Source organism: Oryza brachyantha, chromosome 4 (genome assembly GCF_000231095.2).
Source record: "Oryza brachyantha chromosome 4, ObraRS2, whole genome shotgun sequence".
Classification (NCBI taxonomy): Eukaryota; Viridiplantae; Streptophyta; class Magnoliopsida; order Poales; family Poaceae; genus Oryza; species Oryza brachyantha.
Genome location: NC_023166.2, coordinates 15,575,208 through 15,642,272, shown reverse-complemented (window position 1 = coordinate 15,642,272; position 67,065 = coordinate 15,575,208). Strand labels below are relative to the sequence as shown.

At 43.7% G+C, this 67,065-nt stretch overlaps 11 protein-coding genes across 15 annotated transcripts; 6 read left to right on the top strand and 5 right to left on the bottom strand.

The window, feature by feature from the left end:
- Nucleotides 1–425: 425 nt before the first annotated feature.
- On the top strand, nt 426–3,924 carry LOC102712986. 2 transcript variants are annotated; one of them, XM_015836430.2, is made up of 3 exons: nt 426–822; nt 947–1,186; nt 3,663–3,924. In XM_015836430.2, exons 1-3 carry the CDS (start codon nt 725–727, stop codon nt 3,718–3,720), a joined length of 396 nt encoding a protein of 131 aa, XP_015691916.1. In that variant the 5' UTR covers nt 426–724; the 3' UTR covers nt 3,721–3,924. The 2 variants fall into 2 exon arrangements, with proteins under 2 accessions (XP_015691916.1, XP_006652613.1); XM_006652550.3 differs by lacking the exon at nt 3,663–3,924 and having other exon boundaries at nt 947–1,392.
- A 4,432-nt stretch (nt 3,925–8,356) lies between these two features.
- On the bottom strand, nt 8,357–11,873 carry LOC102703394 (squamosa promoter-binding-like protein 7). The gene is made up of 3 exons (XM_006653590.2): nt 11,422–11,873; nt 11,186–11,313; nt 8,357–9,101 (listed from the first exon to the last, which is right to left on the bottom strand). The coding sequence occupies exons 1-3, from the start codon at nt 11,871–11,873 to the stop codon at nt 8,599–8,601; spliced, it is 1,083 nt and encodes a 360-aa protein (XP_006653653.2). The 3' UTR covers nt 8,357–8,598.
- Nucleotides 11,874–14,110: 2,237 nt separating this feature from the next.
- LOC102712525 (O-fucosyltransferase 29) lies at nt 14,111–17,358 on the top strand. Of its 2 annotated transcripts, none has more exons than XM_006652549.3 (9): nt 14,111–14,501; nt 14,751–14,838; nt 14,935–15,011; nt 15,089–15,177; nt 15,286–15,475; nt 15,863–16,044; nt 16,167–16,269; nt 16,497–16,828; nt 17,039–17,358. In XM_006652549.3, exons 1-9 carry the CDS (start codon nt 14,307–14,309, stop codon nt 17,283–17,285), a joined length of 1,503 nt encoding a protein of 500 aa, XP_006652612.2. In that variant the 5' UTR covers nt 14,111–14,306; the 3' UTR covers nt 17,286–17,358. The 2 variants fall into 2 exon arrangements, with proteins under 2 accessions (XP_006652612.2, XP_006652611.1); XM_006652548.3 differs by having other exon boundaries at nt 14,112–14,501; nt 16,500–16,828.
- Nucleotides 17,359–17,835: 477 nt separating this feature from the next.
- On the bottom strand, nt 17,836–19,573 carry LOC102703118 (malate dehydrogenase, cytoplasmic-like). The gene is made up of 7 exons (XM_006653589.3): nt 19,400–19,573; nt 19,161–19,319; nt 18,907–19,082; nt 18,563–18,840; nt 18,343–18,478; nt 18,133–18,244; nt 17,836–18,029 (listed from the first exon to the last, which is right to left on the bottom strand). Exons 1-7 carry the CDS (start codon nt 19,503–19,505, stop codon nt 17,935–17,937), a joined length of 1,062 nt encoding a protein of 353 aa, XP_006653652.1. The 5' UTR covers nt 19,506–19,573; the 3' UTR covers nt 17,836–17,934.
- A 2,219-nt stretch (nt 19,574–21,792) lies between these two features.
- On the top strand, nt 21,793–24,179 carry LOC102702844 (aquaporin TIP2-3). Its single transcript, XM_006653588.2, has 4 exons — nt 21,793–21,970; nt 22,086–22,273; nt 23,301–23,363; nt 23,451–24,179. Exons 1-4 carry the CDS (start codon nt 21,844–21,846, stop codon nt 23,850–23,852), a joined length of 780 nt encoding a protein of 259 aa, XP_006653651.1. The 5' UTR covers nt 21,793–21,843; the 3' UTR covers nt 23,853–24,179.
- An 8-nt stretch (nt 24,180–24,187) lies between these two features.
- Nucleotides 24,188–25,482, top strand: LOC102702558 (probable aquaporin TIP5-1). The gene is made up of 3 exons (XM_040523469.1): nt 24,188–24,390; nt 24,498–24,748; nt 24,837–25,482. Exons 1-3 carry the CDS (start codon nt 24,267–24,269, stop codon nt 25,251–25,253), a joined length of 792 nt encoding a protein of 263 aa, XP_040379403.1. The 5' UTR covers nt 24,188–24,266; the 3' UTR covers nt 25,254–25,482.
- A 4,060-nt stretch (nt 25,483–29,542) lies between these two features.
- Nucleotides 29,543–31,969, top strand: LOC102712248. The gene is made up of 4 exons (XM_006652547.3): nt 29,543–30,105; nt 30,677–30,974; nt 31,292–31,385; nt 31,496–31,969. Exons 1-4 carry the CDS (start codon nt 29,666–29,668, stop codon nt 31,723–31,725), a joined length of 1,062 nt encoding a protein of 353 aa, XP_006652610.2. The 5' UTR covers nt 29,543–29,665; the 3' UTR covers nt 31,726–31,969.
- Nucleotides 31,970–32,058: 89 nt separating this feature from the next.
- On the bottom strand, nt 32,059–34,584 carry LOC102711967 (carotenoid cleavage dioxygenase 7, chloroplastic). The gene is made up of 7 exons (XM_006652546.3): nt 34,190–34,584; nt 33,711–34,081; nt 33,452–33,580; nt 33,229–33,360; nt 32,866–33,138; nt 32,368–32,768; nt 32,059–32,257 (listed from the first exon to the last, which is right to left on the bottom strand). The coding sequence occupies exons 1-7, from the start codon at nt 34,561–34,563 to the stop codon at nt 32,114–32,116; spliced, it is 1,824 nt and encodes a 607-aa protein (XP_006652609.2). The 5' UTR covers nt 34,564–34,584; the 3' UTR covers nt 32,059–32,113.
- Nucleotides 34,585–35,733: 1,149 nt separating this feature from the next.
- LOC102711692 (acetylglutamate kinase-like) lies at nt 35,734–40,378 on the bottom strand. 3 transcript variants are annotated; one of them, XM_015836684.2, is made up of 2 exons: nt 39,173–40,352; nt 35,734–36,080 (listed from the first exon to the last, which is right to left on the bottom strand). In XM_015836684.2, exon 1 carries the CDS (start codon nt 40,216–40,218, stop codon nt 39,193–39,195), a length of 1,026 nt encoding a protein of 341 aa, XP_015692170.1. In that variant the 5' UTR covers nt 40,219–40,352; the 3' UTR covers nt 35,734–36,080; nt 39,173–39,192. The 3 variants fall into 3 exon arrangements, with proteins under 3 accessions (XP_015692170.1, XP_006652608.1, XP_015692169.1); XM_006652545.3 differs by lacking the exon at nt 35,734–36,080 and adding an exon at nt 36,305–36,891 and having other exon boundaries at nt 39,173–40,378; XM_015836683.2 differs by lacking the exon at nt 35,734–36,080 and adding an exon at nt 36,305–36,872.
- A 4,302-nt stretch (nt 40,379–44,680) lies between these two features.
- Nucleotides 44,681–53,164, top strand: LOC102711423 (E3 ubiquitin-protein ligase BRE1-like 1). The gene is made up of 19 exons (XM_006652544.3): nt 44,681–45,165; nt 46,338–46,499; nt 46,580–46,667; nt 47,169–47,393; nt 47,475–47,642; nt 47,970–48,163; nt 48,240–48,323; nt 48,479–48,598; nt 48,701–48,887; nt 48,973–49,133; nt 49,226–49,297; nt 49,413–49,489; nt 49,728–49,922; nt 50,089–50,161; nt 50,259–50,345; nt 51,793–51,930; nt 52,008–52,210; nt 52,286–52,451; nt 52,550–53,164. Exons 1-19 carry the CDS (start codon nt 45,046–45,048, stop codon nt 52,679–52,681), a joined length of 2,652 nt encoding a protein of 883 aa, XP_006652607.1. The 5' UTR covers nt 44,681–45,045; the 3' UTR covers nt 52,682–53,164.
- Nucleotides 53,165–64,806: 11,642 nt separating this feature from the next.
- LOC102711147 (ethylene-responsive transcription factor ERF039-like) lies at nt 64,807–66,030 on the bottom strand. Its single transcript, XM_040523483.1, has one exon. It carries the CDS (start codon nt 65,993–65,995, stop codon nt 65,348–65,350), a length of 648 nt encoding a protein of 215 aa, XP_040379417.1. The 5' UTR covers nt 65,996–66,030; the 3' UTR covers nt 64,807–65,347.
- Nucleotides 66,031–67,065: the final 1,035 nt, after the last annotated feature.

Genomic DNA, 67,065 nt, shown 5'->3' with positions numbered 1-67,065 from the left:
ACCCCACGTAGTTATATAATTATACTAGTCCTCTTCTGATCTTTGGGATGTCTTTTTCTCGATGACCTTACGTGAAAGCGTAACGCGAGGAACCGACTTAACCGAGACTCATCATCGTGTGTGCACGTACGTGCGGCGGGTCGAGGACGGCGTGCACGGTTTCGCCTGACACAGACCTGGACAATGCATGGGTGCGTTTCACGCACGCACCATCGGTCCAGTGCCGGCCGGCGATTTCTTTGCCGCGCTTTTGTTCTCCTCCTGTAATATCCTCTCCCAGGAGTATGTCAAATTAAAGCTCCGCGCGCCAATGAACGCATTGCTGGCTTGGCTAGCTCGCATATCCGCTAGTTTCTTTGATCGCGACCATCGCGTGGATACAGCCATTCGGATTTACCAATACCACCTCCCAGACCCAGAGAGATTTCCATCAATCCTGCGTTGAGATCGACGTGTACGTACTCATCCCCTCCCTGGTCGCTGATTTTTAAGGTTGTCGCGTCCCCCCTGCATCTCCGCTTTTTCTCTCTTCGCATGCACGCACGTACACCCCTCTCTCTCTCTAGATATCTCTCTCATATTTAATAACCCCACTCGTAGTAGTCCTACCTTGGCCATCTCCTCCATTCCCATCCGCTCGCATCGCCGTTCCTCCCTCTCCCGACCTCCCCTACTCAACCTACCGCGGGTGCTCTACGACCGACGCGCGGGCGAGTCTCCGGCCATGGCTGGCTCCGGCACCGTCTGCGCCATGTGCGGCGACGTGGGCTTCCCCGACAAGCTCTTCCAGTGCGCGCGCTGCCGCTACCGCTTCCAGCACTCGTACGTAACGAACCGTGTACTCTACTAGTACTCTCTTCCTCTCTGATTGATAGTATATATGAAGTCTAATAGTAGCGAGCACCGTGCATGCGTGTGTGTTGATGAACTTGTGCGGCGCATGCAGCTACTGCACGAACTACTACGGCGACGCGGCGCCCGCCTCGGCCGGCTCCGACATGTGCGACTGGTGCCTCGGCGACGTCGCCGGGAAGGCGAGGTACTCGTCGGCGGCTGGGACGAAGCTGCAGGGCGCCGGCAGCCAGGAGTCGTCCACGACGTCGAGCTCCTCCGCCGGGAGGGGCAGCAAGGCCAGCGCCGGCGACCAGGAAAGCGGGCGGCGAGGGGCCAAGGCGGCCGGCCGCAGGTACAAGCTGCTCAAGGACGTCTTGTGTTAGTTAGCTCTTGTTTAGGTCACCATGCCGTCACCCAGTACTAGTTGCCACTTAGAATATAGACTCGTTAGCTATCTAGCTAGTTTAATCGATGTGCATATACGTATGTGCGTGTATTGTATCTACATGTGTGTGCCTGTGTGTTAGGGTCTTTCAGGGGGAACTCTGTTACCTGAAATGATGCACTCTTGGCTTAGTTTTTATTCTCTTGCGTTATGCTTGCGTGCTTTCAAGTATCTAGGATAACTGCTGCACCTACATATATCTCCTGTTCTTCCCCGGTAGTAGTATTTTTCTCTTGCAGCCATTTGCTAGTTCATATCACATGCATGCACCTAAAGTAGCTGATCTGATCACCAGTGGAGTATTTCAGACGTAGTAGCCACTAGCCAGCAGTATTAATTTCTCCTGAACTTGTTAGAAAACAAACCGGATGCATGCATGCATTTTTCTTTCTTTATACTACATGAGGATCAAACTGGCCATCACGCACGTTGCATGCTGCCAACCCGAGCCATGTCGATGTAGGGGTCAACGAATCGTACCCAAAAACCAAAGTGGCCGACAAAAGACATGCTCCTACACAAACCTCAAGCCCTGCACGGCATCCTCTCTACGAGTAGCTAGCTTGTGGCCAAGATCCATTTTAGCGGCCTCTGCTTGCTTTTATGCCTCGATTGGATGGCATGCAAATCCTTCTGCTACCTAGCAATCGCGCTGCATGCGCACAACGTACAGCCCAGGCATTAACAACATTAATGCTGCTCGCTACAGGATGGCATTACCGGTCATCCATGTTCTCCCATTTGTCCTTTCGTTGATACTTACTCCTAAATACTCCGAATCTCTGATCGATCCTGTTGATACTGAACTGTCAATTATTTCAGTCTGTCTTGCAGTACCTGATTAGTGGTCGATCTGTTACTCCTATGTATAGTACAGTACTTGTATCTACTAGTAGTATATACGTGTCACCGGAGATTTTGATCTCTATTAATTTGTACTGGGGTGAACTAGCACTAGAATAAAACTTCAATTACGAGGGAAATTTTAGTTCAACGGAATTAATAGGTATGACTGCATGACCAAACTATCTGTGTGTGCTAGCTCGCCCACGGTACCGGCAGTGCAGCTAGCTGACCCTACCCGTGTTCATATGTACACCATCTGGTCCTTTTTAGGTGTCATGTAGCTAAAAGGACCAGACATCGTGGCGTCGTAGCTAGGTTTCTTTCTCCCTCGTCTTCTATACTGTACATGGAGTTAGCTTTCTTCCCCCTAGCCTACCTAGCGAGCTTGCACGTACCAAACAAGTGCCACTCCATAATCATGACCAAAGCTTACTCAATTACTCCTCCTTTTGACACTGTTTGTTAGCTAGCCAATATACCCCATAACATCTACTGAAAAACAGCAGTTGCAGGATACAGTTTCAAAGGTATCTAAACGTGCTGCAAGCAGCTAGCTAATCGTGTCGATCTTACTTTACCTTGTACGTACGTAGTACATGGCGTGATACAACCAAAATGGACATTAAGGACTCAATCTAGCTAGACATTCCCCTCGTTCGTACGATCGAGTTGCTCTCGCTCATAAGGGTGGCACAGGGGTGAAACCTTGACCGCGGCCGTCAATCTCCAACCCGGCCCTCGCTGCCTCTGCTAGCCATGGTCGCCGGCGTACCTTTGTCTGGGCGCGCGTGCATGTGTACGTCCCGGAGTCCCGGTTGCGGGAGTGTCTGGCGGCGCTCGGACGTCTGCACGTCGGCGCGCGGCGGCCACCGGCGAAGATAGATAATCCGGTGGTCAGGGTGCCTCTCCTACTTGGGCGGTGGCCGGTGGCCGGTGGCCGGGGGCATGCCAGTAGCAGCATTGGAATCTGGAAATTAAGGGTAGTATCTGCATACAGGCGGCGGAACGATCGACCATCTCAGGGCGTCCACAATACTCCTAACTAGCTACTAGCTAGGAGATACCCACGTCATGGATAAAATAGCCAGCAGCACAAAGAGCTATCTACATTAATAGCTATTTATACTTCTATACACAAATAGAAAACATATTTAGTGTATCGTGTTGTGTGCGAGATGAGCTAGCTAGGAGAGTCGCTGGTTCGATTTTTTGTGCATCTTCTCTTTCCTTCATATATGCTGACGTGTACAACTAAATAGCTAGCTGACCCAGTCTTGTTGAGAACGCTCTTAGAGCATGTACAATAGCAGACTATAAGCCTGCTATAAATATATTTTAAGAAAATAGGAGAAAAAACGGTGAGCTCTAGATTTATAGTCAGTTACAATATAGACTCTAAGACTCAATGTGTGTATGACATGTAGAACACGATAGTATATGTTTTGTAAGTAATTATTATATAAATTAAATATTAGATCAATTATAGATGAATTAGAACCAGTAATTAACCTACTATTGAACTTGCTCATATTGACAGCCCCGCACGGCCGGATCGATGGAGTACAGGTGCTCATCGGTACCGTGGCCGGCGTTAGTGATGGAGCAGTAAACAATTCAGTTGTTGCTGTCGCAGTGGTGCTGGTATTGTTGATCTCGAGTTCTCTACAACCAGTTTGCTAGTGGCCCCAACAGTGTCGGGAATCACCGATACTTCAAAAAAAAAAAGTGCGTATTGGGGTCATATGATGTATCCGATATCAATATATTTTTGACGCATCGAACATCTATAAAAAATTAAATACGTAAAATAACTAATTGAATTATTTGATACGTCGTAGACACTTCTTCGACACAAAAATGAAACGACGAGGCTATTAAACTATATGTCAATTTTAAGAGTTGGGAGCAGGCTATTATAGAAATACACTGGTATTTTAGATACATATAGTATAGGCCGAGGGAATGTCAGACAGAGGTGCAATTATTACAGCTACGTTGATTTTAAGTAGCCATAGACTTACAATCTCATATAAGCTAAAATTTAAATTTTCAAGCTTAAATTTATCGTTAATTTTGAAGTTTTTCCGCTGATGTTTATATTCCAGTCTTGATTTTTATATTCCTAAGAATACGTATATAAAAATTTTGTTCACAAATTATTTTTTATTTGTAAATATGTCATTTGGGTTTCCAAAAAAAAAAGTCAAACAAGCGCCCTCTTGCCCAAAAAAAAGCTAGCAGTGCATTTTCCTTGCTTGCAGTAGTTTGTTTCATTTTGGAGCCAAACAATTGAGGAATTGAAACAAATGTATATGAACTATTTTTTATTAAAAGTATGTAGCCGTGGCGTTGTATTGCACCCTCGTATTTTCGCTTTTGTTTATGCTTGAGGCCAAAATTTAAATTTTAAACATATAGAAAAATACTTAAAAATCTCCAAAATGAAAAAAATTTGCGTGCTACAAGATTTTGATACAAAGAATCCAGTGAGCCATATAAATCGAAATTTAGAGGTGATTTGATATGTTTTTAGACCCCGACTCACGGAGCAGCCCGTGAGTTACAACTCACCGTAGCTTCTCTCTATATATATATGATTTTTTATTCATCAATTATTTTCTATTTATAAATATGGTGTTTGGCCTTTTCCTTTAAACAAGCGAAAAGATGCCCCCCTTTCATTTTATTAAGAAAATGGCGAGTCCTCGGCGTATCTGTGTCAATGGGTCGCACAGGAATTATAGCCATATTCTGTTTTGCTGAAATTAAAATCTAGTTTTCTAAGTAAGAGAGAATGGATTTGAGTAATGACAATATATATACATGATGGCCGACAGAGAGCTCGGACAATGAATATTACTTCGTCCTTTCTTAAATATAAGTATTTAAATTATTTAACGGTGATTAATTTTAAGAAGAAAAGATTATGATAATTCCTTAATAAGTAAGCAATGTATAAGGATAAATGGAGTAAAATAGAAATATTTTTTTAATAAAAAAGTGATTGGTGAGAGAACTAGTACATAGTACATTGTATCATAAATAATTAGATTATGATATAATAGTACCTCTGTCTCAATTTAAGTGCATCCGTGAATTTCTGTGTCCGATTTTTGATCTTTTGTTTTATTTCAAAAAATAATTAAAAATATTCATTAAGTATTATTTATATTTGTTATCTAACAATAAAAAATACTAATTATATTTTTTAAATAAGATAGATGGTTAAACTTTGAACATAAACAGTAAAAAATAGATTATTCTTTAAGCCAGAGGTAGTAAGATTCTTATATGTATTAGGAGTTAGTAGTCAATGGATGGAATTTTTTTTAACGCACTTGATAGAGCTATCTAGTATAGCTCCCTAAAGTTTGAGCAGATAAGGATCGCCGCTACGTCGGGCCAAAGACGTCGACGGAAGATGTTAGTACTATTTCATTTCTGGAGAGACTTGGGAGAAGCATGTATATCTTTCATAGTGTCAAAGCATGGGGTTGATGCGTCCGCCACGCTCACATGCATGTGTACGTGCTCATTTAATGGGTTTGTTGGTGATTTTAGGTCTTAGTTTAGTTTCAAAAAAAATTTCTAAAAACATCGCATCGAATTTTTGGACATCTAAATAAAGCATTAAACATAGATGAATCAAAAAACTAATTACACAGTTATCAAAAAAATCTTGAGACGAATATTTTAAGACTAATTAGTCCATGATTAGTCATAAGTGCTACAGTAACCAACATGTGTTAATGACGGATTAATTAGGCTCAAAAAATTCGTCTCGCGGTTTCTAAGCTAGCCGTGAAATTCGTTTTTTCATTCGTATCCGAAAACCCCTTCCGACATCCGGTCAAACATTTGACATGACACTTCTTCCAAAAATTTTCTCAATTTAACCACCACCTTATTTGTATCATTTTGGCATCTTGTAGTTGTTCTTGTGTCGCATGCCAGTAATAATATCCATATTCTAGATAGAGCATGTCCTATGTATCTAGAGCTTGTTAGGACCCTGCATTTGTTTATCGCAGCATCCATAAACTACCTCCGCTCCAAAATATAATCAGTTACTTAGTATAGATTAAGAATACATCAAAAAATTTAAGTTAATTCAGTAATTAATTTTTAATTGGTTAGATTCACTTTCTAAACATTTGATTGCACTCCCGAATTATTGGAATGATTCAGATAATGGGAATCAATTTAGAAATGTTTATATTGTATGGTATAAAATTTGAATCATAGAAATATTTATATCTCTTGGGACATATGACCTATATTATGATGGGTAGCTAGCATTTCAAACTAATCCTATCTAAATTACCCCTTAGTCTAATTAGTACAAATATAAGAGGGTTAGATGCTAGGCACAGCTGAAAACCAATTCCTATGTTGTCTCCAACACCCTAAAGAGCTCGATCGATCTAATTAAGTACATTGATAAAAGGGTACATCGCGCAATCTTGCAGTGTAGAAGACTCTAGAAGGAAATCATGCATCGATAAGACGGATGTCTTTAGCATCAAGCGACGATCCATCTACACGGACAAATTGAGAGCCACTGCTACAAAATTCCTAATAGGTGAAAGCTCATAGGTGTCGATTTTACACTGTCACCTATTGACTGCTTCCTACCTCTCAAACATGGAAATGTATAGAATCAGCACCTTAAGTACTATAGGAGTCGGTTCTATAGATAAACTCGTACTAGTAGATAAACGGATCATACAAGCGAAGTCATTGGAGTCAATCAAAGAAACATACACATATAATAAACTCCAAGAAGATTATTGGAGCTGGCTAAAGAACCAACACGTATATTAAACTCCAGCGAAGTTATTCGAGCTGACTGAAGAGTTATGACCTATAATAAGCTCCAACGAAGTCAGTGGAGCTGACTAGCTTTTAATTATCAACCTCCTGACTCTCCTTAAACTCACCCTATTCCTCTCTATTCCTCCATTCGGCCTCATTCTTCCCTCCAACGCATCCCTCCTCTACCGCCCATCCTCTGATACCTCTCCTCTCTGATCCAATCTTCCTAGCTCCTCCACCTCCCCATGGTGGTGTTGGGGCGATAGTGGTGACTCGAGTGATGAATGTCTACCCTCTTCTCTCACCTCCACTTCCCTCCAATGGTCTAGCCAGTGCAGAGGTCAGTCATCCAAATTACGCTATCCGGATGTCAAGGACTACCAAATCTAGTTGCTTCCAACTAGGGTTGGCACTAGGTAACATTCAAGAATGGATGGGGTATGTTTTATTCTTAGGTCCTAAAAATATCAGCTAGCGACCTATTTTGTCAATCATTAAACCAATGACTGATGGGTACATATTCTAGGGTTGTTTGATTTTTTTTTATGAAAAAAGCCAAACAATATGTTTACAAATGAAAAATAATTTACGAATAAAACTTTTATACATGTTTTCTTAGCGACCTAAAAGACAAGATTAGAAAATAAACTTTGATAAAAGAAACCCTAAATGAGCTTCAAATTTAAGATCGGAGATTGAAATATTGACTTATAAACATAAACAGAAATAAAAATACCAGGAACCTCCATGTGTTAGGGACAAGAAAACAGTAAGCAAACGTACTGTCGTTGTTGGTTTTGATCAGTGACACATGACATCCAACAAACCCTGCCTGACATCACCACCGAGAGGACATGGGGGATGCGCACCTAGTGCACAGTGACCGCATCTCTGTCTTCTACTAGAAGACAATGCGACCACCTGATAAGATCACATTATCGCATCCCAGCATGTGTCACCGAAGAAAACCGAACAAATGGTATATACAGTGCGTGACAGTTTTAGATTCTGAGAAACAGCTGCTTGATAGCCAGCTTCTGAGAATCTGAAAAAGATTCTAAACCCAGCTTCTCCATATTCTCAGAAGCTGTGGACCGTTTGAGATATCTTATGACAAAAGCAGTTTTTGAAAAAAGCTTTAGTTAGAAAAAGCTCCTCAAATAGGCCCTATGACGGCAGCCGGGACAACCACCGTAGTTTTTAGCGTCTGGCGCCGGAGGTATCAGCCACAGCTTACGACGCGTCGATCTGTGATCGTGTGGAGCACTGCTTTGGGCTCTGCAACTTCGGTTGGAATTTCCCTCAAGTGGAGAACAGGGAACGACAACATTTCGCCGCTCGCTCTCCCCCACAACATCATGCATGGCAGTAACCGTCCGTGACCACCAAATAATGTCCACCTAATTGGGCGCTAAATTCATCAGAAAAGCAGATCGCGAGAGAAGCAAAAAGAAAACGTTGCTAGCTAGTGGCACCACTGCACCGGTAGTACACTGGGATAGATTGCTACGGGACAAGACGCTATTGTCCAACGAACTCAAGTTGATTGCACGGTCGCCGCGCGCGACGTCGGGACAGAGCTGATCAGCGCCACACGATCAGCTGACACGGGACAGCCGGGCCGGGGCACGCACGCGGAAGGCGACGCCGTGGCCGGATCAGACCACGCGGGCACCCTCCATGGGCGACGACGTCCACGCGTCAGGGGTGCAGCCGGGGTCGCCGTTCTCCTTGGCAGGCGGCCTCGCCGGCACGGGCCGGAGCGGAGCGCCGCCAGCTGCGCCTGGTGCCGCGGCGGTGGCCTGCATGAGGTCGAGCGTCACGTGTCCAGCCGCGGCTGGGGACTGCTGGTCGTGCTGCCCGCCCGTGCCGGGCGGTGGCGCGTGCAGGTGCGCGTGCCAACCACCCACCGTTTCGGCCGGGGGGCGCCCCGTTGGCCGCCCGGCCGGCGGCTGCCGGTCGGAGAAGAACTGCCACGAGAGGAGCGCGGCGCGGTTCTCGGCGATGAGCTCGTCGAGCGCGGCGCTGGAGCGGGCGGAGATGTCGGGCGTCGGGATCAGCCAGGGGCCGGTGGCTCTGGTCGCTGACAGAAGAGAGAGAGCACCAGCCGAGGACGTCGGCAGGCCGTACGGCGGGAAGCCGTGTCCCAGCATCGGCATACCTGCAACAACGTCGCACCACTTTCAATCTTTCATTACAAACTTCATTGTGCTGCCTACAGGAATGGCCTATGTGATCACACCGATCTCCTCCCTTCCATAGTTAAGGTTTTTTAATTCGTCTTACGTTGTTTTTCAAAATTTGAGTAAATATATAAAAATACACCAACACCATACTACATTAAATTAGTTTCATTAAAATTCATCACGAAACATGCCTTCATATTATTTGGTATTATAGTACTAAATATTACCATATATTTTTAATTAATTGATCAGGTCTAATAATATGGTAGCTACTCGAATAATTCCTTCACTCTAAAATAACTTCATTTTCCACCTCTTTGTTTACCAACAAAAACAATAGAAAAACTATAATACCGTTAAATTTATAAACTCTCACTGTAGTTATCCCGTACTTTATTTATTTTTAATGTATTTTTCTTATTTCCACCAACTTCAATACACCAATTAGAAAAGAGCTTATTTTGGACAACCAATAAAGGACAAAAATGATCTTATTTTGAGACGGACAAACTATATATTGTTGTCTTAACATGAAACATTTCACATTTTAGCATGCGTGTCTTGATCTTTTGCAACCAAACAAAGTTTAAAGTAGATATTCGCAACCATAGATCGATACAGGGTACAAAGTAACTAACACTATATCTGTACGCTATGTGATCACTAGCTGATCTTCCACAATGTCATGTATATTTGTGTTGATCCAATAATGTAGTTTTGAAGATCAATGCTAATTGGACTTGATGTTAGGTTTAGGCCCAATAATAGTACTACTGTTATTATTGTTAACCAAACTAGGCCCAGTATGCTGTTGTTTATTACTACATTACAGGGAAAGTTTGTTTGGTATATTTACGGTTGTTAATATCTATTATTCATGCAAATTACTTAATCTTACGCTCAAATTCTCAATAATGTCTCAATCTTTACATACAGTGCATAACATTGTTAAGCAGTCAGAGGGACATACTACAAATCAAAGCCTCCATACATGCACGAGTTATCTTTTTTAAAAATATGCACCAGAGATCATACTTTCTGTGAGCGGCCCCCCTCTTATAAAATGTAAATTAATTTGTAAAGTTGAACCTCTGCCCCCAAAGTAAATGAATTTGCATTTTTTAATCTAGTTATTCCGCAAATTAAGAAGTTTTATTCTTTTGATACATACTTACTCAGCATATATCAATACCACTAATCCTAATAATGTGGGACATGCGTGTAAAAACGGAGAAAAAATCTTTAAAAAATATAGGGTAAAACTTACAGCCTTGCTATTCATATAAAAGGATTTTGAACTGCAGAGTCAACGAGAGCTGTGCTTACATTTGAAGGTCAGCACGTACATGCCTACCCATTCAAGCACTTATTAACAATTAATGCCTGCATTAATAGGTTTTAAAATGCCGGTGTAAATTTTGTTCTCTTCTATACCTGAAAGTACTTACTCCATGCACATGGAAGTATGGAACAGCCCTATGGAATTCGACCGCCGTCTTTGGGGCAGTGCACACTATACATTCGTACGGTTGTACCGTGTACGGTATACGTGTATGTATTACTCCAGTTTTCGGTAGCATATACTCTCGCTAGACAGTAGTACTACTACTGTTTGCCTTGTTGCGTGGACAGCGACCACGCAGACGCCGCGGGTGTTCCTGTTTGTTGGTGATCATATGCACGGTCGGGCCTGGCCAGTGGCCACGCCAGCCCACTGCCACTCCAAGCAAGCAGGCTGGCTGGCAGGCAGGCAGGCAAGGCCAGTGCACATAAAGGCGTGCATTAAAATCTGTGCTCTCACACACATCCCGATGACCTTTTTGGTGCGCACCTGCAGCTCTCCCCTTGTTTCCCGGCATCAAACCAACTAGTACTACTCCCTCCCTCCCTCGATCTGACACACTTATTTGGGGAGTTGTAGTACGAGTACGCTCCTGTGTCAACCTGCCTCTCCATTGGTCTCCCTAAGTTTAGCGTGAGTATTTTTTTATCCTAATGAAATTGCTTAGGGTGACACGGAGCTACTCCTACGTGAAGGGAGATAGGAGTAGGTTAGTACCGTGTGGGTGCGCAGATCCCCTGGCCATGGCCTCGCTGGCGTTGCTCCTCCGCCGCCTCTCGTTGTGCCCGGCCAGCCGCCGCCGGCAGCTCTTCTTGGCGTCGTCAAACTCCGCAAGCACGTGGAACCTGCGCGAACAAGTGAACGCTGCGATGAGCACTCGTGCAGAGATGGATCCATATACTCCTGTATAGTAGTATCAGCTAGAGCTAGCTAGATCGTGGCGATGCACGCACCGGCTGCATTGCTGGCAGAACCGCTGCTCGATGCCGTGCACGACGACCCTCGGGGCCTTGGCGTGCACCTCGCACACCTTGTGCCGCCGGTGGTACTCCTTGACGCCCGTGAGCGTGACGTCGCATCCCTCCACCTGGCACCGAGGCACCACCGGTGCCGCCGTCGCCGCCTTCTCCTTCCTCTTCCCCTCCGCACCACCACCGCCACCCCCGCCTCCGCCGGCGCTGCTTCCCTGCGCCGCATGGCTGGTACCGCTACCGCCCCAGAAGCACGGCCGCTTCCCTAGCTTGAGGCAGGTCAGCCCTTGCTGTTGCATCTGGTCGGGCCTGCATGGCGGCGGCGGGAGGAACGGCTGCGGGCAAGGCGCCGAGGTGACGGGAGCCCAGTGCATCCCAGCGACACCCCGAGGTGTCTGCCCGCTTCCACCACCGCCGCAGCCGTTTCCTTCCATGGCAGCTACACCTACAGACGCACACGCGGGACGTAATGCAACGTATCCCGCGGTTAGCTCCCGGTCCGGCCGGCCGGTGGGCGATCGAAAACTAGCGCCGATTGGGAAAAAGAAAGGCTGCGGCGGCGGCGGCGGCGGTTGTAAGTACAGCGAGTAGGTTTGCCGCACTGGCGCTCCATATAAAGCAAAGCAGCCAGGCAGCGAGGTGAAGCGAGCGAGGGCGGGAGGCGCCCCCGGGGAGGAGCAGCCTACTGGCGAGGAAGCACGCGCCGTACTGACATGTGGGATCTCCCGTCAGGAGCCGGGTGTGGTGGGGTCACGAGCGTGGCTCGTGACATGCGGGCCCCTCGCCACATGGAGGTGTGTCATTGACAGGTTCAATCGCTGCTGCGCCGTGACACGACTGCCACGGCCATTAAACGCCGCGCGCGCGCGCGCCCGCCCGCGCTGTGTGACAATACGCTGTCGCCCCGCCCCGCCCCGCCCCCCGTCGACACTGACACGCCGGGCCAAAACGTCCCTGCCGCCGCCGGAGGAGCCCCACCTGCCAGTGATTCGTGCCCCCTCCCGTCCGTACGGATCACGGGAGTGACGCCCCCTCTGCCAACTTGCGCAAAGATCCCATATCCGGAACCGGACGCCACCATAGATTCTCCCAGCCAACGCAACAGTTGACAATACACGGCCCACCTGTCGATGGGCCCAACACACAGTTGACCCCACATGTCATGGAGGTAGTATCCGAGTACATTGCGTATACCCGGTTACTAGTAGTACGAGCAGTAAAGAAAAGCCTGCGAGGCAAGGTCGTGGTGTACATGCATGCCAGCGGGGGTGGGGCCGGTACGGCGGTGGTCCAGTTGTCAGTGTCAGCTACAGGGCGGCCCACTGGCTATTGGCTGGGGAATGGGGGGTATGTCTGTGCTTTGGGGGAAATAACATCCCCGTGCTGGGCGTTGGGGAGGAGAGGATACGGTGCGTACGTACGGTACGGGTACGCCTATTTTGGCCTCTTCCTGAGCCATTCCCTGCGACGCTGCTGCTGCTGCTGCTACCCCCGCTACGGCCTCCGCTCGCCCGTTCACGTCCTTCCTTGGTCACTGCGCGTACTGTACTGCCGCTGTGAAGTGATGTTGATTTTTCTTCTTCTTTCGCGTTGATGGTGGTAGGGGTACATGCTTTTACTTTTGCACATGTGCAGCAGCGCAGGCTTGCGGTACCCCGTTGCAAGTTGGCCGGGTGGATCCGGTCCGTCGCAAGTGGCTGCTGGCTGCGTCCGTCCAGCGAGCGTCTGCTGTTAGAGTTTGCAGTGTCTCACCTGTGTGTGGCCAGGACGGTGATCGGAACAGTTGTGCTGCATGCGCACGCGTCGCCTTTAATTTTCAGATGGCAGATCGATCGGCCTTCGTGACGTGTAGTAGTAACACCTTGTGCAGTTACTGAGTTTGTGACTGTGTAGGGGTCATAGTAGTAGCTTAATAAGCAAAAGTATTTACGTGTTCATTTAAATATGCATGAGTTTGTTCTCGATGCACCTATACCCACTAATCCATGGATAAAAAAACTATATCACGAGTCTCTATTACAACCAATTTGTATGGAATTATTATCTAATATCTTGATTTTTGAATCACGGTAGTACGGTTTACTTGCTTTCTTTTAAAAGTTGTTATAAGAGCATTTTTAACATTCTTAAAAAAATACCTTGAGCTATCATATTTTTAGTGCAAAAATATGGTACCTTGATGTAACAAATTTTTTTGCAAAATTTTAGTATCTTTTAGTACTTTTTAAGGATGATAAAAAACCCTGGTTATAATGGTCTAATCGTTGTGTAAAATTATAATTGCTACCCATATGGGTATAGATATGGGAAAAAAAAATTTTGTACCTGCTAACGGGTACTCTCCACTGCGGTCTGCGTATAGAAGTGGATACCTCCTCCCACCACTGCGGTCTGCGTATAGAAGTGGATACCTCCTCCCAAGCCCTTCGTCTCCAGATGGCCCAATGTGCTAACAACGAGTGAACACAAGTTTGTCGCGTGCGGAAGTGCGGACCAACATGAGAGGCCCAGCTCAATATTCTCGGGTGCGGACCAAATTGGGGCCCATGTTGAATTTTAGTTGCGTCGTAGCAAGATGCGACAGAGCAGGCCCAAAAAGTACACACGGACCTTTCTGCTAGCTTTCCTCACTGGCCCTTGCGGCTGCGGCACAGTCACACTTCACTCCCCAGTCCCCACGTGCCCACCACCGGCGGCGTATCCCGGCCCCCTCGTCGTCCTCTCGCCATGGCCGCACCATCCGCGAGCTCCCGTGCCTCCGTGATCTAGCGCGGTGGCAGTCGCACCCGCGGCGTCGGCGGAGCGGTGGCTCCGTACGGGTGGCGGTCGAGGGGCACTGGCAGGGGCGGTGATTTAGGACGGGGGGGATGGGGAGGAAGCCTGATCCGGCGAAGCCACACTCCGGTGGCGCCGCGTCGCCGAGGGCGGCGAGGAGGACGCAGCCGTCGCCGGTCTTCCTCGGAACGGCGCTGTTCGTTCTAGGGTTCGTGTCCCTTTTCACCGGGCACATCGTTACGGATGCCGACTGGTCGCGGATCCGGAGCCGGTGGCGATCTAAGCAGGTAATTTGACTGTGTAATGCGACGAAATATTTAGAATTCTCGTGACATATGTGAGTGCGACAAGAGTGAATTGGCATAGTTTGTTTTCTGGAGATGCCTGCACGTACAGCATCGTTAGAAACTAAGTGAAAGCAACTGTGCAAAAAGTTCAATTTTTTGCATATATGTAGTTTTTTCATGAGATTTAATTAGAAATATTAAATTGTGGGTATTCTTTTCTTTACTAATGTAATCTAGCAACATGTGCAGATTAGAAATAACGAGCCCATAAATATTTGGAAATCGAGGTATTCCAACTTGTACTATGGATGCAGCAGGAGGAGCACAAATTTCAGATGTTAGTTTGCTTAATTAGTCATCTTCTCTTTTGACTACATAACTAGGTGAAAGTGAAAGAATTATAATACGGTGATTCCATATGTTCATATGTCAGCTGCTGTGCCGGAGAATCGTTCTACTGGATACTTACTGATAGCTACTAGCGGGGGATTAAATCAACAGCGCATAGGGGTACAATTGTCTTTCAACCTTTAATTGCGTTGTTTTCTATTATCCATTGCATTACCATTATGATCTTCAGTTTCCAGATAACAGATGCTGTTGTCGTTGCCCGAATATTGAATGCCACACTTGTTGTACCTGAGTTAGACCACCGCTCATTCTGGAAGGATGACAGGTAAGCTCAAAGCTAAGAGCTTGAAATTATAGGACAACTTCTGAATTCATCACCTCTTTGTCCCCTTGCATAGAGGATCTACCCTGATATGGCATGTGCTATATGCAGTGACTTCTCTGACATTTTTGACGTGGACTGGTTCATATCTTACCTATCAAAGGATGTAACCATCGTCAAAAGGATCCCTTACGAGGTGATGATGTCAATGGATAAACTCCCATGGACCATGCGTGCACCTAGGAAATCTATGCCTGATTTTTACGTTGATGAAGTTTTGCCTATACTTATGCGAAGGCGAGTAAGTAAGCTACTGAACCATCAAATTGGTTAGGAACTTGCTATATATTGTGTCCTATTGATCAATTATTCATCTGCTTGTGATTGCTTCGGCAACACGTTTTATTTCAAGATAACAATCACATTGTGCATCTTGTTAAGTGTGATAATTTATGCTGAATAGTTAGAAGATTCGATTGTCTGATGTTGTTTATCTGTGGCTTGGATTGTATGGTGCATCATATGTCAATTATGACGTTACCTCCTGATTTGCTGTTTCCAGTATGGTGTGTTAAAAATATGTAATAATTAGAAACATCTATGTGAAATCATTAGGTTCATATGTGGAATATTTTTTATATAAAAACAAAGAGGCTTACCTATTCACTTGACATTTTAATTCTTGCAGGCTTTGCAACTAACAAAGTTTGATTATCGGCTCACTAATGAGCTTGATGAAGAATTGCAGAAGTTACGCTGCCGAGTAAATTTCCATGCACTAAGATTTGCAAATTCCATACAAACTCTGGGTGAGAAATTGGTGCACAAGCTGAGGGCCATGGGCCCACGATACGTCGCCGTTCACTTGAGGTATTCTTTTTACTTTTTTCTTTAATCTAATTTCTTTGAAAATGATAATACTGAGCATTTTTCCCCCTGAAAGTACTTATATGAAATGGAATGAATAACCTTTTTTTTCCTTGACTCATCAGGTTTGAGCCTGACATGCTTGCATTTTCTGGATGTTACTATGGTGGCGGTGAAAAAGAACGGAGGGAATTAGGTGAAATTAGGAAAAGATGGGATACATTACCTGTAAGACTCTGACACTTGGTGAGCTAAGCCTATTGCTTAGTTTGTCAAAATCCAAATAGCAGTTTATTATCTGTATAGATTATTTCTTATTGCACTTTTTTGTGGATTATTTCTTTTGCATTGACAAGGATATGCTGAGTTAATTTTGATTGCCCATGTCTTCTTTTGATCAGTTAGTACCATTGGATGAATATTTGAATGATGAAATGATTTGGGCTGATTCCTAGCAGGAGTTGAGCGCCGAGGATGAGCGCAATAGGGGCAAATGTCCACTGACTCCTCAGGAAATTGGTTTGATGCTCCGAGCTCTTGGTTTTAGCAATGACACATACCTGTATGTTGCTTCTGGAGAAATATATGGTGGAGAAGAAACACTCCAGCCTCTGAGGGATCTCTTTCCAAATTTTTACACCAAAGAGTTGCTTGCGGGCGATGATTTGAAACCATTCCTCCCGTTCTCTTCACAACTGGCTGCAATTGATTTCATTGTATGTGATGGGAGTGATGTTTTTGTTGCAAATAATAATGGAAACATGGCCAAGGTTTTAGCTGGAAGAAGGTATGCATCTATCTTGTTTGCTGAATGTATTAGATGTACATTTTGGTAAAGTATATTAAGTCAGTGCAAACACATGCACCTTGAGGTACAATCCATCTTCCTGGTTTGATAAAAATCCACCTTGGGTAGACTTCTTTTTTTCTGTATTTTGCATTTCTGTGTATATTGTTGGTAGTGTTTTATGCTAATGGTTGTTCATTAATTTTGTAGGCACTACCTGGGCCACAAGAGAACTATTCGACCAAATGCGAAAAAACTCAATTCATTATTTCAGAGACGGAATCAGATGGGCTGGGAAATATTTTCTCGAAAGGTAAAGAAAGCACAAAGGGGTCTAATGGGAGAACCGGATGATACCAGACCAGGAAGAGATGATTTCCATGAATTCCCGTCATCTTGCATCTGCCAGAGAATACCAGTAAATAGATCGGTTAGGGCGCAAGCTGGAAACTTGTGAGCTCAAATGAGGCATACAACTTCAGATGGTAGAGTGCTCGGTGATTGAGCATGGCCAGACTTGGGCCAATACAATGCTAAGCAAAAAAAGAAACGGATATAAACACAATCAGAGAGGAGGATATGGTGTGGACAAATACCCTTCACCAGCTTCGACTCATGCTGCTCAGGTTCAGATCTCGCAGAGCTGGTTAGCGTGCAGAGATGACGGATGAGCTGCTGACTTGCAGCTCCGGTTTGGTTCCACTAACTGTTAAACTATGGTAAAGAATCAGCCACGATAATTGTAGTCATTAGGTCGATATGCTCTGCCTGTAAATTGTACTGTATACACGACCGGTTCTTTGGATACAGTGTGCTTCCGTCGTCTAATCTTCTGTGTGAGTAGAACCTCACGTCTGAAGGGAAGTGCTACTGTACCAGAAACTTGGAAATTGACAAATGCAGTGACTGCGCGTGGTTTATTGAAGCAACATCGATACACGGGATAACATAATGCCGAACCATGAAATACACAGCATAACAACACCATCGATGATGATGATCAACTATGTGGCAGTGAAGAACATAACTGACGAAACCCGTGCAACAATTTACTTTTACGTAAGTAAACGTTAGCTGAAGCTCTGCTTGAGCCTCTTGGTTGCAGTTCAGATCACAAACCCATTAGCTATGCGCTTCTCTTCCTTGAGCTCGGTCACTGAGGCATCCATCTTGGACCGTGCAAAGTCGTCAATCTGAAGTCCTGGAGTACGAACAAAATGAACGTTCTTAGCCTGATCTCTCATCCCTGCAACTGCAACGTGCTACTACGCATCTGAATCACAAGTAGGGTTCCACGAGCTCACCTTGCACGATAGACCACTCCCCCTTCTCGCAGGTCACCGGAAACGAATAGAAGATGCCCTCGGGGACGCCATAGCTGCCGTCAGAGTAAACGCCCATGGACACCCACGTACCCTGGGGAGGAGAGGAGGAGCAAACGCTTCAATATCTCAAGCAACTCGACATGCAGCATATGACAAAGATGTGATCGGAGAGAGGAAGATGGCATGGACCTTCGGGGTTCCAAGGATCCAGTCTCTCATGTGGTCGCATGCCGCGCTGGCGGCGGACAGCGAGCTCGACTGCTTCCGCGCCTTGATCACCGCGGCGCCTCGCTGCTGCACGGTGCTGACGAACTCCTCCCTCAGCCTGACACTCTCAGGAATGCGCGCGTTATCGCACAGGAAAAAAAATCGCACGCATACATATGCATATGATCGACATGTTCCTTACCATTTCTCGTCGGCGACGAGCTCCCTGACGGGCCTCTCGCCGCGGTCGGTCAATGCGGTGGCGTGGCTGGTGTCGGGGAACTGGGTGGAGGAGTGGTTGCCCCATATGATGGCGTTCTTGACGTCGGCGACGTGCACGTTCAGCTTCTCGGCGAGCTGGCCGAGGGCCCGGTTGTGGTCGAGCCTGGTGAGGCAGGTGATGTTCTTGGCCGGAATCGCAGGCGCGAACTGCTTGAGGACGAGCGCGTTCGTGTTTGCAGGATTAGCCACGACCAAGACCTGCAAACTCCGGTCGATCAGATCATGCATGCACGGCCTTGCGTGTACGTGTTTGCGTCATTTCACCTTGCAGTTTGGCGCAGCGTGCTGCTGCAGCGCGGAGGCCTGCGACTTGTAGATCGCGACGTTCTTGCCGATCAGATCTTTCCTCTCCATCCCGTCTTTCCTCGGCCATCCACCGATCAGGACGGCGACGTTGACGCCCTTGAACGCTTCAGCCTGGTCACTCGTCGCCACCACGCCTGAACAGGCAAAGCATTCAACAACGCTAACAAGGAACCTGAACTACACTACAATGGACTGGACACGAACTGACGAACCTCTGAGCAGAGGCAGTGCAGCGTCGATCAACTCCATCCTGATGCCGTTCAGGGCATCCGCCGCGACCGGCAGGTCCAGCATGTGGAGCACCACCGGCTGGTCGGCTCCTAGCATCAGGCCCCTCGCGATCATCGCGACAATGGCATACCCTATTTGCCCTGCAAATAACGGCACAAAAACGTCATCAGCGAATTTCTAGCTGCTTCAGTGTTTGATTAGGCTGTAAGTTCTGAATTACCTGCGGCGCCGGTGACTAGAACCTTGACAGGTTTCTTCGGCTCATCTCTCAGTAACCACGGGCACCATTTCATCAGGCGCTGGACGAGGGAATTGGATGACATCATGGTCGTTTCTCTATGAAATCTGTATGTAGATGACAGATGTGTCAGGTGTCTAGCACTCTAGCTTTGATATGAGTTCAACAATCTGGCAGAACTAGCTCATACAAATAATACCAAGTAGGCCATACATCATGATACCTTACTGGATAACCTTGGTGAACTTGATGCTAAAGGCTCAGATGCCATTCTGATTTCTGCAAGAAATGAAGCTTCCTGGTGCAAACTGCAAAGCTTGGTATAAATGCTGAAGGTGACCAGAACTACCATCCCAACCTTGGGTGATGTTAATTCATATGAACTTGATGGTGTCAAGTGACTGACAGTTACCGGGCAAGGATTATGAAACATGCTTTTCTGGTAAACTGAACTTGATGGTATCACCATATTTTTCTCTAATACTTAGAAAGCACTGTCATATGTCGTCTCTCTCCCCACATGCGTAGCTCCCACCCTAAAAAACCGAACAAAATAGTTTTGCTTCAAAAAAAAAATGGTTCCCCACCCTAAGAAAACAAGGGGGAAAACGCTTTCTTCACCTGAGGAAAAAAGACTACTCTTCCCCATGCCCAGTGCATCACATTTACATAAATCAGAACTAATAAACAGCTTTTGTTTTCTTACTCGATCTATTTATTGGACTTATTCCAGTGGACCCATAAAATAACCAATACTATAACTCAATATCTTGTTAAAAACACAGGTAACTTATTAGTTTGGCGTAAAATATTGGTATCTTTGTAATAGGTACTTTAAGTTACCAAAATTTTCAGTGTTTTGATAACTCGAATTACTTTCTTTAGCATGGTAAAACTTTCATGAAATTTCGGTATCATGAGTACATAATACATAGATGTACTTAAATTTTACGATAGAATAACGTGATATCTTTTGGTATTTTTCAGTGATAATAAAATCCCTTATTATTTCAGTATAAACTACGGAAAACCCCATACCTATATTACGGGAAATTCATGCTAATTTCTGAATACCTGTGGACTGTGGTCCATAACACTGTTTTTGGTTCATATTCTTGGAGAACAATAGTTTCATATGCAAAAGTGAACTCCAGGAAACTCTGCACACAAAACAATGTTGAACTGAACAACTATAAGTACAAAGGATAGCATAAAAAAGTTTTGAGGTCCAATCATCTCCTTCGTGCCATGAAGTCACCACCACTCATTGTAGCGCTATCATTTTGTTGAAACCTGCTAATTCAATTGCCGGACCAGCCACAAGCTTAATCGATTTAATTGCTTGGCTTACCTACTCCAGAATGTTCATTGGATTCCTGTCACTATCCCTTTTCCGATCACTCTTTAAACTGAAACTTTGGTCACAAATTTTACACGAACGATTGGTAACAACAGAATTCAACTTTGTGCTAATTAATGATACCGATCTAGCTATGGATGGCATCTTAAGAAGAGGTTACAGACTTTCTTTGGGAGTCTGGCTGGGGAAGTTTGTTATAGCAAAACCGCTACGGTTTGAAATGCAATACCTAAGTAAATATCAACAAAGTAAATGCCTTTCAAAACAGAGATGCATATGTTCCTTCTACAACCAAGAAGAATTTTTGTTCAATTATTATTCAGAAACGCTTAAAAAAGTACTACATCCGTCCCAATATTACTATATTTCTAACACAGTAGAGATAAATTATTTACAAAAATAAATGACTTAAATACGTCATCATTAAATAAGAAGATTGTATGTAGTGTGAGGTCAGTAGGGGTAAAATTGACAGGGACTTGAATATGAGGTTATTTGGTGAACAACTAGTACTTCACAAATGTCTTTTTTGTGAAACAATTTTGAATTTCAGAAATACAATTATTATGGAACGGAGGAAATAGTGTTCATTAAATATGATTTCACCTGCTTATAGGAGTCAATGAAGAAGTGTGAGATAATACTACATTATCAATCGCATGATCCAATAATAGGTTAGTCATTATAGTTCTCTATAATGTTTATTAACCAGTAGATAAGACAATACATGACCCAACAGCTTCTTTCTAATTGTCTTGTGGTGTATCCCAACGTGGTTCGTGTCTAAACAATCACAATAAACACAAAGTTCAGCAAAACAGAGTGGTTGGTCGGCCAATATAAACCACAAAACACAATTAGTTTTTAGATTTGCGAACTTGTGGTTATCATTTCACTTCACGCCGCCCATAATATTGTAGTGCGGATGTAAGGCTGGGCATCAAGTCATTACATCCACCCCATGTGTGTATAAAAGGGGCCTGAAGAAGGGTTTCCCTGCACCAGTGTGATCAACCATCTCCTTAGACGTCTCAGCCTAAAGGCTCTTCTACTCGCATAAAGAAAGATGGTGAAGCTTGCATTTGGAAGCTGTGGTGACTCTTTCAGTGCCTCGTCCATCAAGGCCTATGTCGCCGAGTTCATTGCCACGCTCCTCTTTGTGTTCGCCGGCGTCGGCTCCGCCATTGCCTACGGTGAGCTCCTTAATTCCGTTTCAGAAAACTTGCATTCCATCCCTGCTTAGACCACTGAGCAGGGATAGGTTATTCTGCGTTGCCCATTGCTCGTCCAAAATTTCGTCTTTTGCAGGGCAGCTGACAAAGGGCGGGGCGTTGGACCCAGCTGGCCTGGTAGCGATCGCCATCGCACATGCCTTCGCACTGTTCGTCGGAGTTTCCATGGCCGCCAACATCTCCGGCGGCCACTTGAACCCCGCCGTCACCTTCGGCCTTGCCGTCGGTGGCCACATCACCATCCTCACCGGCATCTTCTACTGGGTCGTGTAAGATCATAAGCATGATTAATATTTTCTGATGAACAATTGGCTTGCGATTTGATTTATAAATTGAATTTGGTTTGGAAACAATTAAGGTGTTGGTGCGAGTGTGTATAACTAATGTGAGTTAGATTTCGATATCTGTGCTCGGAAACGGTTGGTTTGTCTCTAGTTGTGCAGGTGACTTGAGGTCAATATCGGACAATGGCGGTGGAATCGTGACTAGGCTCAGGGAGGAGCTGAGGTCCGGACGATCGAGGATGCCAGGTGACGATATTGAATACGAGTTGGCACATGGTGGAGCAACACCGTGTGGGATGGAATCGTAACGGGCTTCACATGTTGTGTGTGTAAGCGCCGGAAAAATCGGGAAGTAAATCGGATCAAAACTGGATGAGAAAAGGAAAGGAATTTGCTATAGGTTCGGACACTATAGCAGCAGCAACCGGATTACTGTAGCACGCGGCACTGTAGCAACCGGATCGGATTACTGTAGCAGTCGGACTACTGTAGCACGGCTGATTTTGGCATGTTGGATTTGATTAGAAAAACTAAGAGATGAGCCATATTAGTATAAGGAGTCCTACTCCTATTTGGTGATAGACTTTTCGATATAAATAGAGACCGAGGGGTATGCCCCCGGTGTGCTTTTGTGAGACTTAGTTGTTGATTCTAGATCGACGATTTTGATAGGAGTGCTGTTGGTGCACTTTGTAAATACCAGTTGATGCAATAAAGTCAAGATCATTCAATCTACGTTTTCGACTTTTATCTACTGGTGATTTTTTGGATTCCGACGATCCGATCGACGTCATAGGAGTGGCGCGATTCGATGATCTGCTCAGCGGCACATGAGCGGCGCGATCAAGGTAGCGGCGACACAGGAGCGACGTGATTAAGGCAGCAAGTCTTCGTCAATTTCTTCGACAGAGGTAATCCTTTATTCCGCGAAAGATTTTTGGGTTTTGTTTTTCCCTACCATTCACCCCCCCTCTGGTAGGTTTGTTTGATCTTGTTCGATCCTACAGGTCGCTCAGCTGCTCGGCGCATCCGTCGCGTGCCTGCTCCTGCAGTTCGTCACCCACGGACAGGTTGGGTACCATCATGGCGGCGCCACGTCGCGGTATTTTGCACTGCACTTTCTACTGCGAGCTAAAAGAATCGGGATTGTAACGCAGCCTATCCCGACGCACGCCGTCGCCGGAATCAGCGAGATCGAGGGCGTCGTGATGGAGATCGTGATCACGTTCGCGCTGGTGTACACGGTGTACGCCACCGCGGCCGACCCGAAGAAGGGGTCGCTCGGCACCATCGCGCCCATGGCCATCGGCTTCATCGTCGGCGCCAACATCCTGGCCGCGGGGCCTTTCAGCGGCGGCTCCATGAACCCGGCTCGCTCCTTCGGCCCCGCCGTCGCGGCAGGCAACTTCGCCGGCAACTGGGTGTACTGGGTCGGGCCACTGATCGGTGGCGGCCTAGCGGGGCTCGTCTACGGCGACGTGTTCATTGCCTCCTACCAGCCGGTCCCCCAGCAGGAGTACCCAGGAAGATCCTTCAATCCGAACCGTTGCTGCTGCTGATTCCATCGTTGTCACGTCTCCTTCCTCTTGTATTTGATCTTCCCGTTTGGCCGTTTCCTTCCCTTCTTGTTTCTGGTTTCAAATTTGTCGTGAAGAATCTGTCGCACAACTGCTCGATCGATCTGCGTCATATATGGACGGTTCATTAAAACTTGTAAGTTTGCACGTACACGTTCTCTCTTGCATGTGGTGTGCGTACGCGTGCAACGGGCGTGGCCGCGTGGAGAGGGTTCAGATAAGTAGCGGGCGGCGGCAACCGCTGCGAACTACCGCGAGGCGCCGTTTCACTCTACGGTCGCGGCTCTCGCTCCTCTATATATATTAAGCACTGGACACCAAGTGAAGAAACCGTGCGAACCCGTGTAGTTGTTGTGTGTTCACTGCGCTCAAAACCACACGGTTAAAGTATTTGCAATGGCGAACCTCCGACTCCACATGCAGCGCTGCTTCTCGCCGCCGTCGCTCCGGGCGTACTTCGCCGAGTTCGTCTCCACCTTCCTCTTCGTGTTCACCGCCGTCGGCTCTGCCGTCTCCGCCCGTGCGTCAAAACTCTTTCACTGTGGCCGACGTCCATGTCGTGCGATATGTTCGGTCGTTGGTCTCCTACGTGATTGTTGCTTTTTGCTAACTTGTCACTGTCGCCAGGGATGCTCCAGCCCGATGCCACATCCGACGCATCGTCCCTGGTGGCAACCGCCGTCGCACAGGCGTTCGGGCTCTTCGCCGCGATGTTCATCGCCGCCGACGTCTCCGGCGGCCACGTCAACCCTGCAGTGACATTCGCCTTCGCCATCGGCGGCCACATCGCCGTCCCGAGCGCCATCTTCTACTGGGCGTCCCAGATGCTCGGCTCCACGTTCGCCTGCCTCGTCCTCTACTACATCTCCGCCGGCCAGGCACGCATCCATGATCACCTTCTGAGTTCTTATCAGAATGTCCATTGCTGCATTACATCACAAACTAATATTGCGCGCGTCTGCACAGGCCGTGCCGACGACGAGGATCGCGGTGCAGATGACCGGGTTCGGCGCGGCGATCCTGGAGGGAGTGCTCACGTTCATGCTCGTGTACACCGTGCACGTGGCCGGCGACCCGCGCGCCGGCGGCGGCAGGAAGGGGCTCGCGGCGACGGCGCTGGGCGCGCTGGCGGTCGGGGCCGTGACGGGCGCGTCCGTGCTGGCGGCGGGGTCGCTCACGGGCGCGTCCATGAACCCGGCGCGCTCGTTCGGGCCGGCGGTTGTGAGCGGGCACTACAACAACCAGGCCGTGTACTGGGTCGGCCCGATGATCGGCGGGGCGGTCGCGGCGCTGGTGCACCAGAACCTGGTGTTCCCGGGCGTGCCGGAGCCGGTCCCCAACGAGCCGCGGCCGCACGGGAGCGTGGAAACGGTGGTCGTGTAACCCAGTCCTCCGCTCTGTCACCCTGCCTCTTTTTATCATGTCGTGTTAGAATGTTGATGCCTTTGATTTCGTGTACTAGTGTAGTATGTGTAAGTTCTACTGTGGATGGCATCTTAATTTAGGTCGTGGAAATGTGAATGTTTGAAGGAATAGCAGAAATGTAATTTAGGTAAGTTGGACAGTAATGGATGGTTTGGTAGATATCTCTATTACAAAACGGAGTTGCTCATATCCCTCCTGATCCTATGTCACCTAAATATCATAGTGATAAAAAACATAAAAAATTAAATGTTTTCTTGAAAAAAACAGTTTCTTTTCTCTATACTCTATGGGTTCGTGCATTCAATCATCAGTAGTATATATGACATTCTCTTTTTTTTTATTAGCATGTATCGTCCATAATTAATTATATAGATATTTTGTAATACACGAGTATATGGGACCACCAATTAGTTAATAAATCTATTAGTCGATTTTGTGAGATGTTGGATTGAAATCGAATGAACAAAGAGAATCCAAACAAATTAACATGCAAGCAATAAACACAGATCTTCAAGTAAATCTGATAAAAAAACCGATTGATAGATTAAAAATTTTCAAGCGATTGATAAATAGCAAATTTGTAAGTTATATTAGAAGTTGGATTACGTACTCGACTAGTGCATAGACACAACTGTTGTTTCGCTGGAACCACATGAATAGAACCGAGCGCCGAGATCAGTCATTGTGGCACGGTCGGGTACTAGTCGTCCGACAGAGCCGTATGTATATAAATAGTACTAGGACTCATGAGCCCATACGTACATTATTGTGATGGATTGATTGATGGGCTCCCTTTGATCTAGTAAAATAGAAGGCGCTAACAAAACCGGGCCATTACGTTTAGTTGATGGCCCCTGTTACTCTAACATAGCAGGCCCGGTAGTCGCCAGGATTGGCATGCGAAAGGCTACGACTCTACGAGGAAGCTCAAGGGCGCAATATAGCTAGGAAGAGCTTGGTGCCATTGGATTACAGTGGTGTGACGTAGATTGATCGATGTAATTATATCTAACAAAATAGAAGTTAAAGAGTTGTGTATCAAATATAATTTTGCTTTTAACATTGTATAGATATTACAACCAGACGTATGCAAATGGCTGTATATATCCGAGTGGATATAGAGGCCGGGTAAAAATAACATTCTCTAAAAATAATAAAAATAAAAAAAAGACGTATGCAGATGTAAAATAAAGTAAAAGTTATATATAAAGTTCAATTCCATTTTTCGTTTTAAGATATATATAAATCCAATTATACTTTTAGAATTTGAATGTATCATAATTATGTTTATAGAATATAATATTTGTAAGACTTGTATATCAAATACAATTACATTTTTATCTAGCTATGCGTAAATTACACGAGGAATCCCCTAATTTATTATGTATCATCATGAAAGTATTGGTCCCTACATGTTATAGCTCTCATATACAATGATATTTTGTAACCATGCAGGAGCTATATTCTTATTATATATGAATATGTCGAAGAAAGATTGTATACTTATTTAATGATATGAACTACTATAAAGTTAAAATTTTATTTTATAAAATATGAGATGAACTTTTATATACAAACTTTTTGTAAAAAATTATAATGTATAGTAGTTTGGAAAACGCTCGTAGAAGTGAAGAAAAAATATGTGTAAAAGGACATAGCCATGTAAGTTGGATAAGGAGTGTTACGGAAAACTCAAACATATGATCAAATTGTCGAATTGTTCGGAGAATCGAAATCTTAACGCTTTTCTGTTTTCTCTAAGATACTGCGTCGCTTGCCTCTCCCGAATAATTCGGTAATTTGGTCACATGTATGAATTTGTTCCACGGGCAGAACAAATCCGCGGCCTTCACCAATCACCCGCCCTAAGCGTCATGGATAGGTACAAAATCCGGTTGCAAATTGCAACTTGTGATGCGCTGATGGAAGCAAAAAGAATAAAAAAAGAAAAGAAAGAAAACAAGTGTGTTATTAAACTTCACACTAATCATCTATCAATGCACGCGTTTTCATATGCGGTGGCGGTGGCACTGCTCACCGCCACATAATCCGCCATCCAAACCGGTGAAAAACTAACTAAAGCCAGCGGCAACCCCGGATCGCTAGGGCGCGCTGGCCCTCCTCGCGGAGAACGAAACAGGGTGAAATATTCCATCGGAACAGGAGAATTTAAGGATCTCTGGGTTTTTTTTCCATAGTTTCATCATGATCGTTTGGTTGGGGGGTTGGGTTTGCCGCACGCGACGCTCCACGGTGTCCCGGGGGAATACGCTTCGTTGCGCTCATGGCGTCGCGTCACGGCTACGGGCTCCCGCGGCCCCGGCAACGGCAAGCGCACCATGTCTCCGCTCGCGTTACGGTTCGGAGACCCGGCCATTCGAAAACGACGTCAAGGCCTCTGATCCCCACGGCACTTGGTCTCTGATTTCTTTCTTTCTCTTTTTTTTTTTTGAAAGAGAGATAAGATCATTGCCGATCCGGCTTTGATGAGAAAGCGCCCATACCCTTTGTCCTCTGAATTCGTCACGGCCAAACAGGCAGCTCCGAAATCGTCACAGCACATTGGGCGATGGACAAGCACGACGCTGTCGCTAATGGTGGATCCTGTTGATTACACGCAAGATCGATACCTTGATCCGATTCGTTAATCCTGACGCAGAGCACTTAAAATTTTACCCGTACTTGTTCTTGCAGCGATGATCGCAGAATCACGTACGCCCGGGCGTAGTGATCGTGGATCCGTCCGTTCGTAACAGAGATGTACAGCGTTTTCTTAGAGACTACGGAGATGCACGATCAAATCCCCTTTCACATGACATGATGTTCTCTAATTGCTCTGTCTCGTACGTTCCCGAAGGAGCAAAATCAGCATTTGCGGCATACATTATGGCCGTGCCAACCGTGTCAAACCAAGCACAAAACTTACCCTAATTATAATCGTAATTATAATCGAATAAACTAGGGGTACTAAAGTAAGCAACACCAAAGCCTTGGGCGGCACGCAGTTGTTTTTATTTATCAAAATGTGTTCTTGTGTTCAGTAGACAGGTACATGTGGGATCACATATTTCGTTTTTATGGCCACGTGTCACTGATAAAGCATCAAGACTTCTTCGAGGTTGTAGATGCATAAGAGTAACCGCTGTTGGAGAACCTAATGCAAAACGCAACATGGATAGCCATCATTCTCTTAGTCTAAAACCGAAAATGACGTTTGATAAAACGACATGGTAGTAAATAAGTCCGAAAAGACATCTAAACAACAAACTGTATCGCACTACGCCTTGTGAGAGAAGGGAAATAAAGAGGATTCGAATTATCTATAACCGTAAAGCACGACATCGGCAATTTTATCTATACGTCTATCCTTCATTTTGTTGCGTAATTGTAAACAATCTGATTTTTTGGGGGGCAGAGGTCGCTCCAGTTGAATTTCATGCATACAAATGTACAGCTTTTCGTATACAAGTAAGATCTTAACCACCTCCACAAGCTAAAAAAGTCTGATGATATATTTAAAAATATAAATATATAACACTACAAATTTTGCCTAATAAAAACATGAAACCATATAGTTATTAGGACCGTGGAACTTAGGTGACACGCGTACAAAAGTAGATATGCAAAACTGTTATTTTAATTTCCTTTAACAAACATAGATATAATAAAAACATCATTCTCCAATTTATTTAGCAGGCCAGAGTTCAAAGATTTTGAAGAAAGATATACCTCACCCTGTTCTAAAATATAAATATTTATAGAATTTAAATTTTGTATTGTAAACCAATTATTACTTACTAATTCATATGATTTCAACCATCAATGATTTCAGAGCCAACCATATGTTTAAAAATAGAGTTTTTTATTATTCTTGAAAAGTATATCAAGATACCAAGATTTTTAGTACAATAATTTTTTTATCATCCTTAAAAAGTACCTCAAGGTAACAAGAATTTTGGTACAAATTTTCGGTACCTCAAGGTATCACGTTTTTTTACCCTAAAAGATATATCTTGAGTTACTTTTTAAAGGATGGTAAAAAATCTCTTCAAATGGAATAAGGTTTTAAAATTTAACTACTGAAGCGACTTAGAATTTTTTAATATTTTTTAGTTCATACTAAATAATAAATATTTATATTTTAAAAGGTTAAGATAATTTGTTAGCGGTACTTTCAATCACCTCTCTGCAAAAGATACTCCTATCAGTTAACAAACCTCCCATAACAATCCTAAATAAACGCAAAACTAATCTACCCGGTTCTCCCCCTTCATACGCCGCCTCGCCGCAACGCCAAAAAGGAACAAAGCGAGGCGGAGGCGGAGGCGGAGGGAGCGAGCATCGGCTGCGGCTGCGAGGTGCCCGCCGCCATGGTAGTCCATGTGGTGTACCGGAGGAGGGAGAACGGTTGGAGAGGAGGCGAGACGCCCGCGAGGCTCCAGGGGAGCGCCGCCATGAGCAGCCCTTCCGGTAAGCACCAGCTCCGCCTCGCCGGCTCCTCCACGCTCCGCGGTGGTGCTGCGCTCTCGCCCGCCGTCTCCAGCGGCCGCCCTGGCGCGCGAGCCGTGTGCGCCGCCTCGCCGCCACCGCCCTGCTCTATCGCCTCCGTCGGTTGCTCCTGGGAGTCCCGCTCGCTGCGCCTTGATGATGATGAAGGCTGGGAGGAGGTCATCGCCCTGGGCGACGACGCCCTGCGGGCAGATTCCGCGGCGTTCGACGCTGTCTCGGAGGCGGTGGACGAGCAGGGCATGGTGTTCGGTGCCCCGCCCACCGACCAGGAGGTCCGCGCCGCCGTCGCTAGCATCCAACAGTGAGATTCAAACTCAAACATATCCTCTCAGATTTAAAAGTTTTGTTTTTTTATTATTTATAAAGTTTTTTTAGTGTTGCAGCCTGTTGATTATCATAGTATAAGATCGGAAGTTCGGAACTGCCTTGTTTAATTAGTTGCTAATTGACTTTCTATAACAACGTTGATAATTGTTCTTAATGACAAATTTGTCGCGTGGAAGTGATAATTGTTCTTAATTTCAAATTTGTTGCGTGGAAGTTAATATGCTCAGAACCCCGGTCAAGCTATCTTCAAAACTTTCCTCGTGTCCTTGAAATCGTTGTGTGCATATTAATCTAGATGTGGAATATCAAACAATGCAATTGGATCTCCAAATCCAATTTACCCATTTCCTGTGCTAAAAGAAGCATCTTTTGTCATACTTCTCTTACTGCATACACTTCCTCGTCATTATCATTGTTTAATTACAGTCTTAGAGCCTGCTATCCCCTCTGGTATTAGCAGAGCTTGTCAGCTCTTAGTTTGATTAATTTATACAACCTGTTTTTACAGATTTTATAAAAAACACACGATCTTCTTTTGCATGCAGGGTATTTGAGAACCATCCTGCATTGGATTCTGATGGACCTGCCCAAGCACTTGCATTGCCCCCCATCTCAGGACTTCCTCCATCTGGAATGCTTGTGAATTATTTTGCTGAGGATTCTGCTCAATCGGATAATAAGATTAACCAGTTAACCAACTTAGAACATTCTACGCCAGACAGTGCATCAGAGGAAATGATCGAACCTGCTGTGCTTGTCCTTAATTCAACTGCCCTTTTAACCAGAGAACATCGGAATGTGCTGGATGCATTCCACCTATTGCAAGTAGATCCTTCTGTCCAGGTGAATATCTAAGAACTTGATTGTTATCACCAAAAACTCCCTCGCTCTCTCTCTCAAACCACTCGTCATTCTAGCTTTGTCCTAAGTCAACTATTTGTATCTTTGACCTTGATTTTCTATAAATTCATATAGTTTAATGTGATAAGATCTATATTTTAATATGCACCATGAGAAATAACTTCATTATACTATAGTCAAAGATAAAAAAAGTTTTGACTTACGACAAACTGGAACGACTAATAATTTGAACGGAGGGAGTATTATGTTTTAGAGAGAACCTATATTCCTTTGCCTAACATTCTTCTCCCACAATGCAGAAAATGGTTATGGCCTTGTCTACGGATAAGTCTGTATGGGATGCTGTGATGAAAAATGAGGTGGTGCAAGAATTCAGGAGGTCCTTTCAGGATGGTATGGCACTTAATTTATTTTTAAGTACATCTTTATACTATCTTAAATCAAAAGATCGACTGGGCCTTTATAAACAATAGTAACCTTGTGGGTGCCTATCCTTCTTTCAGCTAAGGAGGCTGATCTCAGTGGAAGCTCTTCTGCTTCTCCTGGAGTGATGAAGTGGGTCATGGAAAACACCCAGGCAAAAATCAAGGAATTCCTTGAGAACATACTTAAGCTTGTGAACATGCTCTTCCTAACTCAGAGTGAGGACTACGATTTGTATGACGATACAGTGAGGATGTCTTTCATGCTCACGGTCTTCGTCTTCATTGTCGTAACAATGGCTCGCATATAGTGATAACAACAATTCGTCGACTTTGCATTTGATGGTTTGTTAGCTATGTACAGGGTCTGTTCTAGTCTCTTAATTCTCCTCGAACCATGGATGGTATTATTCTTAGTTGCCAGTTCAAGAACTTGCAATCTTAAATTGCCAAGACATCATGATTCTTAGTGGAAGTCTTATATGTTTACACTGGAGCATAATTATTGCCTGAAACATTAATATTTCATATGAAGTGCAATGTGCTTATTCTCCAGACTCTGTTAACATGAGTAGAATTTTGATGAATTGCGAGTCCAAGTTCCATGCCAAGACTGAATATATTTTTGCAGTCTAATCATTTGGTTGCCTGACAATTCCTCCCCAGAGTTGGACATGGTTTGATGCTATTGCTCAATGCTTATTCATCTCCCCAGAAACCATGGAATCCCATTGGAAAAGTGAGGTGCTTTGGCACCTCAAGTTTTGCCACAAGTGCATTCTTTTCCCCTATCTTCTTTGCATCCAGCACCACTAGATGGCATCTGTGCTTTGAGACTGCATACTGTCAGAAGCAAGAAGCACCCAATGTCTCGATGTTAATTGACTAGTCAACATCTGTATTCTTAAGAAAAGCAAAATACTCATGTTGGTTGCCTGGGCATTCCTTCTTACCTCCACAAGAATAACATAGCCGTCATCCTCCCCGCCGCCGGTGGGGATGAAGACGGGCTCGCCGACGAACTTGCGCCCCTCGGTAGACCACCACTGTGCCGAACCATCGGAGACATCAACCTTCACCACACTGTCGAACGGGAAGTACGGGAGGAATCTGCGGGAGCCGGACGCAGCGCCGGCGTAGATGAACCGGTTCCTCTTGTTGGTGTAGCTTGGGTTTATCGCCGGGAAGTCCGCCGGCCTGGCGTACTGATCGGACAGCCTCCTGACGGAGCATCTCCGGCACGCTCCTGTCTTGTCGAGCTCGATGGCCACCTGAACAAGGCGAGGCAGCCACTCCTTGCCCTTCACCGCGTTCATGAACGACGGGTCCAGCTTCTTGTGGTTCCAATTGTAACCTGTGCAAATCAATCAACGATCGTTGATGCAGTGATGTGCAGATGCAGAAAGAGTAGCACATTGTTGTGTTTTGTGCCTTTGTGGTGCTGAAATTACCAAACATTCTGTGGAAGTGGAACCACTGGTAGGAGCAGCCCGACATGTGCAGCCGGACGTCGAGGCCGCCCCGGCGGTTCTCCTCCTCGAACGCGTTGCCGACGTGCACGGACCACATCTGCGACGGCGCCTCGATCGGCACGCTCCAGTCGCGGCCGCTCGCCTCGGCCTCCGGGGAGCGCGGCAGCAGGTATACCGGCGTCGACTGCCTGCTCGGGTCCACGGCGAGCGCCGCTATCATCGGGTGAGTGCCCGTCAATGCCAGCAGCGATCCTACCCAAAGAACGGCGCCATCAACCAAGCGTCAGCATCAAACGCCGCTGCGCGTTTCATGGGCAAGTTCTGTTTGTTTTCTTTCCTTACCGGGGATGTCGAGCTTGATCCTGTTGCCGAGGAGGACGTAGTGGTTGTCCGTGAAGGCCCAGTCGTGGATCATCAGGTGGTCCGGCACGACGAACTCCCGCTTCTGGACGAGGTCGAAGAGGGCGTCGAACTCTGCCCATGGAAACGCCGGTGAATTTTAAGTCGGGTGGCTTTGAGATGGATGGAAGGGCGTGGTGGCGGAGTGAGGCGACGGTGGGCTGACCGTAGAAAGTGAAGTGGGATCGCGGGAGGAGCATGTCCTCGGCGTTGCAGGCGACCATCAGCAGCCGGCCACGCCGCGGGTCGATCTTGTAGTGCGCGAGCAGCCTCTTGCCCGGCATGTCGAACACACCTGCACGCGCGCACCAACGTCAAATCAGTTCGGTTCGAATCATGTCCGTGCGCGACTCGCGCGCGCGGGTTGCGCACCGAGGCGCGGCGACGAAAGTGGAGGCCCCTGCTGCCGGTACAGTGTTACGCACCGCTGAGAACAGGGCGCAGCAGCCGCGCGGCCACGTCGAGCCCGGCCTCCTGCAGCCACGGCCGCCGCGTCGTCGTCCGCCGTGCTGCGGACGCGTTGGCCTCGTCTGCGGCGGCGCCGGCGAGGCCGAGCAGGTCGAACGGGCCGACGGTCTGGAGCGTCCGGGGGTCCACCTCGTACGGCTCGCCGCCCTCCCAGAGGCAGAGCAGCCGTCCGCCCCAGCGCAGCACGCTGGTGTTGGCCACGTTCTTCATCACCTTCACGTTGCCCACCTTCTTCCCGCCCTGCAGCACGGAGAAGGGTCCACGGTGCGTGAACCGCCACGACGCGCCGTCCCGGCTCTCCTCCCTCTTCGCCGCCGTCTCCACGAACCTGCATGCGTGGACCGTGGACTGTCACCGACTCGTGTCGCGCGCGCGCTGTGTGGAAGCAGGTCAGTGGCAGCTAGCTGCAGCCGCCGCATCTGCATGCGCGCCTTACCGCGCGGAGTAGTGGACGGTGCCGTGGCCGGGCTGGAAGCGGAAGGAGCGGAGGTAGCCGTGGCCGTCGAGGGGGTGGACGGTGGAGCCATGGTCGTCGGAGAAGATGCCGGGGCCGGCGAGGTAGTAGGTGCCGGCCGGGAAGTCCGGCGGGATCGCGCCCTCGGTGACGCGGAGTGGGACGGAGCCGAGGCACTCGTCGCGCTGCGACCGGAAGAGGAGGTTGTAGTCCCAGAAGGCCGCGGACAGTGTGTCGGGCTCGGCGGTGGTGGCGGTGGCGGCGATGGCGCGGATGACGGCGCCACAGCGGCGAGGTGGTGCAACGTGGTGGCGCTGCACAACGGCGTGCATCGGTGGAATCGTGTGCGTCGCCATCTTTGGGTTGGCCTCGCTCGGTCCTTGCCTCGGTTCGTTGTTATTACGACGGAAGATGTCCTGGTCTTCTTTTGTACTGAACGTCTGGTTGCTGAACGGACATGTTGCTACTTTAAAATTGAAAACGGTATTATAAGAAATTTATATACGCAAAGTTTTTTTAAAAAAAATCGCACTTAGTACATCTTAACTCATGTAGTTTTGTCTGAGAGCACTATTCTCTATGGCCAGCACCTCGTTTATCGCTTAAATCAGGTAGTTTGTTTAGTACTGACATCAAGTAGCAGTTGAGGTGAGTTTCCTACTATACAATACAAATATAAACATTCAATATATGTAAGGTTGTCTTCTTTCCACCTGAAGATGAACGGTTATATGATTTTTACAGCTATTTAATAGTGTAAATAATATAATTAGCTATTACAAAGTTAATAATCTATTTAAAAAAGTAAGATGGAGAACTTCACAATTTCAAAAAAAATGTACCGTTTAGGACTTTGGAAAACATGTGTGCAAAAGGCGAGAAAAATCTGAGAATAATCCGGGGAAAAATGTCAACTTGGTACTTTAAAATTAGCACACTTATGTCCTGTTTAACAAGACAAATTTGGTTGCTCTCTTTTGAGTGGCATATCTTTCAACAGTATGTTTGTCTTCTTATGAAAGATGAAAAACTATCTGATTTTTATAGTTATTTAATAGTATAAGTGAAGAAATTAATTAATATAAAATAGAAATCCTGCTATGCAAAGATAAGATGATGAATTATATATATATTTTTAAAAAACACATTGTTTAGCAATTCAAAAAATATGTGCACAAAAGAGATCTGGCTAAAAGAACACAAGCATTATAATCATATATGTGCAATGAAGATGACCTGCTATAAGGTTACAACTTACCCATATTATCCCTTGGTGCACACTTTCCGAATCGCTAAATACTGTATTTTTAATAAAAGTTTCCATGTAGAAACTGATTATCTCACATTTCTAAAGTAGACCTTTTAACTTTATATTAGTTATTTCCAATGCTTATACCATAAAATAAGCTACTTAAAAAACCAGATAATCTTTCGTCTAATAAAAGAACCGTCCTAATTATGCAAATTTCTTTCGGTTTCGTTTTGGAGGGTTTTGGACCAGGAATCGTTGGTATTTAGGAGTGGAATCCAAGGGCTTTGTGCAGTATTGGCATAATTGATAATGCGTCTGCATTGTTCATATCGACAATGACAAAGTGAGAAGAGATATATAAATGGGCCTACTAGAACTTAGAACATTAGTACAAGGCTAATTGTAGTTACAATAATCATTTTTCTCCTGACAAGTTGCACCTACAATAATCCTGAAAGGGATTGGAAAATTGAAACTTTCTGCAGTCACATTCCCGAAGTAGCGATGGCCTGCTGTCGATCAAAACATCATCTCCAAAGAACTTTCTCCTAACCCACCGTTCCATCTCCAGCCAATGATCCAGACAGGACAAATTCGGCAACGCAGCTGCAGACCTGCAGACTGCAGTAGATAGAATGTCTTTTCGTTTTGTATGTATGATTTGTAAATAAACGCTGAAAGATCAATCTAATTTGTAGGAAGAAAAACGTGATGTATCATTGTATGTCCTAACGTGAACCACACACAACGATAGGAGAATTTGTTACCACAAACAGTGACAAAAGGAATGAACAGAACGACATGTAGAAAACAAAGCATATCAAGCGAAATAAAAATGGCCCGTAAATTTGATGGTATACTAACTTGTTGTATAGCCGCAGGCATTTTATTGCCAAGCACAATGGTTTTAACTTTTAAGGAGCTGAAGCTTTCAGCAGACAATAAACATCACTACGATATGCACAGGACCAGTCTCTCACAAAAAAGTAAATGGACAACATAATGAGGAATAGATTCTGCAATGCCAAGACAAGGGGTAGGATTTTCTTCCCTTTTCTCAAAATTTCTCTCACACAACAGATAAGAAATGATGAATGGCACCATGGAAGTTCCCACTAATACAGTACTTAAATACCAAAAAGAAGTTCCCACCAATACAGTACTTAAATACCAAAAAGAAGGCAAAGTTCCATTAGATGCAAATGGATTTGCTGTGACCATGCCATGGTGGTAGGTGCTAGAAAGGACAGAGAACGATGTCTGCAAGGACACAGAGCACGACCCCTCCACCCTCTCGATTTCTCCAAACCTCAAGAGTCAACTAGAACCTCGATATACTGGTGCCAAATCAAGTGATTTTCTCCATTCACTTGGTTCACAGTTCAATCCATCATATCACATCCGGGCCAACTCCTAAAAGAATGACAAAAAACTGGAATAAAATAAGTTTAGTGTGAACTTGGAACTTCAAAATACAAAATGTTCAGGCAGAATGGATGCAGCATCCATGATTCCAATCAAGATACAAAGAAAAAATGACAAATGAACATCTAGTCTTTGGAAGGCCGCGTTCGGCACTAGAGTAAGATATCTAACTCCTCTCTTTACGCTTCCCGAACTGCTAAACGGTGTATTTTTTAGAAAAAATTTCTATAGAAAAGTTGTTTTAAAAAATCAGATTAATCTATTTTATATTTTTTAACAATTAATAATTAATTAATCATGTATTAATCGATTACTATGTTTTCCGCGCTGGATAACTAACTCACAGCCCACAGCTATCGAACGCGGCCGAAGAGTGAATGTGATATATTATTGAGAAAATTTAACAAATGCCATTGACAAACACATCTTCTAAGAAATGTCATCGACGTGTGCGAGTTCTACAAAATGTCATCATAAAACGAATTTGTCTAAGAAATATTATCACCGTTATGGTTGCGTCGGTATTTCTCTATTAATTGCTATAGTATGAACATTGTATTTAACGGCAATAAATAGATAGAACTCTAACGACGATGATATTTCTTAGACAAATTTATTTGTACGATAATATTTCATAGAACTCGCACTCGTCAATGATACTTCTTAGACTTAGATGTTTATGCATTTTTTAGATTTTCACATTCAGACCTAAATAACCATAGGTGGCATACAACGGTAATAAAGAATTTATTACCGGGCATTGCGATGCTGCCGATGCATTCTTCTAGATGGAGTTTTAGGTGTAGCATCAAAAGGTAACACTATCAAGTAATTTACTGGGCACAATAATTGAGCGATGATCTGAACCCCAAACAATACCAAGAAAAAGACAGCTTGTTTCTGAACTATATACTCTTGAGTCTTGACTACACCTATAGATCCTGTACACCACACTGGTTCCTTTGGATCTATGATGTGATTAAAACAGATCCAAGAAGAACAGAGGAAGCTAAGACCTCGATCCAATTTTTATGTAACAATATGTGTGTGCGCGCGCGCGCAGGTTGATTCCACAAAAATCATGAATCATAAAACAATAATGCAAAATACAAGAAACAGGACAACAAGTGAAAATGGAATATAAGAATATGAATAAAAGTGTGAATCAATTGTCAAGCCTACAGGTTTATGCACTACTAACATTCAATGATCAAATAAAGAGAAGAGAGAGATGGGACAGGGAGGTTACTAGCAGGGTGTCAAAAGAAAGTGAAAGTTTGTATCTGTTCTACTTTAAAAGTTCCACGATGTAAGGTCGAGAACAAGACCTAATATTACAGTATTGCAAGAAATTTCAACCCCCTTAATTGAAAAGTCCAGAACAGTTCAATTAAATTTCAAGATAGATGTAGCAGATATCTAAATTCAAGATAGAAGTAGCAGATATAATCCATAGATGTAGCACATCTCAGCAATGGGATAGGATGATAAAAACCAGTAGCGTGGCATGAAGGAAAATACCCTCATTGGCTAATAACAACTAGATAAGTACATATTTTTGCTGAAGTTGGTATTCCTGATTGACATAAATCTTCATGCGATCGATGGGTCAAAATACAGTGTTAACTTGAATTGGTTAACTCAGTCTCACTCACAGCTCACACATTCCATATTTATGATGCTATTATACCTATAATCTTTTGGAACTCATGTTTGCAGTTGGTGAATCATGATTTTTTTTATTTTTTAAATATTTTTAAGAAATAATTTTATTACTAAACCTCCGGGAAAAATATTTTCACCCCATGAACCTTTTGGCCACGCCATCAACATTGGCTGACATGGCAGCATTGTCTTGCCACGCCATTGATAATGGCGTGACAAGACTGCCACGCCACACCATGCCCGAACAAGCGGCCAGCACTAGCATGGCCAAAAGATTCAGTTTTAGAAATATTTTTTTTGGAGGTCTGATAATAAAATTATTTCTTAAAAATGTTTAAAAAATAAAAAAAAATCGTGAATCATGCCCATGCTATCCCCAAACTACAATAAAACAACAATTTCATTTGAGCGTAGTTGTTTAACCTGAATTGATTCGATTTATAGCACAAACTAGAAAATGTTACCATTACCAACAAAGTCATGGAATAAACGGATGGAAGAACCATCTCAACCAATGTTACCCAGCTACAGGTTAGTTAGAGGAAAGGAATTCTTATTGCAACCATGAAGCAAATCAAATGCAAATTACATAACAATATGAGAAGGGAGGCACCAGAAAATACCATGACGGGGGTGAACCAGCTCAGCCAGTGATCATAGTGCCAGTTCCCTCGTCTGTGAGAATCTCGAGCAGCAACGAGTGTGGGACACGCCCATCGATGATGCTTGCGGTGTGCACACCCTGCGCGAGTGCGCGCACGCAGCACTCCACCTTCGGTATCATCCCACCAGCTACCTTCCCGTCGGCCACCATCTGCCGTACCCCAGCAATGTCGATCTCTTTTACCAGACTCCCGGGGTCATTTCGGTCGGCCAGAATTCCAGACACATCTGTGAGCAGCAACAGCTTCTCGGCGCCGACCGCAGCGGCAATCTCACCAGCCGCCGTGTCGGCATTGATGTTGTAGGCCTGCCCGGTCTCGTCAGCGGCCACAGTGGCGATGACCGGGATGTGACCGGAGGAGATGATAGGGTGGAGGACGGTGGCGTCCACGCGAGAGACCTCGCCGACGAAGCCGAGGGCCGCGGCGTTCGGGGACGGGCGCGCGGTGAGGAGGCGAGCGTCCTTGCCGCAGAGGCCTACGGCGGTTCCGCCCGCGAGGTTGATGAGGGAGACGAGGTTCTTGTTGACCTTGCCGACGAGCACCATCTCGACGACCTCCATGGTAAGCGCATCAGTGACGCGGAGGCCGTTGCGGAACTGCGGCTCGACGCCGACGCGAAGCAGCCAGGAGTTGATCTCGGGGCCGCCGCCGTGGACGAGCACGGGGCGGAGGCCGACGCAGGAGAGGAGGACCAAGTCGCGGATCACCGACGACTGGAGCTCCGGCGACTTCATCGCCGCGCCGCCGTACTTCACCACCACGGTCTTCCCCTTGAAGCGCTGGATGAAGGGGAGCGCCTCGGAGAGCACGTCCACGCGGGTCAGCGCCGCTGCCTCCGCCGCCGAAGCAGCCGGCGCCGCGGCGGCTGTGGCGGCTATACGAAGGCAGCGTTGAGGGGTGGGAGAGGTGGCGATGGGCCTGGCGTATTTGGGATCGGGGCTGGAAATCCGCGTGGAAGGTAGGAGAGAAGAGGAGGAGGTGAGGCGAGGCTTCGCGACGAGCATGGTGGCGGCGGCGGCGGCAGTCGGCTCGGGGAAGGTGTTCGACGAAATGGCTAAACGGGAGCGGATCGGTCACTTTTGTAGAAGAATCTGACCAGTGACTCAGTGAGGCATTTTCCTTTTGTCTGACACTGCCTCCGGATTCGTAGTCCGACGATTTTCATGCATCTCATACTGCTGTACTCGAACAAAATTAAGTAGTGAAGTAAGGTTCCCAAAAACTTCTTTGACATATGGAGCATTAAATGCACATAAACATTAAAATTAATTATATAATTATGAGGAAAATCTCGAAACGAATCTTTTAGGTCTAATTAGTACATGATTAATCATAATTGATATAGTAACCAATATGTGTTATTGATGGATTAATTAGACTCAAAAGATTCGTTTCACGGTTTCTAGGCATAATTTAAAATTTATTTTGTAATTAGACAACATTTAATATTTCAAATGTATGACCGTACACGTCGATATAACATCTCTTAGAAATGCAGAACGACACAATCTCTACGTCAGCTCCACGAAACTCGAGAAACACAAAACAAGAGAAAGATACAGTACATGATCTATCCACACGAACCTTTCACAGTTTCTAGGCATAATTTAAAATTTATTTTGTAATTAGACAACATTTAATATTTTAAATGTATGACCGTACACGTCGATATAACATCTCTTAGAAACGCAGAACGACACAATCTCCACGTCAGCTCCACGAAACTCGAGAAACACAAAACCAGAGAAAGATACAGTACATGATCTATCCACACGAACCACTGCACCAGAGATACAGAATATACTGGCACTCAGAGAGAAAAAACAGCAAGAATACTTCGACGAAAGCATGCCAAAGCCAATCTCTCCGTATAAATCTTGCACGTAGCTTGGTGATTCAAGACAACTATCTACCATCTTTCTCCTCCAATCCTCACGAATGTAAAGAACAAAAAGAACATGACCCAACAGCCATCAATAATACAATCTTCAAATTCATCGGAATGGGGAACCAAGCAGCTCCTGTGCATTGTATATAATACTAGTGTATTTTAACAAGCTACAGTGAAAAGATATTTGCAAGTACAATTTGCTGTGACGCTAACAGTCTGAAGAGTTTGATAACGAACTAGACTGTTTTACCATAACAGAGGAACCAGGAAATACTGTGCTGCTCCTCCATGCACTGCAGATCATAGGAACCGGAGAAAATGCTTCCATGCCAAAGCAGTCAAAGATGGATGCACTTTACCTTTTACTTGACACATTATTCAGAAGTTCATCAACTGAATATGTAATGCTAGTTGATACGGGATAAGAGTGATAGTGAGTGCTTGTTTCTTTATTGTTTGAAAATCGCCAATCTCTTCCTCCCTCTCGCGTGCAGTGTGCTCACATCCTGAGAAAACAAAAAACTAACCCCTTCCGGCCTTCCCCTCACGCATATATTCCCACCCCAAGAAAACAAAAATAAACACCGCCCTCCCTTAACACGCAGTGCACCATATCGACGAGAAAATTGGAACAAATAGATGCTTTACTCGACAAATTAGGCCTATTCGTTGCAAAGCAGTAGTTGATATGGCTGCAAAACCCATAAAACAACTAATAGGATATCATAGCTCCCTTTGCTCTCAAACATGGTTGCTTTTGGACTTCTTATATTAAAGAGATATAAAATTAAATAGTTGTTAGATGAGTAATGGTGAGTTTGACAGTAAGGGAGAGAATATGTACAGAACAAGGTAGTAATTAGTACGTGATTACTTGATGATAAACTATTTAAAAATTTTCAAATGATTAATATGATTTTAAAATAACTCTTATGTTGCCTTTTTTTTGCACAAATTGCGTAGCTTAGTAACTCAGAAGGTGTGCTCATAAGAGCAAGTATAATAGTAGAATATAAGTTGACTATAAGCTGATGTGGAGAAAAGAGGTAATGAAAAAAGGGTGGGGTTAGCTCTCATGCAAGAGCTAGCTATATACCAACTCTAAAAAAATACATTAAATGCAAAGGTAAAAAAAAGAGATATGAGATAAAAATTATAGCCAACCTTATAGTCAATCTATTATATGTGTTGACTATAATATAAGCTTATAGTTAGTAAGTTGGCTTTACTATTAAACTTGCTCTAAGATGCAAGGAGAGTTTTCTCTTATCAACGGTCTCATACACCTTGAATTTGTACATATGATCTAAATTCTCTCTCCTTTCAGAATAATGATATAACTACTCTAAACGTGAGCATCCTTTCTACGTACCGATCTAGAAGACTAATGAAATATTCTTTTGTGCATGTTCATGCACCGTTCACATCTGACTGTATTTCAAACGAAAATGATACTACATACTAGTGGATACGGTAACAATTATTTATTATGCATAGACGCTTCCATCGTCCTTAATGCATCAATCAAGTATTACCTTTATTTTTATATTATAGATGGTTTGATTGTATTGATCCACATGAATGTTAATGAATCCTGTGAGATCTATATAAATGTAATAAATTTGGTGTGTGTCTATCTCTCTACATAAACCATATACTTTAGCTATGAATGGATTTAGATATGTTCAAACGTCTTAAGAGGGAGTAGTTTTTTTTATCATATCCGTTCCCTATTTTTCCATGCGGCATGCTTCAAATGATTGTTTTCTAGGATTAATTTTCCTTAAGAAAATAGCTCACATGCAGCGGTTAATTTCTCCCTATATTTGGTTATCTATATTTTTTTTTGGTGATCTTGCCTCTCGGCGGCCACCATGCATTAACCTTTCATCGTCAGTCTACTGCTCTAATCTTATGTCAGCCAACATTATCACATGTATGAACTATATACTATTCGTGTTATACGTGACAAACAGCGAAAAACTTATGTTGTGTTATTTTGCTCAGCATTTTTTAAGATTTCAGGCGACACTTAGGTTGTGTTATTTGCTCAGCACTTTTAAAGATTTTTTTTTACTTTTGCACGGACTTTCTCGAACAACTAAACATCGTGTTTTTAAAAATATATAGAGACTATCATTATATTTTCTAATTATAGATTTTTAGATTATAGTAGTTAATTATATCGTTTATATTATTAAATAACTATAAAAAGTAAGAATATTTTTTATCTTCTATCTTTTAGCAACAGAAACCATGACCTTATATCAGGCTTGACTATTGAGAACAAAATGAATATGGGAAAGCTGCTCTCAGCCAAGGCACAAAGCACAAGGTGTTCTTCTGGTTGCTCCTTCGTGATAAACTAAACACAAGAAACATGTTGAGAAAAAGAAAATAGAGAAGATATATTATAACTGTGCATTGTGTAATCTTCACCAAGAAGGGACTATTGAGCTTCATTACCTGCCTCTTTGCAGAAGTTAACCTTTTGGAATTTTACCCATGCGCCTCAAGAGTAGCCTATCTTTTTGCTTATGCTTATAAGCCCAAATTCGAATTTTTAACATTAAATTTGGAGTTAATTTTAAGATTTTTCACTAAAGTTATTTTTTAGCTTTGCCTTTTAGGTCACTAAGAATTCTTATATAAAATTTTTATTCATAAATTATTTTCTGTTTATAAATATATGTCGTTTGGCACCAAACAATCACCCTAAGCAATTCTTTTAGTCCAACATGCCTATTTAAGATTTACATGACAAATTGCAAAGTGTTCTTCTATATGGATATAGTCATAACTATGGCTTGGAGCATTTGGTTAATACGAAATGACAAAATCCTCGGAGATATTTATCCACAGTTTCAAGTATGAAGACAAATTCAAACACGAATTTGTCATGTTTATCCATAGAGCAATAGAGAGTTTCACCCCGCAAATGAAACAATGGCTAGAAGATGTAACTTTTTATTTATATTAATACATAGTATATTATATGATCCTCTCCTGCAGTAACATCCCTTAAAGAAGACCGAATACAACTATGGTAAACAAAAATTAAAAAGAACAAAATAAAAAACTTTCTCCATACCAAAATAACTTTGTTTTTCACTCATCCCACATGTACCAATGCAAAAACTAAAATGCTAGACTACCCTTCACTTTATCAAGTCATAATACAATTATTTCATGCTTTATCTATTTTTCTTGTATTTATTTTTCATTTTTACAAACTCTATATAATAATTAATTAGAAATAAACTTAATTCAAGACGAACTAAAATATCTAAAAATAAATATATTTTTGGGTCGAAGGTTGTTACCTCCTGTTCAGTCGTTCTCACCGTTGCTGGGCTGGGCTGGCCTATCAAGGCCGGCTACGGAGGAGGGTCACAGGCCCAACCAACCATTTGCCCGCTGGTGGCCACTGTCCACACAACGACGGAGTCCGTGCCTCGGCGAAGAGCTCCCCCACGATAACTCGCACTCTCCACCCCCCCCCCCACCCCACGCATATTCTCTCCCCCTATGCGCCCCCCTCCTCTCCCTTTCTCATCACTCTCACCTCCCCCTCCGCCTTCTCCCTCCCCAGAGTCCCAGGCGCACGCCAAAACCCACCGCTAACTCCCTCCCCGCCCGCACCCTCCCTGATCCGATCCCTTCCTCCAGAGCCCCACCCGAATTCCGCCTCCGCCGCGATCCGCTCCTCCTGCGGTCGAATTCCCTGTGATTTTTTTTCCTCTTTTGTGCGCGCGCGCGCGCGTTTTTCTGGGTGCGATTGGTCCGGTGATCCGTGTGCTAGGGTTCGGGAGTCGCCGGGGCGGGGGTTGGATTGGACCGGTAGGCGGTAGGGAGGGTTTGCCCTTGTGGTTTCAGGGTTAGGTTTTCACCCGCCGCATGTGGAGAATCGGAGGACCTGGGAGAGGTTAGGGTTAGGGTTATGGGGAGCACGGGGGAGCCCGACCGGAAGCGGCGGCTCAGTAGCTCCGTCGCGCCTGGAGGGGCCCCGGTTTCTCCTGCCAAGCGGCTGGCGGTTGCACCCAGCTCCGAAGATAAGAAGGTATATGTGCTTCTCCAGCTGCCTGGTAGCTCTGCATCGTTTGAGTACATGTTTATGTTGGTAAATTCTGGTTGATATTCTGTTGCATGATAGCTAGATGGTGTCATGGTGCATGGTTTTGTTTAGCAGTTTTTGTATGTCACGGAATTCATGCATCCACTAAAAGATCGCTCATGGACTGTTTAGTATAGATTGAGGACTTCATTCTTTGTAAGTGCTTGATGTTTTTATACTGATGCCGAACTCTATGCAAGGCTTGCTGTGTTGTGGTAGTTTTTGAAGAAGCCTTGGGTATATCGCTTCTTGTAAGAGTGACAAATATACTTGTAGGAATAAGCTATGTATTATCCGTTTCGTATTCTGTAATGATTGCATGTTGGTTGTGATTCTTTAATTCTTTAGAGCAAGTGATATGTTCTATAACTATTTATTATTCAGTGATGGATAGGAAGGTGACTAATTGTTAAATTGTTATTTGACTTACATTGCATGCTTATTTTCCTGTGTTCATGATAGCAGAAAGCGGTAATTCTTTGGTAAATTTTCCATATCTTGAGTTTTTAAACGATCATAGTTTTGTAGGTACGTTTATGGAATTTGAAACAGTTAATTTGGACAAATTCAGTTTTCTTGCTAGCAATGTTAGCATTATATGCAGATGCTTATTTACAATCATAGCCCTTTTTGCATAGCATGCTGTGGTGTTTTGATATTGTTAAAGGTGAAAAGTGGATTGTTAGATTAATATTAATAACTGTTGTTATTACTACTGGTGACATTTAATCGCCTACTTTGTTATTTAATTTTACAAGAGGGAAAGATTGGTTAAATTTTTGGAGGGGCAGGTCAAGGGTATAATGTCATGTTGAGTGTTAACTTATATGCGCGTATTCACGTGTTACCTTATTTGATCCAATCCATGCACAGAATCGTTTCTCATTGTGCTGCAGCATGAAATTAACCTATTTATCATGTGTTGATATCATCACTATGTCTGTCTACAACTCCTGTGTTTATGATCTGTTTTGGCTCTACTATTCTTCAATTTAATGTAAATCATACTTGAATGCTGTAAAGCTTTTATGTTTATGATTCAAAACTTATCTTTGCTGCCAAACATATCTTTAGTTTTCATTTTGCACATTGCCAACTTATATTGTCTTATTTGGCAGCTTGATTTTGCTGTACTCAAATACAAAAACCAAAAGCTCTCAGAGCAACTAGAAGCCCACAAGTTTGAGTACTGTGCTCTTGAAAGTAAGTTCACTGGTCTTAAAGAGAAGCAGAGGACTCATAATGAGACACTTACCTTGGTCAACAGTTCCTGGAAACAAGTAAGTTGTCTTTGTTTGTGCATGTCTTACAAAAAAAGACAGACTTTATAATGTTTCGTCCTGAGTTCCTTTATGATCAGCTTGTGGCAGACCTGAAGTCAAGATCTTTTTGCAAAACTGGATCTCCTAGTTCCAGATTTGGTTCAGGACACATCAATGTACAAAAGGGTATGGTTTTATTTATTTTTCCTAGGCAATCGAATTATATTTTCCTAGATGGTACCTTGAAACTGCTGACAACTCATGGTTTTGAAATTATGGAGAACACTATCTATTTGAGTATCAAATAACTATTATTCCATCTGTTCCACATTATAAGACTTTTTGGCCTTGTCTAGATTCATATCTGTGCTAATGAATCTAGACACATATACAAAACATATACAATGATACATGGATAAATCTAGCAATACCCAGAAAGTCTTATAATATGGAGCAGAGGGAGTAGTATGGAAGAAACTTTTGATCCGTTCATCTTTTGGGGTCCATTGCTCTTGTAGTAATTGTTTAAGACAATGTTGGACGCTTGGATGCAAAAAACCAAATTTTTTATATTAATTAATAGGTTATTTATATTTATGTTAATGAGTTTGATATGCCTTTTAATGATGGTTGCTCCTATTCTTTTCCTCAGTTGCTTATCAGGTAGTTATAAACCTTTCTTTTCAGATGGTACTCGTGCACCCATAGAGAGGGACACTATCAGAGGCCTTTTGGAATCTGGTGCAACTGAAAGTTCAGGTTGTTTACCTGGTTGCCACTTGGAAACTGATGCCCCTTCATTGCAACTATCAACAGCTAATGTTCTTGGGGATATCTTCTTTCCATCAAGTGATCTTTGGCAAGCAAATAAGGAGTTTGCTTTGGCTGCTCTCACTAAATTACCAGAAAATGGTTTGTCTTCTAGTTCATTTATTCTGTTAACTAATACAGCTTTCCGTTGTACTAATATAAAATTTCATTCATGTTCTGTAGACTGCAGTAAGCAACTGCAGAGTACAAGTAGCAACCTGTCGTCCAGCCTTAATAACGTGATACAAGCATTACATGACCTTCATTTGAAGCACAAGCAGTTAGCAGAGAATTATCAAAATCAAAGAGATTCCAGTGCCCGAAAAAGAGCTGAGCATAAACGTCTAAAAGGTATTGTGTTTAGGGATTGTGCTTATGTTTCTTTACAGCTGTTTTAACTTTCAAATAAACATCTATGCCATTTAAAGAAACATGTTTGGCAACATTTACAACCTGCTATACATTTTGAATTATCAAACAAGTTGCCATCAACTCCTATCTAGCCTCCTACGCATTAACTGACAATCTTCTGGAGAACATTATTTCAATAATATGTTGCACTGTTGCAGTTTTCCTGTTCTTGCTGTTCCAGCACTACCATATTTTCTCTATTGCCTAGATACCTTGTCCTAATACATAGGTTAAAACTAACCAGATGTTTTGGTTTACTTTGTCAAGAGGAGTTGGCCAGTACTGCTTCTGAGTTGGAAGAAACCAACCACAAATTGGCAGCACTTAAAGCCCAGAGAGACAATACACAAGGAACTCCATTCCTTTATCCTACATTAGGAAACAAAAATATGGCTGAAGATAAGGTCAGAGATAAACAAAGAGAGTTGCGGGATCTGGAAGCTACTCACAAGGAATTATCGGTAACTGGCCGGGTTTAGTTCTAAAGTTCCAAATTACTACCTGTGATGTGTATGCTCTGACTGAATTATTAACCAGGAATTGATTTCGAAGCGTTTGGTGGAAATTAGGAGATTACATGAAGAGAGAATTGAAATTTTGAACAAGTTAGCAACTTTTCAGGTTTGTTGCTTGATCAAGCACATAATGCACCCTTGCCGTAGCCTTGGAGGCCCATGCTTGATTTTTTTACACGGGAGAATCTTTTAGTATCACATCTTGTATGACAAACTTTGTGTGTGTGTGTGTGTGTGTGTGTGTGTGTTAATTTCCTCCAGAATATGTTGATGGATTTCAAGAGCATTCGTTCTTCAAAAGCTTTTCAGCTTGTTAATGATCGACTTCAGAAGTCGCGAGCAGAATTGGATCACTACCAAACATTATTAGAGAAATTACAGGTGGTTACTGGTCAGTGGATTGGTTGAATTCTGGTGTTGTATAGCAAAATGCCTTGCTAGAACATTTGATCTTTTGTTGAAATCTTATTTGCTACTTTTCAGGTTGATAAGGATAAGTTTGTGTGGCAAGAAAGGCAATTTAATTTGAAAATTGATCTGGCTGAGATTCCTGAGAGGGTTTCTACATTTTATGAGTCTAGGATTGCTGATCTCAAGAAGGACATTCAGAGACTATGTGATGAAAAAAATATGCTTGTTCTGAAACTTGAAGAGGCTTCAAGAGAACCTGGTGCGGTAGTTACTATTCACTGTACCAATAGTAGCTTTCTACCTTGTCTTGCTAAAGCAGGCGATATGCTGTTTGCACTTGTCAGGTCGGAATCAAGTTATTGCAAAATTTAAAGCTCTAGTATCATCGATACCAACGGAAATGGAAGCGATGCAGAGTGAAATGACCAAACACAAGGAAGCTTCCTTGCAGTTGAATTCTTTGCGAGCAGAAGTCCATTCACTTTCTAGCATTCTGTCCAGAAAGGTAAATTGGTTGTTATTGGCTTGTACATTTAACTATCAAGTGTTATGACATTGATTTGCCAATGTGTCAGGCTGTTTATTTTTGTTTTATAGGATCGTGATAATGAAGAAGCATCATGTAGATCTGCCCATGCAGGATCTGATATAACACAACTTCAATCAGTGGTATTTTGTTTGTTAGGATTCAGCTTGTTTTTATCTTGTGGCTTTCTGTTTAGCTACTTCCGGGAATTTTATGTCCTCCCCATCATAATTTACATATTGAAATCAAACTCTGTAGATTTCTGATCTGAAGCAAACTAATAAGGAGCTTAAGTTGTTTGTGGATATGTATAAGCGTGAATCCACCGATTCCAGGTAGTTTCATTTATATCATATAAATCTACTCAACATTTTCTTTCCTATGATTTGTATATTTTTGTAGAGATAGATACCTCTCACTTATTTGGACAACTTATCATGTTTTTTGATTCATGACATGCTCACTTTACTATGACTATCACAATTCATCACTCATTACCAGTAACTTGAGTTTCTTTATTTAGCAGTAGATGCTTCTGTTATATTTACATAACCTTTTTTGATGGTGTGGCAGGGAGGTAATGGAATCCAGAGATAGGGAAATCCACGAATGGGCTCGTGTTCATGCCCTGAAATCATCTCTTGATGAAAGTAAGCTAGAGCAGCGTGTTAAGGCTGCCAATGAAGCTGAAGCAATCTCTCAGCAGAGGCTAGCAACTGCAGAAGCTGAGATTGCTGAATCAGGGCAGAAGCTTGGGACTTTTCGAAAGTACAGAATCAATTTCCTGAGCATTGTTTCTACTGTGGTTATAAATACAATTGGCATACATAAAAATATATGTGCACTTCATGCTTAGAACTGTTGAATTAGGGGTCCATACTTCTCTTTTAGGATTACTATTTGAAACTTACTGCTGAATGTTCACTGCATTCAGGGATCTAGTCAGTTTATCCCATATGCTGAAGTCTAAACAGGAAGAATGTGAAGCTTACAGAGTAGAGGTTGAGGTGTGTGCCATCTTTTATGCATACAGTTCAAGTATGGCTTTAAACTTATATTAAATATTTCCATCCCGAGTCTGAAACTTTTACTGGTTTATTTCAGTCTATTGGGCAAGCATATGATGACTCACAGGCCCAAAACCAACAATTGCTACAGCAGATTATTGAAAGAGATGATGATAATACCAAGGTAGTGACTCAATGGACTAATTTAAAGCTATTGTCTCAGATAATCCTCTCGCTTCAGCATAACTGGTTAGGGCGTATACCATGTAGTATTCACTTTGTTGAAACATATAGCTGCATAAGACAAGTTCCTGTTTACAACTGTACGAAGTTTGATTGCACAGATATCTTTGATGTTTCTGATATATTCATAGGATAGTAGATTTGGTTATATTGTTTATTTGAGAATTTTGGAGACTCAGTACTTCATTGATTAGCTGTTAACTTTGTGTTAAGTTGTGACGTGGAATTGCATAAAATAGGCGAAAGTTACAAATCCCGGAGGACAGTAACTACTTGTTGCCAAAAAGTCCTTGTGGATTCCTGGATGGGTAATGCGGCTATGCCTGCCTTTTTTTAGAGATGCTTTTGAAAAGAAAGTTATTAGAACCATTTTTAAAATGACCATGAACAGGACTTTTTTAAAAATGGTGTTGTTTTAAGGTCAAGGAATCAGGGAAAACCAGGAAAGGACAGTTGGCAAGATTTTGACAGAAAATGGGAACTTAACCTTGTCTGAGCATTTTACCTTTTTTTTACTTAAACTAGATTATAGTACATGCTTTGGGACAGTATATTGGGTTAGGATGAGCTTTTGGGGTTGTCGATGCATGCGACAGAAATCCGCAATAGGCTGGGGGTGGGGATCAAGTAGAAAGCATGTCATCGACCTTTTTTAAACCAAATGCTTGGTTCTCTTCTCTGTTTTTTTCTGGTTTTATTGGGAGGGGTGTGCTACGCTCAGGTGCAGGTGGGGTAGGGGTATGGATGGATGACCACACAGCTGGGGGATGGGCTTAAGTAGTAAACTGAAATGCTGTTAGAGACTTGGAGTAGCACTTTACACATAGTTTTTAGCTGTGCTATTTGTCCTGTAGCTACTACTTTGCCTTTTGGAATGTCGTCGGTAATCCAGGCAATTCAACGGTCCTGATAAATCCACAGTTCTGGTGATCATATAGGTTTTGATCCAAAATTCTAGTTTTATTTTATTGAAATTTTACTGGTAGTGAAGCTTATTTACTTCAGATGTATCAATATTCGATGCTCCTTTAAAAGTTGGCAGTGGTAAAGGTAGTGAATCTCCGAACCCACCTATTCCTATAGTAAATTTGCAAATTAGCCTTTGAGCTTCTTAATGTTAAAAAATCAAATCTAAATGGAAAGCCTCATATGAAATCAAATTAAGGTCAATATTCCCTATAGCAAAAGGATCGGTAACATAATTCATATATTTTGTTCATCTGTAGCAAAGCATGGACATTCAGCTAGTTTGAATAAGAAATGCTGAACTGCGCATTTGGTATCTCCATCCTTTGAAGAATCAAAGCTTTAGAACAAATCAATCTGGCAGAGACTATTTTTAAGTAGTCCATGGTATAATATCTTCGTTTGCTGAATCTACACTGCAGATTTTCATGGAGGGTGTTAAAGCAAAACAGGCACAAGATGCTTTGCATTTGGAAACACATATGTTGCGCAGAAACTTACAGCAGGAAAGCGCTTTGATGGATCTCTACAACCAGAAAATTGTTTGCTTAGAAGATCAGGTAGGTCAAACACAAATATGGTAATCCAATACAATCTTTACAGATGGTGCTAATTATTATATTTACCTGATCCCCAGCTTAAAGTGTGGTCTGATCGGGTGGGAAAACTTCAAGAGGATGGATGGCAACAATCTGTTTCATTGAGTAATTATCAGCGAAAGCTGGTTGATGTGCACAGAGATGCTCAAAAGCTCATGCAATCATTGGATGGAATACAAAGTAATGTTGGAAGCAGTCGTTTGGAAGTCGCTGATCTGCTCATAGAGCTTGAGAAAGAGAGGTACTCTTAGAATATTTTACATTTCTGCGAACTATTTTTTAATAGTTTAATCTAACAACATGAGTTATATTCCAGGTTTAGTAAGAAGAGAACGGAGGATGATTTGGAGATTATGTCGAGGAAAGCTAGTTCTCTTAGAGCCAAGGCACGTGAATCAGCAGTCCTGGAAAAGCTTCGTCATGAGGTCAAGGAGTATAGGGGGATATTGAAGTGCGGTATCTGCCATGATAGGCAGAAGGAGGTAAAATCTTTGCTTTCATCTTTGACACTTGATAATTTAACCTTGGCAAACGATACTTAACAGTGAGCCATCAACATTAAATATATTCTTGGTTGTAGGTTGTGATTACCAAGTGCTACCATCTCTTCTGCAATCAGTGCATACAAAAGTCACTTGGAAATCGTCAGAGGAGGTGTCCTTCTTGTGGTTTAAGCTTTGGGCCTAATGATGTGAAACCAATCTACATATGAGGTTGTATTTTCAAGCTGGCATTGCAGGCATCTAGATCGAGCTATTTTGGTGGTCATTAATTGGTCATATGGCTAGATGACCATGCAATAGTCGGAGATATGACAGCTACCAAGCTTGTTCAACCAAACATATAAGCAGAGTAGTAGCCTAATTTGGTTGGCTACATGGAATTGCAGGTGTCTGGCGTTCGTGAATCGTGATGCTAATGTTTATTCCTGCTCCCTTGTATAGTCTGGGATTCTCCTGGAGTACCTAAGTAGCTAGATTAGTCTGACTTTGCTATATCCATTCTGTTCTTTTGGGGAAAAACATCCAACAAAGGGGGTGGTGCTTCCCGCCATACTGAAACATGTACAATATATAGCTTGTAGTTTCATTGTTGTAGCAGACAATAAGAATGTAGGTTTTACTGGTTTTGCAGATTGTACATTTTCAGCAAATTGGCAATAGCGAAATTCAGTTGGATGCAGTTTGTTTGATCTCAGGCTGTGTACCTGAATTTCAGGGCTTTCATTTTCGGGCTAAACCTTTCATGCTTTGATCGCTGGCTTGCAGCAGCTTGTGCCTATACCTTTTTGGGGTTGTGACGCCTTGATACGTTATTTTGGCAGGTTTGACCGTTAAGCAATTAATCGGATGTCAGTGCGAAACCCTAATTTCTACCTCTGTTATTATTTTCTGTTATTCATTTTGTTACTTCTGGTTAAAATTTGAGTTTAAATTGATTATATTCTCTTCATAGTTTTATAATCATTGAAATGATTATAATCATGAGAATTACTACTGAAGTGCTTATATTATGCTCGAAAGTTTGAATTCTAAAATACTTATATTTTAAAACGTATAAAACGGAGTGAGTAATATGTACTCACTTCTTATTTTTCTTTCACTTACACGTTGACATTGTTTTTTCTGGTGTAGGAAAATTGTTAAACGCTTTACGCCCCTCGATTTCATTGGTGATTACATTAAAAAAATATAGAGTTACGTGATTTTTTGTATCACCAGCACTTCTCGACATATCCTGCCCTCTTATCTTGACGACACATGTTGTGATACATCCATTTTGTCTTGATGTAGCTTCCAACACATCCATTTTGATGTAGCTTCTGACTTTTGGCAACATGACGCATCCATGTATGAAAGCTGACAGTGGAGACAGGTTGGTAGAAATGGCAGAAGCATCTCTCCGTTCTTTCTCGTGGGTGATGCTTGCCTCCATAGACTCTCATGTGCCATGTTGAATACTAATCCTCCTCCTCGTCGCCTTGGCTGATTCATGTGATGACACGCTGAAACGAGGAGTCGTTACGTACGGACGCTTTGTCGCCTCCATCTGGAAGCTAGGCATCATTCGCATTTGAAGGTTTTGATGTCCCTACTTCTGGAGACGCACAAACGAAACGTAGATTACAGATACAAGTGTCCCCTACTCCCCTGTCCTGGTTTCCTCCTTGGACTCTTTTCCTTGTCGAAAAGTTTGTGGATACGTGTACATGTAACATGTGCTCAGTTCAATGTTGTCCGCTCGATCTCGACTAATAGCAGGGGCAAGTGCTTGGCTTCTACGACGTACAGATACGAAGGCACCTAGTGAATTCCACAGTTTGTGGATACGAAGGCACCTAGTGAATTCTACTCGGACCAAGTTTGCATGATCAGTGTCAGATCTCCAAAAGATAGGAGGACATCTAAGGGTCCGTTTGGTTGGTGGTCTAGGATGAAATATTGCCATCTATATTTTTAGTGATATGATGATCCAGTTTTATGTTTGGTTAGATAGATGGGATGATCAAATTTTTTATTTGGTTGGATGGATGAGGATGGATGGGATGGACATATTGAATTACTAATAAATAATAATATAAATTAATCATCGTAGATTTTATCATAATTAATATAAATTATTAATTAAATATATCTATCATCATTAATTAATACTAATTTAAACTGGGTAGTTACTGATTAATGTCAAAATAAGCTAATTATCCCTAAATCACTAATGATCATGGTTCGTGAAGGTGAATGAGCTAATCCGGCCAATTTGGTCGGATACGTCTTGGCCGGATACGTCCATCCAGCATTTTCGTGGAATATTCCTTTTCTGGACCACCATATCCAGTTTTGCCCACGAACCAAACGCACCAAAAACCTGGACGGCCATCTCCCATCCAAGCATATCCCACCAACCAAAGACACCTTAAATAAATCAGATAGTATTACAATCACTCTTGGCATAAGATTTTAGACAAGGCTTAGTAAGGGTTTCTATAATCTAAACGGGACAGTGGGAAGCTTGAGCTCTACCGTCATTATGTTAGCTGTGCCTCACTCGATCGTCGTATGGTAACAACTAACAACTGTGATAAACGCGCTCCCCCCCCCCCCCCCCCCCCCCCCCAAGAAAAAAAAATCGAGCATTTGACATAGGAACAGCGAAACTTTACCCCGGCCCTTCCTGAATTTGAACAAACAACGGGGCATGTGGTTTTGCCCTTTCCAGAACGTTGGAGCAGAGCATTTGCTTTTGCACAGTCCGGCTTCCACGAGTCCCACGCGGTGCGAGATCCTCGTGCCAAAAGGCTGTAGTAGTGCGGGCCGCGCCACTGGCCATCCTCGCTTGCCTCACCTTCCCCGGAACGGGACGCGCTCGTACCGCACAGCAACCGCGAGCGCCAGGAGAACTCAGGGAAACCGCGGGCGGCAAACGCGCCGATCCGTGCAAATCAGGACGCTGGCATGGCTGGTTTGCGGGGCGTGCGCGCGCGCGCCAGGGCCAGGGCCAGGCCGCTCGGGGACGGAGGATCGCACGGCGGATTTCGCGTGCGCGCTGGGGGTTGCTCGTTGGCCGTGGCAGGAACCGATCGTGCGCGCTGGGCTGCCACCGACTCGTGCGCGCCGCACATGTTTCTCAGGCCGGCAGCTAGCCGGCACACTGGGTCCGACGACGGCGACGGTGGTAAGCCTGGTAGGACCTGGGATTCTCTCGGACACATATTTGTTTTTTAAAAAATAAAGTTCTCGAACACATCGATGGTCCGGACCGGTTAATCTTGTAACATCTAAATTACCTCAGTCATATGGCTGCATAGTAAAGACGGCCTACACAGATTTTAGATTTAACCGCGCGATCTAATCCCTCCGTTTCCTGCAATAGGATATTCTGTTTTTTTTTTCTATAATCATCTATAAAACAATATATCCCTAAATAAGTTCATTTTTAGTTTTTATATAATTTTGACTCTTCGTTTTATTTAATTTTTTTACGATTAATATTTATTGTTACTAGATGATAAAACATAAATAATATTTTATGCGTAACTAATTTTTTTAAAAGTTTTTTAACAAAAATTTTAAATAAAACGAGTGGTCAAGCTTATGGACACGGAAATCGAAAATTAAAGTTATTATGGGACAAAGATAGTGTATGTTTTATAGATATTTTATATTAACTAGTATCTGTATAAATTTGGAGAAAACAAAGACATCTTTTAGGGTCCTTTAAATCACATGAATGAAAAAACGAAAAAATAGAAAAAACATAAGATTCTGATAGAAATGTAAGTGTAAAACAGAGAAATGCAAAAACACAAGAAAAACGTGCGTAGGAATGGCAGTTTGATTGGTTCACAGGAAAAACACATGAATTTAAGGAGAGATAAAGACTCAAATGATTTTTTCCATGAGTTTCTACGTCTTAAATTTTCTTCAAAACTTATATGGGAATATATGGGAAGAGACATTCCATAGGAATTTAATAGGATTTCATAAGGTTCATTCATTTGATTCAAAGAGTTTTATAGAAAAAATTCCTATAGGAATTAAATCCTATAAAATTTCTATAAATTTTCCTTGAATCAAAGAGAGCCTTAATATGAAATGGAGATAGTAAGCTAAGAAATGAGAGCCATTGTTGCAGGACTTCTCTCTAAGCAGGCAGATTAACCGGCATCTCTAACACACGACAAAAATGCGGCATCCAGCAACGCGAATATGTGCAGCAGTGCCCGGTGTCCGTACACAAAGCGCCCAGATTAGTAACGTCGTTTTGCTGCTTGGAATGTGGGGGCTCAGGACCACAAAAGCCATAACACACGTAGTACAGTAACACATTTGTATGTATGGTCCAGGGCCCTGAACCGAGGGATCCGGCCGAGATCCATCGTTCTTGCCCCCTGACAGCCGAGACAGCGTCATCATAAGGAGTACTATCTCTCTGTCCTGAAAAAAATAAATTCTCCGATTTTCGTATCCAACGTTTGACCATCTGTCTTATTTGAAAAATTTTCAGAAAATTGAAAAAAAAATTAGTCACACGTAAGGTACTATTCATGATTTATCATCTAATAAAAACAAAAATATCAATCGCAAAATTTTTTTAAATAAAACGATGAGTCAAAAATTAAAGATAAAAAATAAAAAATTAATTTATTTTGGGATGGAGTGAGTACATGACAACGTGTTAGTCCATTGTACCGCCACATGAGAACACCAGTGTAGCCCCAGTTTACCCCACGCCGATGGGAATACGACAGCTTTAATTACGCCACCGCCCCGTCACTGCCTGACTTTTGTGCTGCATCTTTTGTTCCTGTCCAAGGGCTGCTTTACATGTTGTTTTTGCTGATCTACTAGAGATTTTCTATGTATACAGTCACATGTCTGAGTGTCCCCACGTAAATTTCACCGGCTAAAATTATTTGCGCATGTATGACCTTTCTCTGTATGCGTGGGTTTACTTATGTTCAAGTGAAAAGGATTGACAAAAGAGTGAAAGAGCGAAAGTTAGGTAGAAAAGTACTACCAATAATACTACTCGTAACAGTACATATAGCGGTACGATTTTTCTTTCTAGTGAGCAATCTTGGCTTAGTTGTCTGTAATCATGCCTACCTGGAACTGCAAGACGAAACCCGTCAAGTGTCGAAGCAGGACTGGATGTATCATATGATACTTACAATATCATATGATTCATATCTCCTCTTCTTTTTTCTTAGAAATCTTTTTCACACGAAGTTTCATATCTCCTCTGTCTCTTTTGCAAGAGCGTACTACGTCATGGATGAAACCCGGCCCCAACCATTGGCCGAGCAAATCTAAGGTGTCTAATCCCCGCACGCCTTTGCTCCACGTCCAGTTGTCCACTGTCCCTTTAATTATTATTCACCATGTCTTCTGTAGCTAAATAGTCGCCGCCCATCAAATCCTCCCCGTCTTTGCCTTGATCGGTGGGTAAGACGTTCCTGTCAGTCTCTAGAGCTAGCAGCAGCAGCTGCTGCTAATTAGGTCGATCGATCGATGCAACACGTACGTGCACAGGCACGCATACTATTAATTAATCTCCTTCCAAACAATCCAGTCATGCTGATTAGTGTGGATGGCTGTGTGGTGTGGCAGAGAGATGGTAGTAGTGATAACAAGTGGCCACAATGCAGACGCATTTCTCTGTCTCTTAAAATTAGCTGGGGTCGATGTGTTCTTGATCAGTAAAAGGACAACGTATCTTACCGTGATAGAGACCGACGGCCGACCCATCTCCCATCTCCGTCGTCGACTCTTCCATTCCGGCGCTGTATACATTATATACTTACAGGTGCTTTATCATCAGAAGATATCACCATTAGTCTACGTGCATGCATAGTATAATCGCGTGTTTTATCCCTGATAGCATGATGATAATAAACCCAACTGCTGGTCGTTTGCAGTTGGTGCGTGCAGGGCCTGACGAAGGTAATGCAGAGCGCACACAGCAGATCAGCACGCGGCGTCTGCATGCTAATGGAGACGTCGATGAGTTGCTCGATCGCGACCTGCTGCATGCGGACGTATGTATGTGGATCCTAGTAAATAAATATTCTACGTGCCGCCGAACACCTGTCCTGCTAATCACAGTTTCGTTCTCTTCGATCTCTTCGCATGGCCACTTGTTAGCCTATCTCTGCCCATGTTTTGGTTAAAAGGGAATCTACGCCCTCGGTGGATAACATACTTATATGGCGGCCTGCAAACCTGAATCGTTGTCGTTTTATCTACTTATACGTATACCTGTACGCGACTAAACGGGAGTAGGCATCATCGATCAGCTGGACTCCAATGCGTAGATAAGCCGGCAATTAGAACCGTCAAATGTTAGGACTAGTACGTACTGGTATGGTTTTTTAAGACAGGCTATCCATTGCTATCTGAAAGGCACCATTTTTTCTCTTTTTTTTTGACAATATAAGAATGTGGCTCAGCCAGTATAAACTTGTGGTTGCTAATGCTAGGTTTCATTGGCCAACTTTAATTTGGAAATTCTAGCTCAATTCATGATGGACTTGATTTGGGTAGATAATCTTAAGAGCTTTTTTACCATCTTTGAAAAAGTATTTTAAGGTACCATATTTTTTAGTGGAAATATCTCAAGGTGCGGTACCTCATATACCTTCTTAAAAATAGGAAAAATGCTTTAAAAAAACCTAATCTTAATTATACTGAAGCAGATTGGCAGGAGTCCTGTACGTAGATACTTTCAAGTACCGGCCCTCCAACTGCACATACGCTGTACGTCAAGATCTCGGCGATCGGTTCACCCCCGACACGACGCGCATGGGATTTGTGGGAATTGATTTGGACGTGATGCAAAATCAACATCGCGACGGACAACGATGGCATCGGAAAGGAAGGAGCTATGGCAGCGATACTCTCTACACGAGCACCGCTTTCACGTAGAATTTCTTGGCCAAAAGCTGGGCTGGCATCGATCGATCGATCGCTGCATGCTAGCTAGAGATCTCGCCGCGTCGCTTTCCGGTGCCGATCAAATATTCAATTCCAGTGGTTGGTTGCCGATGGCCATCAGCGTGACAAGCACCCCCGCGAAACCTCCTCCACGGGAGACAAAATTATATTCAGGTGATAGCGAATTTGGCGTCGACATGGCACCAGCACAAGGAGAGACCAGCGCGTTTTCGGTTGCTTCTTTTTAACCAGTTGGCTTTTCTGCATTGTTTCTGCGAGCACGTCATTGATCGATCGGCTGGTTGAATTATATTGCAGAGAGTTAATTAGATAAAAAGAGAAACCACGCCATGTCGCCATTGCCCTGGAATTACAGCGATAGCTGTCCTAATTGGCGTGATAGTGATGCCACCAAAAGCATTAGTAGTAGTACTATATCTTGGCAGGTTAATCAGTATTAGTACGACTTTAGGCAGTGTGTATGGGCGGACAATTCAACTTTCAGTTACAGAGTGCTAAAGGAATTCAAAGCACCATCCGTTTCCAACTTACAGAACTGGGACATGATTTGGAAGGACAAGAATAGGAGAGATCAACTAACCGCGGTTTTAAGAGGATAATGATTTGTGTTCCAGGGATTAAATACACGAGTTTAGGTAGGATAGACTGAAACTAAACAGAAGTCAATGCTTTATTTAGCATTTTCCTGCATTTTTCTTTCTTTATCTTGCTCAATCTACTTACCCAGGGCTAGTTGACTCGACGCAAATGCTTGTCTAGTTGTCTTGCCAAAACTTTCAGGGTTAGTTGGACGCGAATCATTTGATTTGATTTACTATCCTTGGATTCCATGGCCGCCTTTTGCCATCATCACCAATCTGATGACCAAAGGCATCAGGCCATTCTAGTGCATCACATTTGGCATCAGAACAAACATGAGTCAAAGACCAAACCGAACAGCATTATACTATACGCAGCAGCATGTTCTGCTTTCGATATCCATGTATATCCAACCAACCTGCTGCTGCTATCCATGATCCATCCAAAAGAAGAGCACCTACTGCTACTGTGACATGCAGGTGAGAAACTTCAAACGCGGCAGGAGGACAGCGCGGGTGGGCGGTGCGGATTGACCACCGGCCGGCCGGCCGGGGCCACGAGGAGGCGAGGCGGGGGCGCGGGGAGCGCACACCGATCGTCGCGGGCGGCAGGCGCGGCAGCAGCCTTTCTGCCCGTCGCCCCGCGATGACACGCGGGTGCAGGGCGGGCCGAGCCATCAATTCCTCCGTACCGCGGCTGGCGATCGAGCGACGTCGCTGCCCCGCTGGCCATCCATCTCGGCCCAGCTTTTGAATCCCTGTGCTGCGTCGACTGCACGCCTACTGTACGGTCTGTGCGTACGGTCTCGGTCTCCACGGCAGCCGATGCTCCAAGTTTCATTTTGACCGAGCAACGCTAAAGACGTCGCAAAAAATTAAAGTTATTTCTACATTTCATTAATTCTTTTTTTTCTGAAATAAAGTTATTTTCAGCTAACTTCTCGTCTTAACCATCCGAATTATTCTCTATTTAAATTTTTCATATATATTTTTTATCAACCAATCATAGACTCTATCCAACCATTCATGCCTACTACGTTGTTTTTACTATCTCTATATCAGTTGTTAATTTTTAAGTTTTGAATTGATTTGATTCCCTTTCAAGGCATTTGATTGACCAGAAAATTATCGTAATGATCTAAATCATGAGAAGTAACCCATAAATATTTATAGATCATATTTGGTTTAGAATAATTTTAACAGTAATAAAAATATAGGAATATAAATGCATGTCCACGTCAATCCATATGGATTTTCTCACTAGGTTTGAGTGAATGAAAATTTTTATATGTTCTCTCTTTAACTCATAGGAAAGAAAAATCTACTTTAATTTTCATGCATTTCATTCCTATAAACCAAATAGCTTTAATAGAAATGCAATCCATAGAAATCCAATCATTTATTTTTTCTTTAAACAAATAGGCCCATATTATAGTATAAAGTTTAAGTCATAGAAATATTTATATTTTAAAATAGAGGGAGTAATTTTAGTACTCATACTAAATTCTACCTATTAGTAGAAATGATTATATTTTGGAATACATGAAGTAGTATGAGTGCATATATGTTCTGACGCTGTTCTACTTGTTGCATAAAAAAGACTGTGGGGATGAGAAACATTATATGTGCAAATAAAAATAATTATGACTAAAAATTTTGCATATTTATTGATCTAGAAGCCAATAAAAATATTTCAGTGAAGAAAGCCCCAAAATCAATATTAAATTTAATATTAAAAATTCGAATTTTAACTTATAAGTAGAAGCGCAAAGATAATGATACTTACTTTGTACTCACGCCGGTAAAGGTTACAGTGCTCTTTACGTTTTAAAAAATGTATTGGTTTCCCTATATTTGTAATTCTTAATAGTATATATAATTATTTACAATTGAAGTTTTTATGTGATATACAAAATAAGCTAAATATTTTTTTTTGGGACGGTCGTAGTGCTCCTTCCGTGCCTCCGTGAGTTCCTGGTCCAACTACCTCGAGTAGCTCGTAGTGTCGTACTAGGGCTACTAGCCTACGAGCTACTAGGCGGCACACATACGTGTAGCCCTCCCCTCCCTGCCAATCTCCGTAGGTGCTTTGACTTTTCTCCTGTTGGTGAAACTGCAACCATATCCGTGCAAATACTACCAATAATCAGGCTAGAAGATTTGGGGAGCGTTTAGAATGACAAAATTTCCAAAAGAAGTGTCACGTTAAATATTTGACTGGATGTCGAAAGAGGTTTTTGATACGAATGAAAAAACGAATTTCACGGCTAGCCTGAAAACCGTGAGACGAATCTTTTGAGCCTAATTAATTCGTCATTAGTATATGTTAGTTACCGTAGCACTTGACTAATTATAGACTAATTAAGCTCAAAAGATTCGTCTCAAGATTTCTTTCATAACTGTGCAATTAGTTTTTTTATTCATCTATGTTTAATGCTTTATTTAGATGTTTAAAAATTTGATGTGATGTTTTTATAAAATAATTTTAGGAACTGAGTAAGACCTTGGTAGCATTCCGCGTATGCCAACTACACGCTCACCCTGATCCGAAATGGTACTATCAGTAGCATGGTCTTTGTATCCATGTGTAGTATGAAAAGGGTTGCATCTAGAAGAAGATGCATTATATGAATAATGTACACCAGCCAGACAACAAACAGGTTGCTGCTGTGCTCCATCCGGCCTCCTGCTTTCCTACGGTCAAAGACCCAGCTCCCAAGAGTTGAAGCCTTGAAGGGCCTGATGCCTGAAGGGGATGCCCCTAGACAGTGACAAAATGAAACCAACAGCATAAACAGCTGCTGCCTTCGTTTCCAAAATAAAATCGTTTTTCGTTTTTTCGTGTTTAATGTTTGATCATTCGTCTTATTTGAAAAAATTATATAAAAACTTTAAAAAAATAGTCACGTACTATTCATGTTTTATCATCTAGTAAGAACAAAAATATTAATCGTAATTTTTTTAAATAAAATAAATGATCAAACATTGGACACGGAAAAATGAAAAATAATCTTATTTCCGGAAGTGTAGCTGTGTTCCATGGCGAGCGAGAGCGCCGTACTGCCTCCAGATTGGTAGTACCCCTTGCCAGCCTGTACCCCGAGCATCTGGTCTCGCCAGTTGGACCTCATTACCAAGAACATGCCGAGGCATGGGACACCTGCCGCAGCAGTAATCGGAAACAAACACAAACTGGCCGATTCGCGATCTTTACTGATACTCACAACGGAGAGAACGAGACCGTGTGCACGTTGGGGAGGAGGGACGAAAAAGATGAGGAAAGATTAGCCGTCGCTGCACGTAACGTGTGCAATACTCCAAGGAGACTGGCAGCACAGCACACCGGCCACGGCCCCGGACGATCGATTGATCAGGCGATGGGTAGTATAGCATGCATGCACGCACGCACGCACGATGGTCTTTTCTCATGTGGTTTTCTCATCACTGTTGCTTGAGGAGCAGAGCAGTAGAGAAGCATCAATCCATGTTGGTTTGCGCCTGTGCCTGTCGTGCCGCCATGCTCGGCAGAATCTTCCCTTTTCCCATTCGGGCCAAATCCAACAGCTCCTCCTGCTAATGCACGGGCAGTTGGATACTCATTGCAAGTGGTTCCAAGTACTGATCGATCAACGTAGGTAGACGTACGTAGTAGCTCGTAGTGGCCGCCGTGATTTTAGACGTATTCTCGAGCAGGTATCTCCACTGGTTTGTTTACGACGAAATGCATGTACTCTAGTTCATTCTGGAACGTACTACGACTAGTATTTCTATAGTAATAGTGATAAAATCCGTGCACTTAAGCCCAATATAATTCGAAAATGGACAGTGGAGACTTGTGCTTAACTCAAGTGTCGTTTCTGCCGAGAGTCCGACAGCTGCCTGACCGCGGAATTTATAAAACATAGCAGGAGTATTCATCACCTCGAAAATAGACAAGCTTACGTGCACAGCGCACTTTTAAACGTCGATTTGGGCAAAAGGATTTGGGGATCGCCGAAACGGCGATTCTCCTTGAATGCGCCCCGCTGCAAAGCTAGCGATATTCAATTTGTTTCTTTTACCTGGCCATATTCACAATTTGTGAACCAGACCATCGGCAACGATCGACGACTCGGCCGCCCCTAAAGGGAAAAGAGTTCACGCAATCCATCTTACAAGGACCAGCTAAACGCAGGGTGGGTGCAGTAGGACAAGTAAGCTGCAAGCAGGGTACTGACTAGTACTACTCGTACTCCTCCTTAAGCTGTTAACCCCGGGACAAGTTGCTCATCAAGGTTAGGCCGGTTAACCCAGCTGATCAAGCCAAGTCAGCCGTCAAATCGTAACCACTAGCCAGGCTTCCCCGGCAAGGATCGGTCGCTCGCACAGCAGCGGCGGCAAACAGTGTCTCCCTTGCACGAAAGACAATCACCCGGCAGCGCGCACTGGTCACGCACCGCCTCGCAGGCTTCTCGAGCGGCCGCATTGGCGTCTTCCGGAGCTCACGCACGCGCCCAGCTGAGCCGCCGCGGCGCGGGCAGGCTTTCACGCCGTGGCCGCGAGGGACGAGAGGACGTCGTACGTACCGGCGGTTCGTTCGGCTTCGGCCGTGTGCGTGACAGTGTAGTAGTAGGAGTAGTATGGGTGGGCGACGACGGGACGGCATTAACTTTGGCGTGGCCGGGAAGCGCTGTCTTTACGCGGAAACCGTCGCTTTCGGGGTCTTTATGCGCTCCCGCTCACTGCCCCGCCACACGTCCCCGTCGCGGCGCGGCTCTGAAGGCAGTGTGCAGTACAGGGGAATCGCTAGTGCGTTTCTTCTTCTCTGTTTTTAATTTTTGTTTCTCGTGCTGCAGTGCAGGTGGAGCTGGATGATTTGAATGGCGTGGACGAATCTTACCGTGGCTTCCAAGGCCGGTGACGAGCTGCGAACACCGGAAAGGTGCAAATCGGATGCGTAAATATCACTTGTCCATTTGGCCCAAATCTTGGTAGATCACTTTTTTTACCACTAAACAAAACAAGCTAGAAAAGGGATAGTCGAAGATAAGATGCTTGTTAATTATACATATTCTTGTCCCCCAAATCAAGCAAGACGAGGAAAAGGAGCTGGCTTTATACAACCTCGCATGCTAGATTTGGTAAAGAAAAGGTGAAAAAATGGAGAGGAAAAACAAAGCACAAAATAAGGAAAGGAAAAAAAAAACAGAGGAGAAGCAGAGTGATCAAGAAAGAAGAAAAAAGCAGCAGCGCCATTTACAAGCCTCTGATCTTTCTAATACACGGAAGCATGACTAGCCTCCATGAACAGGGTGCATGAAGCAGCTGACTGGCGGCTAATCCAAGAACTGAAGCAAGCAACATTGATCAGTAATCCCACAGCATCGGCTCCTCCAGGCGGAACACGCCGCCGCCTGCCACGTCGTCGTCGACAGCCCACGACGCCCCGCACGAAAGGCTCGAGGATGTCTCGTATCTCAGGTCCAGGAGAAGGTCCGGGAGGTCGAACAGCGCGTTGTCCGGGTCAGGTTCAGCGTCCGGCGCTGGCGGCTGCGGCGAGGCGGCGCTGGCGAAGGAGCAGGCGTCGGGGCTCTTGGCATTGGCTTCGGACGGGAAGTCCGCGGCGGCGGCGAGCAGCGCCGCCGCCTGCACGTCCTTGGGAGCCGCGGTGGCAGGGCGCGGGAGCAGGTGCGCGAGGTCCGGGAAGTTGAGGTGCGCGGCGCGGCCCTTGATGGCGAGGGCGGCCACGTCGTGCGCGCGCGCGGCCATCTCCGCGGTGGCGAAGGTGCCCAGCCAGATGCGCGACTTCTTGCGCGGCTCCCTGATCTCGGACACCCACTTCCCCCAGCTGCGCATGCGCACGCCGCGGTACGTCGGGTGCCGGCCGTCGTTGCGCGGTCGCTTCTTCTGAGCAACGGCGGCGGAGGACGATGAAGACGACGACGACGACGACGTAGACGACGAGGATGCCGTGTCGGGGGAGGCCGGGGAGGCGGGCTCGTGGGAGTCGTCCATGGCTGCCGCGGTGGTGCCGGGTGTGGAGTAGTTGGAGGGAGCGGAGTGGAGCTGGGAAGATGGCAATGGGATTTTATGGCGTGGCGCAGAGGCGACGTGGCACGTCAAGAAAAACATAGGGTCATATGCCCGTGGGCCATGCCATTGTTTCCTTTTCTATTTCCTGAGATGACTATCCTTGCTGAAGTAAAACACAGCTGGAATTATTGTTTTAGCAATTTCGTGTTACATGACGTTTTTGTTGCCCTCGATTTTTACATAAACCGGTATTACATATATATTAGAATTATTGATATCTATACGAATATAAAGAAAACCAAAATATCTTATAACCTAAAATAGAGGTTATTTGTGTTATCTCTATGTTTTTTCTTTTTTTCTATGTGCACACTTCAAGTTAAACAACATGTTTTTGGTAAGCAAGGACTATATATATAAATTTAGAGCAATTTTAGGTACTAAGACAACGTGGCCGACCCCTCCATCGGAAGAAAGGAGAAAGAACGGTAGGAAATTTGTGGTGATTGTACTAAAATTTGGTATCTCTTGTTAGTAAGGCCGCGTTCGTTACGGCCAAATAAGTTAGCTTATGTCTTCGTAAAAAACGTGGTAATAGATTAATATATGATTAATTAATTATTAAAAAATATAAAATAGATTAATATGATTTTTAAAACAAATTTTATTTAGAAATTTTTACAAAAAATATACCGTTTAGCAGTTCGAGAAGTGTGCGCATGGAAAACGAGGGGAGCTTAGTTAACTAGTCGGTGGTGGCCAATGCGGCCCAAGAGGTATTAAATTTTTCACTAAATTTTTTTATCTCCTAATACCTTCTCAAAAACCATCAAATTGCTCATAAATTTATCATTTTATATTTTTAACTTTACGTAGTTAATCCAATTATTTATACCGTTAAATAATTATAAAATATAAAATAATCTATCATCTATCATCATACATCATAAAAAATCATAATAATATATACTTTTGTTAGGAAATATAGACATGCATAGCGGAGACATAGATTTAACTTAGAAAACCTTGCAGTAAAAAACTACAGGCGTCAA

Bases quoted from the DNA above. Each gene is read 5' to 3' on its own strand.
- LOC102712986 (XM_015836430.2), top strand. From the start codon at position 725: ATGGCTGGCTCCGGCACCGTCTGCGCCATGTGCGGCGACGTGGGCTTC. The intron at 823-946 runs GTACGTAACGAA...CGGCGCATGCAG, and splicing joins CGCTACCGCTTCCAGCACTC to CTACTGCACGAACTACTACG. The intron at 1,187-3,662 runs GTACAAGCTGCT...TCATATTGACAG, and splicing joins GCCAAGGCGGCCGGCCGCAG to CCCCGCACGGCCGGATCGAT.
- LOC102703394 (XM_006653590.2), bottom strand. From the start codon at position 11,873: ATGGAAGGAAACGGCTGCGGCGGTGGTGGAAGCGGGCAGACACCTCGG. The intron at 11,314-11,421 runs GTGCGTGCATCG...TTGTTCGCGCAG, and splicing joins TTCTGCCAGCAATGCAGCCG to GTTCCACGTGCTTGCGGAGT. The intron at 9,102-11,185 runs GTACTAACCTAC...ACGTTGTTGCAG, and splicing joins GGGATCTGCGCACCCACACG to GTATGCCGATGCTGGGACAC.
- LOC102712525 (XM_006652549.3), top strand. From the start codon at position 14,307: ATGGGGAGGAAGCCTGATCCGGCGAAGCCACACTCCGGTGGCGCCGCG. The intron at 15,476-15,862 runs GTAAGTAAGCTA...TAATTCTTGCAG, and splicing joins CTATACTTATGCGAAGGCGA to GCTTTGCAACTAACAAAGTT. The intron at 16,829-17,038 runs GTATGCATCTAT...TTAATTTTGTAG, and splicing joins AAGGTTTTAGCTGGAAGAAG to GCACTACCTGGGCCACAAGA.
- LOC102703118 (XM_006653589.3), bottom strand. From the start codon at position 19,505: ATGATGTCATCCAATTCCCTCGTCCAGCGCCTGATGAAATGGTGCCCG. The intron at 19,320-19,399 runs GTAATTCAGAAC...CGTTATTTGCAG, and splicing joins TCTAGTCACCGGCGCCGCAG to GGCAAATAGGGTATGCCATT. The intron at 18,030-18,132 runs GTGAGCTCGTGG...TTCGTACTCCAG, and splicing joins GGAGTGGTCTATCGTGCAAG to GACTTCAGATTGACGACTTT.
- LOC102702844 (XM_006653588.2), top strand. From the start codon at position 21,844: ATGGTGAAGCTTGCATTTGGAAGCTGTGGTGACTCTTTCAGTGCCTCG. The intron at 21,971-22,085 runs GTGAGCTCCTTA...CGTCTTTTGCAG, and splicing joins CGGCTCCGCCATTGCCTACG to GGCAGCTGACAAAGGGCGGG. The intron at 22,274-23,300 runs GTCGTGTAAGAT...TCGATCCTACAG, and splicing joins TCACCGGCATCTTCTACTGG to GTCGCTCAGCTGCTCGGCGC.
- LOC102702558 (XM_040523469.1), top strand. From the start codon at position 24,267: ATGGCGAACCTCCGACTCCACATGCAGCGCTGCTTCTCGCCGCCGTCG. The intron at 24,391-24,497 runs GTGCGTCAAAAC...CACTGTCGCCAG, and splicing joins CGGCTCTGCCGTCTCCGCCC to GGATGCTCCAGCCCGATGCC. The intron at 24,749-24,836 runs GCACGCATCCAT...GCGTCTGCACAG, and splicing joins ACTACATCTCCGCCGGCCAG to GCCGTGCCGACGACGAGGAT.
- LOC102712248 (XM_006652547.3), top strand. From the start codon at position 29,666: ATGGTAGTCCATGTGGTGTACCGGAGGAGGGAGAACGGTTGGAGAGGA. The intron at 30,975-31,291 runs GTGAATATCTAA...CCCACAATGCAG, and splicing joins AAGTAGATCCTTCTGTCCAG to AAAATGGTTATGGCCTTGTC. The intron at 31,386-31,495 runs GTATGGCACTTA...TCCTTCTTTCAG, and splicing joins CAGGAGGTCCTTTCAGGATG to CTAAGGAGGCTGATCTCAGT.
- LOC102711967 (XM_006652546.3), bottom strand. From the start codon at position 34,563: ATGGCGACGCACACGATTCCACCGATGCACGCCGTTGTGCAGCGCCAC. The intron at 34,082-34,189 runs GTAAGGCGCGCA...CCACGCATGCAG, and splicing joins ACCGTCCACTACTCCGCGCG to GTTCGTGGAGACGGCGGCGA. The intron at 32,769-32,865 runs GTAATTTCAGCA...TGATTTGCACAG, and splicing joins CCACTTCCACAGAATGTTTG to GTTACAATTGGAACCACAAG.
- LOC102711692 (XM_006652545.3), bottom strand. From the start codon at position 40,218: ATGCTCGTCGCGAAGCCTCGCCTCACCTCCTCCTCTTCTCTCCTACCT.
- LOC102711423 (XM_006652544.3), top strand. From the start codon at position 45,046: ATGGGGAGCACGGGGGAGCCCGACCGGAAGCGGCGGCTCAGTAGCTCC. The intron at 49,298-49,412 runs GTATTTTGTTTG...CAAACTCTGTAG, and splicing joins TAACACAACTTCAATCAGTG to ATTTCTGATCTGAAGCAAAC. The intron at 52,452-52,549 runs GTAAAATCTTTG...TCTTGGTTGTAG, and splicing joins GCCATGATAGGCAGAAGGAG to GTTGTGATTACCAAGTGCTA.
- LOC102711147 (XM_040523483.1), bottom strand. From the start codon at position 65,995: ATGGACGACTCCCACGAGCCCGCCTCCCCGGCCTCCCCCGACACGGCA.